Source organism: Xenopus laevis, chromosome 4S (genome assembly GCF_017654675.1).
Source record: "Xenopus laevis strain J_2021 chromosome 4S, Xenopus_laevis_v10.1, whole genome shotgun sequence".
In the NCBI taxonomy this organism is placed as follows: Eukaryota; Metazoa; Chordata; class Amphibia; order Anura; family Pipidae; genus Xenopus; species Xenopus laevis.
The window spans coordinates 70,978,950-71,051,038 of NC_054378.1; the positions used below are offsets into that span (position 1 = coordinate 70,978,950).

Genomic DNA, 72,089 nt, shown 5'->3' on the forward strand with positions numbered 1-72,089 from the left:
AATGGTTTGTTTCATCCCTCTCCCCCTCCCTGCAAGTCCTTCTTGAAAATAATCTGTTCTCTTTTTCCCCTCTGTCTGCTGTATATTTATCTTTCTATCATTTGAATCTGTGTCTGTGTAAATAAATCTGCCTCCCCCGCCTCCCCTCCTCAATCCGGCTCTACGCCTGGGTGCAAAACTACCCTGAGTGGCCCCCTTATATTCTTACAACCTCCATGAGCCCATGTGGAAGAGTTCTGTTCAGTGTGTTGGTCATCTTTGCATTGTTTATATAGAGCCTGGCAGGCCTCAAATGAAGACCTCCCTCAGTTTGTTAAGGTTGCTGTCTGATTCCCATACCACCACCAGCTTGGACTAGAGCCTTTCACACACGCTATTTCAAACTATGCCAGATGCGGATGAATCCACTGACATTTAACACATCCTGCCCTGGAATGGAACTGCTTTTCACATTTTAGTTGATCACACATTTTCATACACACACATGCAGGTGCTGTGGTTTGGCTAAAAGGGTAATACTTAACTTTAAATGAATGGCAAATCTTTTTATTCACTATAATTTTTAATTTTCAGCATCAGTATTTAGCTAGCCATAATATGGGAAGATATGGTCTGGGGAGGTTGCTATTTATATAAATATATGCTTCACCAATTTGGTGGTGGGTCAAAAAGGGCCATTTTAAAGGCTGTCTCCTGCCCACGGGGATCACACAGGGTCGTGTTCTGACCCATGACTAATGCATCACTCGGTCAGCATGATATTGCAACGTCTTATAAAGCACTGGTCACATGCCAACTTTTTGGTCCTATTCATAGAGCAAAAAGGTATCAGGAGTCTTCAGACACTTAGGGTTAAAGCATGGTCAGGCCAGCATAAGCTATATTAAATGATAGCAAGTTACCTGCTTAAGTATCAAAATGTTATTTAAAAAAAGTCTGCATCCCTCATCAATAGAAATATCTCCTTGTCTACAAAGGACACTTTTAAATAAAATATGACTATTTTTACAAATCACATATATTTTGCTGAAAACAGTAACAGCCAAATTCTAAGGTAACAGCAAAGTACAATATTTGAGTCACATGTTGTTGGTACAATTAAATCTGATTCCCTCAACCACCCCAGCATACTCTATAACTATTTTGTAGGGCAGGCAGGACATATTATTTTGTCTGCTGTAAGGCAGACAGGACATATTATTTGTCAACAGTATAGTGATGTTCAGTCAACCCACACCTGACCCTAACCACCTGTTCCCAACCCACCGACCCATTGATATTTAAGGACCTGTGTCCAAACAGCCCATCTCTAATTCTCAGAGGAGAGCAGACTTAAGTCTATATACAGTAGAACCTCTATTTTACATTTTTCAGGGGACCAAGAAAGAATGATGTAAAATCCGTGAAAATGTCAAATCATGGAAATGTGTTAAAGTAACTTTTTCTTCAAGTACTGAAAGCATATAAGCACAGGAGTCTTTTTTTACTTTAAGATACCATATTTACTGTGTTAATAACAAGGGTTTAAGGAATTGTTCAGTATAAATATAAAAACTAGGTAAATAGATAGACTAAATGCTTGAGTGACTGAATGTCTAACATAAAAGCTAGAACACTGCTTCCTGCTTTGCAGCTCTCTTGGTTTCCACTGATTGGTTACCAGTCAGCAATCAATCAGAGACTTGAGGGAGGGGCTACATGGGTCATAACTGTTGTTATTGAATCTGAGCTGAATGCTAAGAATCAATTGTGTTATATTTTGGGTAGCCGAGGATGAGTATAGTGTAACAGTGCTTTATTAGCAGAGACTCATGCAGCCATTACACAACAGTAACTTTTACTTTCACTTTTAAGCTGTCAGGAAGTATGCATAGTATAGCACAGTGGCATCTACAGGCCATTTGTATAAACACCACATATTCCCCCTATAGTTGGAAAGCATTTGGGCAAATGTAATAAACAACAACAATGCATCATAAAGCAATAATATACATTATTCACATCACATAGTCCTGGGTCCATGCAGGTAGTTTTCTGATTCTCTCAGTACGCCTTATAGGTTCACTTTCTTCAGGCCTATTGCAGTTGACGTCAGGAGTAGGAAAATGTCCTTCATCAAATGGAGCTTCTCCAAAGTCATATCTAACAGGAGCAAGATGACTTGCATTCCATATGCGTCCATCAGACAGTTCATATGTGTATGGTCCTCGCTGGCGTCTCACTTCAAGTGGTGTAGTGAATTTAGATTGTCGTTGTTTCAGTATTCCTGGTTTCTTAATTCTGACTAAAGATCCAGGCTCTTGCACTTTTACTCTTGCACCACGTTTTCTGTCAGTATAAGCCTTGCATTTGGCTTGTTGATGTTTCACAACATCAGCAGTAAATGATTTTGTAGGCACAGTATTTTGTTGAAGTTTGATGTCTGCAACATGTAACTTAGTGCGGATCTGTCTGCCATGTAGTAATTCACCTGGGGATGCTTGGGTTGTTGCATGGCACATTGCTCTGTAGTTATGTAGGAACTCTGTTTAAATACTTTCCAAGATTTCCCAGTAAGATTTGCTGTCTGTAGTGCTTCTTTCAGACTTCTGTTGAATCGCTCGATTTCTCCATTTGCTTGTGGGTAATACACTGAAGATTTCCTATGCACAATATTCCTCTCTCTTAGAAAGAATTCAAACTCATATGAGACAAACTGTGATCCGTTTTCTGATACTAACTCCTTTGGATTGCCTTCTCTGCTGAAGACTGTAGACAGAAATGTTATTACTGTAGCTGATGTTATATGAGAAACAAATGCAATTTCAGGGCATTTACTGTAATAGTCTATCAAGGTTATAGCAAATCTGCAGTCTATAGGAGCATCTGTAAATGACCGACAATATCAATAGCAGGTTTTTCCCATGCTGAATCAGGAAATGGTTCTGGTTTTACATCTGGTCTCAACTTAACTTTGTGTATAAAGTTCTTTGCACAACCCAGTGAAGTGTTGCTTTGTGGTGAAATTTTAGACACTGGCTGTGTGGCAGGCACTGGTGCTGTATTAATGAGTTCATCAACTAATTGTAGGTTTAATGCAGCAAAGAGATCCCTTCCAAGTATAGCAGTACCCTTATTCACAATGTAAAAGTCACATTTTGCAGTATTTGATTCAAATTGTACAGTCACTGGCAAGCAACCAGCGGATCTTTTGCAAAGTATTTCAAGAAAATATTCTTTGGTAGTATAAAACAGCTGATACTGTATTAAGCATCAGGTTAATGGAGTGTCCCTTGTCAGCAGAAGCAGTACTGACACTGACAGTGCATATAAACTTGTCTGTAATAAATGTACGAGCTTTATCCACACTTAATACTGTGACATTTGTAGTAGTGACTTAATGAACATCTTTAGCAGAACAAGAGCAGATCTTAGCAAAATGTCCTACTTTTGTGCAGTTGCGGCACCAAACCGCTTTTGCAGGACATGTAACATAATTTGCAGTGTATTGTGTTGAACCACAGCGAAAGCAGTATTTTCTATTTGTATTGCAGTGTAGATGAATCCCTATCCTTAGCGCTGCATTTTGCCTGTGACTGTGCATTATTAAGCCACAGTGTTGAATTCACAATCTGTACATTCTCAGCAGTTCCCTGACTGAGAGTTTTAGCCTCTGCCACTGCTGTTTCGATTTGGCTAGCAACTAGGGGCGTAACTATAGAGGAAGCAGACCCTGCGGCTGCTGGGGGGCACCAGGAGGTATAGGGGCCCCATGAGGCCCTAATTCGTATACAATTTCAATAAATGTTGGTAAAATATGTCAATCTCTAGACATTTTGGGGGCCTGAAAAATAATTTGCTGTGGGGCCCAGTAACATCTAGTTACACCACTGCTAGCAACTGTAATAGCCTTTGCAAGGGTTAAATCCTGCTCTAGGAGCAGTCTCTCTCTAATGCGAGGTGAGTTTGTTTTTTCCACCATTTGGTCTCTCAGCATTTCATCTGTTAGATTCCCAAACTCACAGGTAACAACAGCTCTCTCAAAGCTGCTACAAATTGCTCTGTGGATTTGCCATTACGCTATCCACGTCGGCGTAATTTATATCTTTCAGCAACCACATTTACTCTTGGCATGAAAAAGTTCTTTATAGCAGTAAGAGCAGTTTCATAAGTATCATCAGGTAATGGTAATGTATAGAATATACGCTGTCCCTCTGCTCCCAGGCAGAGAATAAGTAAAGCACGCTTTCTAGCAGCAGAAATCTCCCCTTGATCAGCAGCAATAATGTCATTTTCAAACATACGGATCCAAGCAGTAAAAGGTATGGTAGGCTCACCAGGGTTTGGAAGAAAAGGTGCAGGCTGCTGCAGAGGTAGAAGAGCCATCTCGTCGTCAGTTTATTATGTTTTGGGTAGCCGAGGATGAGTATAGTATAACAGTGCTTTATTAGCAAAGACTCATGCACCCATTACACAACAGTAACTTTTACTTTCACTTTTAAGCAGTCAGGAAGTATGCATAGTAGAAGTCTGGGCACAGTGACATCTACAGGCCATTTGTATAAACACCACAAATTGCAGACTCATTGAACAGATATGTCCCATGTGGCCCCCCTTCAAGTCGCTGACTAACTCAGAGTTAGAGAGCTGTAAAGCAGAAAGCAGGAAGTTGTATTCTGTTCTGTTATGTTAGACATCCAGTCACTCCAGCCTTTATAGATTACATTTTTGGCTAACTAACTATATTAGAAACATTTTTTTATTTTAGCACAACCTATCTATTTACCCAGTTTTTATTTTTTCACTGAACTGTTTAAGCATTGCAGTGTTATTGTTACACTATGGGGGGCATGTACAAGGCCTCTCTATAAGTCATATACTCAACCTAAAGCAATAAGTGATTGGTGCAGGACTGTATGAGGGGCCAATTAATTGGAATTGACCATTAAAAGGCAAAACCATGGCAAAATATGCATCTGGTTAGTATTTTAAACCTCTTTATTTCACAAATACATCAGTACAAAATTTTTATGTAAAATCTGGAAAAATCATTACTTAAATTTAGGGAAATGCACCCATTGAAATGCATTATAAATTGGTGGGACCCCAAATAAAAAAAATTGAAATGCAGGAAAACTTATAATCAGGGTACTTAAAATCGAGATTTTGCTGTATACTGACTGACAGAGGAAGAAGTGCGGCATAGTAAGGTTGCTGGTGGGGTAGGCGGATGGCAGAGTTTGATCCAAACCCATCTACGACCCACAAAGAAGATGTGGATGCCATGAGTTTCGGCAAGCACTTCACTACTAACAGGGCCGCCATCAGGGGGGGACAGGGGGGACAAGCGTACCGGGCCCGGGCATGAAGGGGGGCCCGGCAGCGCTGCATTTTTTTGAAGATCCGGGCCCCCCTTACGAGCGCCCGAGCCGTACGTCTTGCCTCTTCAGTGCCGAATGCGGAAGTGCCGAAAAGCCGAAGCCGATGCGACGAAAAGACCCGAAGTCACGGAAAAAGCCGAAGTCCCGAAGTCACGAAGCGCCGAAAAGACCCGAAGTCACGAAAACAGCCGAAGCCGAAGTCCTGAAGCAGCGCAAAGACCCGAAGTCACGAAAACAGCCGAAGCCGAAGTCCTGAAGCGGTGAAAAGACCCGAAGTCACGAAAGGAGGCGAAGTTGAAGTACTGAAGCCATGAGTTCAATCCTACTGAACACCAGTTTGTGTTTTTTTTTTTTTTTAATCCCCTGGCCACCAATGTATTATTTTAATATTCTATAGGCCCCTGCCACCAATCTTTTTTTTAAAACTTTTGTTTTTGGGGCCCCAATTTTTTTTTTAACTCGTAAGGGGCCCCTTGCCACCATTGTTTTTTTTTGGGTTTTTTTTTTAAAAAAAAAATTAATTTTCTTTTTGGTGGCCCCAAATTTTTTTAACTTGTAAGGGGGCCCCTGCCACCAGTTTTTTTTTTTTTTTTCAAAAAAAAATTTTTTTTTTTTTAATTATTTTTGGGGCCCCAATTTGTTTTTAACTTGTAAGGGGGCCCCTGCCACCATTTTTTTTTTTTCAAAAAAAATTTTTTTTCTCCAAATTTTTTTTTTGGGGCCCCAATTTGTTTTTAACTTATAAGGGGGCCCCTGCCGCCAATGTTTTTTTTTTTTTTCAAAAAAAAATTAATTTTTTTTCAAATTTATTTTTGGGGCCCCAATTTGTTTTTAACTTATAAGGGGGCCCCTGCCGCCAATGTTTGTTTATTTTTTAGGTTTTTTTACATTTTTTTTTGTTGGGGCCCCAAGTTTTTTTTAACAGGGGGCCCCTGCCACCAATGTTTTTAAAAAAAAAAAATTTAATTTTTTTTTTTTGGGGCCCCAATTTTTTTTATAAGGGGGCCCTGACCATCAATAGCTTTTTACAACTTGTGTGGGGGGGGGGTTACTTTTTTAGCGCTGATGTCTGTGTGGTCTTTTAACTGCGATGTGGGCGGGATATGGGGCGGAGCTTGGTCGTCAGTGTGGGCGGGGCCCAGGGGGCCCCAAAAATTTTGTTGTACGGGGCCCCGTGATTTCTAATGGCGGCCCTGACTACTAATGATGTATTTCAGCCAGTCACTGGAAAGGTTAACACTGTTTCTTAGCCAGTACCATTACCTGGAGTTTCTAGCATTGCTGCATTGCTGCATAGTTTTACTATATAATGCAAACTGCACATTTGCACAAAAAATTATTTAATATTGTTCAAAAAACGTTGAGGCTAAATTTTTTTTGTGAAACTGCTAATGCCCCAATGGTTACCCCCTATAATGTGGAACGGGTTCCTAAAGTGGGGAGTGTGTCATTGCACTGGACACACCCTGGAGTCATCTCTAGGCAAGTGGAATCAGACTGCTAAACCAAAATTCAATAGATTGGAGACATTTCATGCAATTCTGGGGCTGCCTGGATGCACAGTCCAAAATGATGTCTGTAGAGGAAATCTTGACTTTGTGACTGGATGATGCATGCCCTACAATTACTTGCTTTGTTACTCAGGAGATCTCAGAATATACATTTCTGGCCAGCACATGGTTGTTAGTTAGTTGAATTAAATCGGTATGAAATGCATGGGCCCCAGCCTAGAAAAAATCTCATCAGCCCATCCTTAGTTTTAGCATGGGCACTTAAAAAAACTTTTACCATTTGGCACTATTTATATCTAATTGATGTGGGTCCATGGTATCAGGCTCTATAGTTGGGCCCTGGTAGTACCAGTCAAATGCTGCATTCAGTGACTGAAATAAATGCACAGCAAATCTCTAAGCTGAAACAGAATGTTGCCCATGTCATGTTGTGAGTGGCGTAGCTCATGAAACAAGTTTCCTTCATTCTGTGTTTTACTGAAAATTAAATTGAGACAAACTGTATGGGACATACCTATCTACAGAGAAATTCCAGGATAGTGTCATATAGGTGATTATAATTGTTCTGTGAGCTGCATTAAACATGCACTGTGTAGCAGATTTCTGCTAAGACTTTTCCCATCACATTGAGTTGACATGATACAGCCACACTCCCCATGTCTGCTCCACTAGAAGAGGGCTTCTCTTGTTCCTTATAGCATTAGTTTTCCCAAGTGGTATGTAACGACAGCAGGGTTATTAACATTCCATTTACAGTTATGGGATAAATTATAAATGGAAGGCACTCCAGCCATGCACAACATATATAGCTATTGTGGATGACAGATTTAGAATACTTTATACTTGGATACTTTAATTCATTTCAGGACCGCCATAAAAATGCCTTGCTCTGGATGCACCCTTCTTTGCAGTTGTCCTCACAAAGTCAAAGCAGATCTGATAAGTGCTGCAGAATAAGTGTGTGCTATATAAATAATAGATAGTGATAATTATACAGCCTCATACATTTTAGCACAGCCTTGCACAAGGCAATTTTTCACAAGTGTCTCCTCTTTAAAGGGGAGTGTTGGCTTGTATTGCTATGATGTTAGCGTATTTAAATTTATTGATGCTGGCAGCTATGGCAGAGAACAGAGAAAGAAAACTTGGGAGGGTACACTCTGTAAGTCATTTAGTCACTTGTCTAATTACCGGTATGGGATCCGTTATCTGGAAACCCGTTATCCAGAAAGTTACGAATTACAGAAAGGCCGTCTCCCATACACTTGATTATAATTAAATAATCTCGTTTTTTTTAAATGATTTTCTTTTTCTCTATAATAATAAAACAGAACTTTGTACTTGATCCACACTAAGCTATAATTAATCCTTATTGGCAGCAAACCCAGCCTATTGGGTTTATTTAATGTTTATATGATTTTAAGTTGTGTAGATCCAAATTACATTCTGGATAATAGGTCCCATACATGTATCTCCATGGGGTGTGTCAGCAACATTAATCTGCTCACACTTTAATAAACACATGGTCAGGTTTGGACTGGGAGTTAAAATAGGCCGTGGCATTTCAACTTCACAGAGGCCCAAACAGTCCCCCCACCAGCCCAATAAACAGTGACTGTCTATGGTATTTTACAGCAGCCCCTCTGGTATTTGCCAGAACCCAGAGTTGCCAGTCCGCATGCACATGATGATTTTTGGAAATTCTGCATGCTGCCAGCAGATGGAGTAACTGTGACAGAAGTATATAACAAATCACCTAATCTCCGGGGGCAGATCCATCTTTTTCAGCAGGTGAAGTCTACTCTTAGAGCACAGAGTGAATTGCACCGGGCTGTATGGCTTTTAATCTTAGAAGACACTGTAGTACATGGACTCATACTGACATATTTAAATGATCATGTAACGTACATATGTATTCATTTGGAGGTAAGGAAAAAACACAAAGGGTATAAACCAGGGTTAGGCAACCCACGGCTCCGGAGCCTCATGCGGCTCTTCATCGTGCTTGCTGTGTCTTGGTCTTGCGGCTGCCCTCGTACCTGCTGGCGGCTTCTTGAGTATGCGACCGTGGTAATCAAACGGTTAGCTTACCGTAGTCGCACACTCAGGAAGCCACCAGCAGGGCTGTATAGATGTCCCAGGAGTGACAGGAAAGACCGAGCCACAGCAAGATGATTCATCATGGTCCTTACCTCGGTCGCACACTTTAATTTATTTCAAAGTAGGCCTACACATGCACACTGAACTTTTGTTTGTTGTATTCTGTTGTTGTTACAGTTAAAATTAAAAAAAGTTTAAAACTTTTAAAAGTTTATAAGCTGTGTTTCTTTAGTGGTAGAGGGGGCAAAATGGCTCTTTTGATAGTAAAGGTGGCTGACCCCTGGTCTAAATAGATTCCTCACTGTCTCAGTGTACTAGCTACTGTAGTACTCATACACAGACTGCAGACCAGTCAACACTGTGAGAGTCAACAACCAGGGTAGAAACTGAAGCAGATCTGCCCAGGAGTAAACAGAAAAACTTTGAATCCAATTAGATCTAATGCGCTATTCTTTTCGATACGTACGATTCGAATTCGGCCGAATACGGACCTATTTGATCGAAAGCTAACCTTTTCGACCAAAAAAACAACTTCACTTAGTTTCGGTTGGTCTTTTTGAATTCGAATTTCTTAGTTTTTTCAATTCGAAATTCAACCCTTCATAAATATGCCCCTAAATGTCCAGTTGACTTTGACATTCTACAGTGAAACCTCAATTTTACATCCCTTGATTTTAAGTTTCCCCTCATTTTACATTATTGTTTTGTGGTCCTGCCTATATATTATGCATATTAAATTTCCCTGATTTTACATTTTCCTCAATTTTACACCATTTTTTTCTAGTCCCCTGAAAAACGTAAAATGGAGGTTCTACTGTATTAGATACTGTATATCATGATCTGGATAAATGAGAATCTTCATAGACAGATATTATTCATCAACACAATCCTTATTCATTAAACTCATTGTTGAACAAAGGTGTATACTGATCATTTATGTAATGGTACCCATGTTATTGCAGCCTGTGCCAAAGTAGTGTAGTAGTAACTGCACCTTCTCCAAACAGCGACAAATCAAACGTAGACTGGAAGGTGGAAATTAAAAAGAACCAGCTAACAGATGATTTAACACGAGGTTGCATTTAGGATATTACCACATTTTCAGGGACCAAAGTCAGCCTTATGTGCTGCACCCGAGCTTTGGAGAGGCTGATTCTAGATCTGCATTCATCCACTGGCAGAGAATCAGCCCTGTGTGTGGTATTAGAAGTTAATGGAGATGAGTCATATATGGTGAGTTTTGGTGAATGCCTGTTTGCTTCTCCTTAAATAAACGTGGAAAGCCAATCTGATCTATTAGTTGTGGGTTTGGTTGAACACTTGCTGATATTCTTGGAACTGAACAAATGCTGGACTTGAGTGGCAAAATACTTGGAACGTCAGCTCTACAAGATCATGGCATGCAAGGTCCTCTAAGTAGTATCTACTGAAAGTATGCCAGCCTCAAAGTGTAATGGTTGTGATATAAATTAAGCCAACAAGAGTATACAGTCATGCATATGTGGCCTTTCTATAATATAGCATATCGTGGAAGCCTAAACTAACTTTTATTATGGCATAGTGATATTCTGAGAAAAAATTACATTTTGCCCTCCTTATTTATTTTGTGTGAAATTGAAATCATTTAACTTTTTGTTCTGCAGCTCTCCACTTTGGAATTTCAGCTGCTATCAGGTTGCTAGGGTTTGGTTTAACCTAGCAACTGTAGATTTACAGAACAATAATTTTTTTGGTTTCTGAGGTTGAAGACGTCCATTTGAAAGCTGAAAAAAAATAGAACAAGAAGGCAAATAATTCAAAAGCTATAAACAATTCAAAACGAAGATCAATAGAAAAGTTGCTAGGAACAGGTCATTCTATTACATGCTGAAACTTAATGTAAAGGTGAACTGCTTCTTTAAAACTGAAGCTATTTACATGCTTCATGTTATACACATACTTTTGCTGCCCTGAAATTTAATTTTTTTACAATGGGTGGAGGCAAATTATTCTGTGTTTGGCTCCACAGCCACCCTCCTCAAAAAAGCTATATATTTTTTTTCTCAACAACAAAAAGTGAGTGCTGTCACCTTTACTCTTTGTATATGTAGACATAAACATATCTCTATATATAATTGTACAGTGCTGAGTATCTTACCAGTGCTATATAAATAAGGTTAATATAGTATGTATATATATAAAGTATATATATTTACATATATAGCCACAAGAATGGCTGCTCTGTGGGTGGCTGGGAATCATGCTCAGGTCAGCAGAGTTTAACCACTAATGCCAATGCCGTCCCCATGAATAAAAATAGCAGCAGTTCTCTGCACTTACAAGCAGCCCTAAAATAAAAGCACATGTTACAAGCACAAAATCCGGCAATCTGCAATGAGAATTGCTTTCATCTGTCATGTCCAATGTAGCCTCAGTGGAAATATGGGTGTACTTTAGAACTACTCAACTTGGACTTTATTCTGTAATTGGTGGGCACTGGAACAGCATAGAAAATGTCAATATATTTATTCACCTTGCTTTGCTTGTCAGATATGGCAAAATAGCTAAGTTAAGGAGTTGACATATTGCTTACGCTGATTGAATAATATCTCACTAGAATTAAGCAGCAGCACTAGCACTTAGTGGACAAATTTTACTGTATTAAAAACTGGTATCCAGGTTAGAGCAATATATTCCAAATGTAGTAAACTTTATTTTTTGATAAACTTCAGTGAGCTGGGAACTGGGAAATAGTTCAGAACCACAAGAGATCCTTTGCATTCAATACACCAAAGGTAAAAAACATATTTACAGCTAATGGGCATACGGTATTTTCTCTGCCGCAGAAAAGCACCAAAATCCGCTGCTGCCACTTTCCATCTGCTTGGATACTGTCATGATTTTTATGGTGAAGTCTTCATTTCTAAATTACACTGTTTACACAGCAAATAATTTACTCTACCATGTAATTCCTAACCCAACAAGTCTATTTTTTTTAGTTATTGGTTTGTAGACAGCCATATCAGGTCATTTTGCATGGTCATGTGCTTTCAGAAAGAGTCAGTGCTGCACTACGGAACTGCTTTCTGGCTATTGTTTCTCCTACTTAATGTAAATGAAGGTCTCTCAGTGGGACATGGATTTTTACTGATGAGTGCTTGTTCTTATATCTACCAGGGAGCTGTTATCTGGTTACATTCCCATTATTCTGCTGACTGCTAGGGGGTGATTTCACTCCAACTTGGAGTGCAGCAGTAAAGAGTTACTGAAGTTTATCAGAGCACAAGTCACATGACTGTGGGCACCTGGGAAACTGGCAATATGTCTAGCCCCATGTCATATTTCAAAATTAAATATAAAAAAAAATCAGTTTGCTCTTTTGATTTCAGTGCAGAAGTCTGCTGGAGCAGCACTATTAAACTGATGCATTATGAAAAAAATATGTTTTCCCATATCAGTATCCCTTTAAAGGAGAAGTAAAGGTTAAAAGTAAGTAAGCTTTATCAGAAAGGTCTATATAAATACACCAGTAAACCCTCAGAGTCCTCTGTCAAAAGAAACACAGCATTAATTTCCTTTTATTGCGTACACATGGACTTCTGTATCAGACTTCCTGTTTTCAGCTTAAACCTCCAGGCAGGGCTTGAGCATGCTCAGTTTGTTCCTCTCCCCCTCCCTCCTCCCATCCCTGCTGTAATCTGAGCTCGGAGCTGTATGTGAGCAGGGAGAAACTCAGGCAGGAAGTGATGTCACACAAAGCTTAAATGGCAGCTTCTATCCTAAACAAACAGAGACAGTGTCTAGAGCTGTTTACTCAGGAATGGTAAAGCATTCTGCAGAATAAAAATAGTGTTCTAACTTGCACTATTGTGGCAATAAACTGGCTTGGACCTTTCCTTCTCCTTTAAATGGAGAACGTTTGACATCACCAATGCTTGTTATTTCCAGCCTAAATACAAGTGCACGTGTCTGCAAATCAGGGGCAAGTTGCTAACATTTAGTGGAGGTTGCAAACTTCTTATGAGCAGTGCTAAAACAGCATAAGCATGTTATTCTTTTGGAGTATGGCTGCTGCACCTATTGATGCAGCCTCCTGTGAGATGCCTGGAGTTACCACCATGTTTAGGGTAGCAGTAACTCCAGGTCTCAAAAGGCACACTTATGCACAATTCACAAATCAGAAGAGGCAGGGTAGACACAATGCCACCATACACAAGTACAGACATGGTGCTTAGATGCAAGGACCCTTATTAAAGGGATACTGTCATGGAAATACATGTTTTTTCACAAAACACATCAGTTAATAGTGCTGCTCCAGCAGAATTCTGCACTGAATACATTTCTCAAAAGAGCAAACAGATTTTTTTTATATTCAATTTTGAAATCTGACATGGGGCTAGACATTTTGTCAGTTTGCCAGCTGCCCCAGTCATGTGACTTGTGCCTGCACTTTAGGATGGAATTACTTTCTGGCAGGCTATTTCTCCTACTTAATGTAACTGAATCAGTCTCAGTGGGACTTGGCTTTTACTATTTAGTGCTGTACTTAGATCTTCCAGGGAGCTGTTATCTTGTGTTAGGGAGCTGCTATCTCATTACCTTCCCATTGTTCTGTTGTTAGGCTGCTGGGGGGAAAGGGAGGGGTTGATATCACTCAAGCTTGCAGTACAGCAGTAAAGAGTGACTGAAGTTTTTCAGAGCACAAGTCACATGACTGAGGGCAGCTGGGACACTGACAATATGTCTAGCCCCATGTCAGATTTCAAAATTGAACATAACAAAATCTGTTTGCTCTTTTTAAAAATGGATTTCAGTGCAGAATTCTGCTGGAGTAGCACTATTAACTGATGCGTTTTGAAAAAAAACATGTTTTCCCATGACAGTATCCCTTTAAATGTAATTTGAGTCTACTTTAGAACAACAGTGCTTGTTGCTGTATTCATAAATGGCTTTTATAATAACCACATTTAAAATCTTATCATAACGTTCCATACGTTCCAATTTGCACAAATAAGAATAAAATTTGTATTTTGCAATGTAATATTCTTCCTTAAACTGTTATTGCATTTATGAAGTGTTTCAATATGTCATTATCTATCAGGAGCAAACATAACTTTTTCAGTAAGAAGTTTTATTACATCCACTGGGCATTGGTGCAAATATAAAATTTGCAAAATTTCTTCCACTGTCGGATGAGGGCGCTTAGCAGTTTCCGAGTTCACAAAATTCAAAATAAAATTTGCGCAAAGGCAAATTTGTTCACGCAAAGGCAAATTTGTTCACGCAAAGGCATAACTTTTAGCATTGTGAATATTTTTCCGTTACCAACATTTATTACATTCCCCCAAGTATGTTAAAAAATCAAATGATACAGTATGTTAACTACAGTATGTTCCCTTCATGAGACTAAAATAGACTTGGGAGGAAAAATGTAATAATGCAATGCTATAATTATGTCTGCAGGGTCTCTGGTAGGGAGCAGAAGCCTTCTTATAATTATTTGTACTGTGCCTCATCCTGTGGTCTTCTCTGTGGTGGTGAGGGATCGTGGCCACAGACCAGTCCAATCCCACATCTTCAATTACATTGAGTTTGACATCAGACAAGAGGAACTTAGCCCACCCAGGCTGGCATTTAAATCCACAAAATATATGCAGTCTTTGCGGCGTTTATTCTACCAACAGCCTTATAGGGCAGTAATCTACACTTTTCCCGAAGAATTAACATTTGAAGACCTGGAACAGAATTTTAACCTAGAACTGTCTGAGCTTCTCTATCCAATAAGCAGATTTCAGTAACACCTACATTTTTGCAGGTCATTTTCTATTAAAGTGACAATGTTATGCAATCCAAGTTCATTTTTAATTTGTCATCCAAAAAAGACCTTTTAAAGGAGAACTCCAACCAAAACGATATTTTTTGATATGGAAAGAAAATATTAAACTTTTTTTTGAAAGCAGTATCTCTCTAGCTGTTTATATTATTGACTGCTTTTATGGCTTTGACTCCTGAAACAATGTAGCAGAAACAGTCGATGAACAGTCCTGAAGATGAAATGATTTCTGTGTTCAGTGTTTAAACACAGTCTGAACAGAAAGGTTTTTTTATTAAATTATGCCAAATGGAGTTTTTTTTGGGTGGAGTTCTACTTCAAGGCAGAAGCTGGAACTCCAGTTGGGCTGTGCTGATTTTACGGATACGGATATTCTTAAGATTTTTATCATCTTTAAAGTGTATTAGTGGACCTCAGGATCTGATCTGAAAAGAACAGAAGAAAATAAAAAAATGTGTAGGGAATGTCCTGCTTTCTAACATAATTTATGTACTACATAGAACTTGTTAGAAACACAATTAGAGACAAATGAAAAAGAAAAAAACTAATTTGGATATAATTCTATCCCTTTAGAAATAAAGGGCACATCCCCTCTACCTTGCATTTCTCAGTGACTTGCATACCAATTTGGCAGTTAAGAGAATTTAAAGAAAAACTATACCCCCCAAACAATGTATGTCTCTATAAAAAGATATTGCATAAAACAGCTCATATGTAAAACCCTGATTCATGTAAATAAACCATTTTCATGATAATGTTCCATGTAACATTATCCTAGCGGCAGACATTCCCCTAACTTGGAAGTTGGTTTCATTGCTTGATGAATTACATTGTTGACTAGAAGCCTTTTAAATTAGGCAAATCTGCTGGGGTTGTAGGTGTCCAATGTTCAAGGTAAAAATATTTTATCAACAGTATTGTAAACTACTATAAATTACATATGGCACATTTCCATGGTGCCAAGCACAGTACCAGCTGCATTATTTCATACAGCCCTTTTGGCTACCCCATCAACAATTCCAGAATTACCTTCTTATTGATGTCATGAAATAGAGAAAGGTGTCTCCATTGATACTGGTGTCCTGCTTTGGATAGCTTAAAATCTGCCCAGCTCTCAAACAAGAAACTGTTTGCAAAAGGGTTTATGCACCATTTTTTTTCAAAGTACTGATACAAGGGAACTTATAATACATAATAAGATCTTCAGAATTCAGCCTCAAATTGAAACTGCGCCAATAAAGAGAATGTCCAAATTTTTAGCAGCCCCTTCCATCAGAACCTATGAACCAGGCAGGATTTCACAAATGATGAGGATTATTTCCCTGCAACATTGTCACAACCAGATGCAAAAGGCATCAGTCAGACAGATCTGCAGACCACCCTTCTTGTCCTTGCTGGCTGTAAGCAATCACAGCAGAATCGGAGCTCCTTTGTTGGTGCTACAAAAGTAGGCAACAAAGTTAACCATATTATCCAAGCTTGACTGATCAGTGATGTAAGCCTCATTATGTACATTACACGTGTAGGGGATGCAAAGATGTTTCTTTTGACCCTTACCTTCATTTTGTCCTCTGATTCTGTTGTCTTTGCATATTGGAATATTTTATAGGTTCCCCTTTACTTTTTAGGTTGTAAGCTATAAAAAACAAGGGCTCTTTTTACTTCTGTACTGTATCTGTCAGTATTTTGTAAATAATCTGTTGATTTTATGTGTACACCCTTCTCTTGTACATCACTGTAGAATATAATAGTAATAATAAAATATATAAATTGAGTCACAAGCAGAGGCCTGTTGTTGAGTTAATCACAGCAGACAGTGCAGGATTTCTAACATGGGCGTAACTACAGGGAAGCAGATCCTGTGACTGCACCCCCGTCCAGGTGGTATAGGGGGCCACGTGAGGCCCAAATAATAAGCAATTTCAACCTATATTAGTAAAACAGGATATGTTGGGAGCCCTAAAATGAATTTGTTGTGAGGCCCAGTAACATCTACGCCACTGATTTCTAGTGCCACCGACTTAACTGCTTTAAAGATCCTTTACACCAAAACTAGTATATGCATTTTATTTGTACATGGGACAGTATATATGAAACTTGTATTTGTAAGTATAGTTATGACTTTTCAAGAAACTATTTATCATGCTTGAAAGTTTTTATCCCAGGGACGATAAATCTTATTAAAGTCAAAACTGGTCCTTGCATTCAAGCAGGGGTGAGCATTGAAGGGCAAGGAGCCCTGCCTAAAGCTGAAACACACCCACCCCAAACTTATACTGATAGTAAATGCTTGTGAGTTTCAGTTTGGACCCACATGCCTATATTTGTCATTATGTTGTCCCTAAATGCTTGTGAGTTTCAGTTTGGACCCATGTGCCTATATTTGTCATTATGTTGTCCCTATCTTCTACTCTTTGGTAATGTTCACTACCCTCTCCTTTGCTCTTCAGTTAAGACATATACAGTATTTTGCATCATTCTAAAAACAGCTCTTCTTACTAGAACATCATGTAAACATTAAATTAACCCATTAGGCTGGTTCTGCTTCCAATAAGGATTAGTTTGGATCATAGCAGCTACGTAACCTGTGCCTTTTCTCCTTTTTTTCGAACTTGAATGGCTGCCCCCGTGACTACACAGCAGCTTGTTTATATAAACTATAGTTAGCTTTCTGAAGCCAACACTACTACTTTTACAAGTGCAGAGCAACAGTACATAATATTTTAACTACTTTGCTAGAGCACAATTAATGCATAATGGACTTCTGCCTACCTGTAAGGCAAAACAATCATACCACAGGGTGAATGTAGGGGGCTGCTTCTACAGAGCTGATGTTTTAAATAATGTACTGTTACTGGTTTATAAATAACAAATATGATTGTTTTCACTAAAAGAATGTGCATAATATGAAAATGTGGGTCACCCTCTCCTCCTCCGGTCCCTCCAGTGTTTTGGCTTTCATGACAATTCCTTGTCCTGGTTTTCATCAGTGTTTCTTACAATGGAAAATCATATTCTCCCTTACTTCTTTCTGTTGGGTTTCCTGAAGGCTCTGTCTTGGGCCTATTATTATTTTCTTTCTCTATTTCATCTACTGGCAAACTAATCAACTCATATGGATTTCAATACCACCTCTATCTGTCTATCTTCTCCTAATCTGAACCCAGAGTTTTTCATTGGGTCTCTTCCTGTCTGTCTACTATTTCTACTTGGATGTTCCAAGATGCCATTAAAATTCTGATTCACTCTTTTATCACATCTTGTTGAGACTGCTGTAACTCTCAATTAATCGGCCTTCCCCTGCACAGACTGTCACCTCTGCAATCCATAATGAAAACTGCTGCCAGGCTCATACACCTCAGCAACCGCTCCTCCTCTACCATGCCACTCTGACAATCCCTGCACTGGCACTGGCTTCCACTACCATTCTATTACTGACAGGGCAGCCATCAGGGGGGGATAGGGGGTACAAGTGTCCGGGGCCCAGGCCTGAAGGGAGGCCCAGCAATGCTGCACTTTCGAACAAGCAGGCCCCCCTTGACAGCGCCGAAGCCGTGCAGCCATTTCCGAAGTCCCGAATAAACGAAATGTGGGAGTGCCGAATGTCCTGAAGAGGCGAAAAGACCCGAAGCCACGAAAATAGCCGAAGCGGCGAAAAGACCTGAAGCCACGAAAATAGACAAAGCCGAAGTCCTGAAGCGGCGAAAAGATCCATTGTCTTTTTAACTTGTAAGGGGGCCCTGGCGCCAATATTTTTTTTTAACTTATAGGGGGGTTCTGGTCACCAACTATTTTTTTTAACTTGCCCTGACCACAAATTTTTTTACAAACTTTTAAGGGGGGCCCTGGCACCACAGTTTTTTTTTTAACTTATAATGGGGTCCTGAGCATCAATAGCTTTTTATAACTTGTGTGTGTGAAAGGGTTACGTTTTTTAGCACTGATGTCTGTGTGGTCTTTTAACTGTTGTGTGGAGTGGGCAGGATTAGGGGTGGGGCTTGAGGACTGGGGTGGGCAGGGGCAGGGCCCAGAAAAATGTTGTTGTACGGGGCTCCTTGATTACTAATGGTGGCCCTGACTACTGACATACTCCTCACACACTCACTTTCAAGAGTTTGCTAGAGCTGAACAACCTAAAGCCTTATTTCTCAAGTCACTTGCTGAGCACAATGAGAGTAGGAAGCTTGCAGTATGACCAGCATTAACAAGTAAAGGGTTTGCCAAAGTTGGAGTGAAAATATGAAATACTTTACAAGCGAAGGATGTTGGCAGACAAGTAAAATGATTCAGAGAATCATTAAATATAGTTTTGGACAGGAAAATTGGATATTTTGTGTTTCTGTATAATGCGTGCAAAAAATTTTTTATTTTTTTACTATTCATGTTGTTTTTTCGATTGATTGACTGGCATTGGCTGCATTTATAGGGTCTATAGTTGCCTGCATCTGAAAGCATTTCCCAAGGGAACTTTGCCACTGTGTGGGTATGTATGTACGCTTCTCAGTTCAGCTGGTTGATCTGCCTGATTCAGTCATTCCCATAAATAATATATTGACAAGTTTGTCTTTGATCTTGTATCAAAATTAACCAAAATAGCCAATGATCTGTCTTACTATACACAACCTACTTGAATGAGAGCAGAGACTGAGAAATTCATTCTAGCTATGGGAGTGCTGAAAACACTTCTGCTCCGCCTCGCTATCCTCTTCATTTATTTGGGACATTGCTATGGACAAAAATGCCCAGGTAGTTTTGCCAAAAATAGGTGCTAATTTACTCTCTTCCATTTGAAACTGGAGGTTGAAAATAGACAAAACAGAGTTGAGTTAACACTGCTTTATAGAGAATGTAGATATATGGAGAAGCCTTCCAGTGAATGTGATAGGAACAGTTAAGGAATTAAAGAACAAGTAGGACACTTATATGGAATAAATAAACAAATCAATTAAATATGCATATGAATAGGTAGACAGAATGCCTAATTAGTTCTCTTCTTGTATCAAATTGTGTGAGTGTGTTTCTTTTTGCATGATGAACTTAATTTACAAAAAAAAAGGAATCATGATTCCTCTGTACAGGGGGTTATTAGAATACGCTTCATTCTTTTGTGCATTAAATTGATACACTTTGTCTTGTATTTCATTCAGAGAACCCTGGGGATATTCACAGCAAGCTCTGTAATGTACCCTGTAGTTGAGAGCACATGGGCAGAACTGCTACAGGGCTCCCTCTGCTGTTTATAACCAGGTAAACCTCCTGTCACTTTCGAACAATTCATGGCTGTTCACGAGCAAAGGTGAACCCTCATTTTTCACAACACATGTTCACTAAACCTCAGAAAAACCTTATTTATAGTCTAATTAAGGTAGACAGGAGAACTGCATGAAGAAATAAACCCACAAGTCAACATTAAAGATTATTGTAAGAATACAGATAATATTTTATTTCTTAAGAGTCAGATAAAAGAAGGGCAGATGCTGCACTAGTAGTCAGATGTACGTTTGAATATTTTATTCCTTGCTGTTAACTGTTCACAACTGCTCATGTGATGCTGATGGTGTATGTTACTAATGTCCTTGGCCCCAATTTCTGAGGCTTTGGCCATGTTTTTCCCAGTCTCCTCATGTACTAAATATACATAGATTGCAAGCTCTAAAGGCCAAGGGTTACATCATTATTTATGATTTTTAGAGGTCCATAACAATAAATATTTGGGTCAGTTGCTTTTTTTGAGGGGTCTCCATTGCACAGTTATACCCCATTAATAACTGAATGAACATCCTCATGCTTCAGGAATTTTTCTGATTAAAATGTGCTTTGCATGGATTGAAAAATATTAATGACTGAAATACTAATTAGATATACAGGATGTGAATGAAAAATGTGTCTAGTAAAGGAGTTAACTCTCTATATATACATTATAAAGCTATTAATTAAAAGCTTGATTACAGTTCAGCTATCAACACCGCCACCTCGCTGGCCTGCATATTGGTGACGGAGGCTGCCATATTGAGGCCTGTGACTGTCTCTCAGTGATACCACGTGCACAGTAACCTTTCAATCCATACCATGCTGCTGTAATAGTTTTACAGCAATATTCCTGCATTCTAAAGGTCATTGCAATGTAAAGGATTAGAAGTGAGGCCTTGTCACAGGATCTTACCATTCGAGCTATACAAAGCGATAAAATAAATCAATCATTCCTCCTCTAAATTGCTGCAAGCTGGTTGAAAATGGAGAAGTTGGAAATTGTACTTTCTGACACATTGTTTGTGCATGAATGTGATGTGTGTGAAATGAAGCATTTAGTGGGTGGGAGAGCAGGGGAGGGTGAGAAGGGCCCAGCTTTTACAGAAATACACACATCCCTAACATAAATAATCCATTTCAACTTTGCAATCGTGTTCTATAAACAGATGTCTGAAAAAAAAAATCAACCAAAAAAAAGGGGGTTTAGCTCAGTAATGTTCTCGGTTTTTCCAAATTAAAAAGAAAACAACAAAATGTTTCATTCCTAACGATAAACATGTTCAATATGTACTTCTGCATTTGTTTTGTTTGTAAAAAGGCCCTAGTTCAGAACAAGTCCCAGTTCCGGGGGTATTTTCTCTGTGGTATAGTTGGCCTTTTGGGCCTATAGGAAGGAAGCATTCCTCATGATCATACATATAAGAAAAGCACCCTATGGAATTGTGGGGGTGCCCTTATCCCCCAATGCTTTGATTCCCCCTGAATGTTCATGTAGGGGTTGTGTGTTTTTGTGGTGCTTTACAAAGGCCTGATTTGCAGCTGTCTGTGCAGTCTGTCCCATTGCTCTGCTAAATAAGAGGTGAGGGGTATGTGGAAGGGCTGGGGTGGGGGGCTGTTTGGACAGAGCAGGGTGGTAAGAAATTTGTAGCATTTGGAGGTCTGTGGAGCAGAATTCCTGTAAAAGTTGTGCGGCTTCTCTGTTAAGCGCCCCCCTCGTCCCCTCATTGATTTGAGAGAGAGAGAGAGAGAGAGCGCAGCCTGGGTGGTCTCCCTCCTCACTTTGGTGAGCTGTTGCTTAGCAGCTAATAATAGGAGCTGTTTGCAGAGTAATTTGCCTCTTCCTTAGCCAATGGGAAGCCCAGCACATTTCCATGCAGCCCCCCTCCCTCTCCTTCCCTTTCTCTCTTTTCAGGGGCTGTAAGGAGTCGCCTTTAGTACAGATGCTCACACGGGCCAGAGCTGTCCCATCACTGATCCACCCGGGGATTTGTCGCTTTCGCACTTGGGGACTTGCCTTGTATTTGCAGCGCTGCTTCGCTTCCCATTGATGGTTTGTGGAGAGCATGAAGAGAACGGAAGGATCTAAGGATTTGCCGACCTAAATGGAACCCCCCACACCCACGGCGGCTCTTTCTCTAGTCGGCGGACGCTGCTGATCTGTATGGATTATTATAACTTGGTGACCCGCCTGCGCCGCTTCTAGTTGCCCCTGAGTTCGGGATCCCTCGGCTTGTGCTGCTGCCCCAGGTGTACCCCCTCTCCTGCCTGCTGTAGGATACCGATGGCCTCTGTTCCCCCCTGTGCGGGGGAGAGGGGCTTTACACATCTCCCCCCGGGTTACAAAAGCAAACAGCCGGCTCCCAGCTCGGATCTGCTGAGGAGACCTAGCTATTGCCATGCCGCCTTTGCACTCAAGCAGATCGCTAAGGTGAGTACCTGCTTCTTTGCACTCGTGGGTCAGGGCAGGTCACTTACAGTCGGTGTGACCTGAAATCATCATGTGGGTGTCACTGAGCACATCTCCCTCTCCACTGCTCAAGCTGGAATTCTAGCACTGGCCAGGGATGTGCAGTTTATTTCTATTGCATATCAGTCCAGCATGGCCTCTCCTGCACACACTGACAAGCAGCTCTGCTTTGTAGCACACTGCAACAGATGCACATTGTTATATTTATACATTTTTAGGGAATGGGAAGTATATATATGTCTGTGCCAGAGAAGCATGAACTATAAACGATTCATCACTTGGCTGAATAACACCATGCACTGTCCGTAAGTACTGAATATAGGAATTAGAATGTTCCATCACATTGTCTGCTTTAAGTTTTACTCCAACCCTAGCAGGGCAGCATGGCCCAGCATCCGACATCAGGTGAAGGGAGTTGCACTAAAAGCAACTGGAGGGTCGCAGGTTAGACATTGAATAGGAAAGGGGGTTGCACATGGTTCACTCAGCATGCCATTATGTTTACATTGTGAGACTGTCCCTCTGTCGCTTGAACTCAGTTCATTGATGGGAACCTGTCATTATATACTTGCTAAGTATGTGCCCTGCTTCCCAATTACAAAGATTTTATCATAAGTGGTGTCTTTAGTTTAAACAATACCTCCCTAAATGGCGTTGCTGGAATTGTTCTTGTTTTCAGTAAGTTTCAGTCGGTTATGCCTTTCACTGCACTGTTCGTTCTGTGTCCCAATCAAGTGAATTAGCTTGTGTCACCCAGTTATAGTTACCCAGTCTCACTTCGCTCTGGGAAATGTATGGCAAGTTGGCAACCTTTCCCTTGATAGATTAGTATTTACACTCAAAGTACTTTATCCTGTATGACTTCAGGTTCTTGCTAGACCACCCTCCCTCAAGTGGGGTTTGTCTGTGTCAGTAAGGAGGCCCAGACATCAGCCCTGTCAGTAGTTAAAGGCAGGAAATATTGCGGCAATAGCAGAGACAGGGCCACCTGGACAGCAGAAATTCTCCCTTTTTTGTTGGATGCCAGCTGCCCCCTCTGGTTCCTTTGTGGCTGGCACAAGTTCAGTTTCCAGCCACAGGTGACTGGCAGGCTGTGTCTCTGGCCACAAATATTTGGGAGAAAACAGCTTCCTTCTCCTTTTCCATATCCTGTTGTGTTTTCATTTTACCCGTTCTAGTACATTATACATTTCACAATTTCTTTGTAATTTTAATGCCAATCCCTCAGCCTTTCTATTTTTCTTTCTTTTCTTAAAGATATAATTGCCTTTTTATATTTGATATAACTCCTTTTAGTATTCAAGGATTTACCTGACATAAACCTGTCAGGACTGTAAGTTATAGCAGATTTTGTAGAGAACAAAGTGAATGAGGGTGGGCTGTTTGGTTCTTAATAAGTTGCCTGACCTAATATTTAAAGTCTGGGTTTACACATCATAAGAGGAGACTTTTATGGCCTTGAAAGCTCATGTACAACATCAATAAAGAGCTGTCCCATAAAACCTACAGCAACCTGTAAAGAATTAGTGGTCATCGGGTGACACATGGTCTAGAAAGCTCCCGTACAGAAACATCTGTGAGTAATCTCCCCGCTGGCACAACCTGCTAGATGGAGTCTTAGTCACAATCCTTGGCCACTTTTCTGCCTCATGGTTGAGTTGAAGGGTAGGCAACTCAGTTTTGAGTTTTGATTTTAAAGAATTCCCACCAAGAGCACAGTACATTGCTGGAAATTACTGGGTTCTGCTTGGGCTCATGGTGGGACAGGTCTAGAACATGGTCTGTTTTCCGAAAGAGAGACTGGAATTGGCCCCCATAGATATGTTATTGCATTTGTTGTAGATTGATTATTTTCTTGTCAGATCATCGTAGGTGCATGGCTCCATGTTTGATAGTATTCTTTATGTATTTTTAGGGTAAAGCTGTTGGCCAAAAGGCTCCTCTCTGGCTACGAGCTCAGTTCCAAGCTTTGCTTTTCTCCCTGGGCTGTTCCATCCAAAGACACTGCGGGAAGGTCTTGTTCATTGGATTGCTGGTGTTTGGGGCTCTTGCTGTGGGCCTTCGTGTGGCCTCCATTGAGACTGATATCGAAAGGTTATGGGTGGAAGGTAAGTGTTTTGATGTCCTGTCATGTATGCCTAATCAACATTTAAGTGCATAACTTGTCTTTTTAAAGTTCAGGCTCTGGTTATAAGAGTTTCAGATGTGTCATTGAAAAATGTATTAGCTCCACGTTATTTCTGCTAGTCACTTATAATTTTCTTATGAAACCCACAGTAATATCATGGTATTAAAAAATTATCTATAAAGCTCCACATGGTTTTTGGCTTCGTCATAATAATGCAATATTCAAAAAATTCTGGATTTCGGTTTAGAGATGATGACAGACATGATATTGTAAGAGTTTTCGAACTTGTTCCTGTTTAGCTGGTCTCAAACTACAGTTCCTAGCATAATCAGAGAATACTGGGAATGAATGTTCCATAGTATCTGAAGGCAAACATTTCTTTAATCTCCATGTTATAATGTGGAGCGCATTTTTTAACTAAACAATATTTTAGTCTGAAAAAGAAGGCCCCATATAAAAGCACAGAGTAGAAGAGGTTTGCAAGAGAACTTAGCCAGTGCGTAGAATATCTCTTTTTGGGAGTTTTATTTACTGGAAAAAGATGGCCTGGTATGAGGACTTTATTACTTTGCGTACGTGATCCATAAAACCATTAAACGTTCCAAACAGGAGTTCTTGTGTTAAGGGTAAGTGCTGTGTAACAGAGAGAGTGTTATGAGCAGCACACAGAGTGTCAGTTGTATGTGCAGTTTTCTGTGTCACACTGTAGTAAATATATGCAGAACCATGTCCAAAACGCAGAGTTCTGTGTACAGATATTTATCCCATGTGTAAAGGAAGAGGGCCTTGGCAAGCAGAAAGGATGGTGTTTTCATTAAAATTATTAACTTTATTGGACAGCTGCTGCTTGGCTGGCCTAGATAGCAAATATAATTTCAGGCTCTAGACATCAGGACATTTGTTGCCTTCATAGTCCTGCTGTAAATATAAGCTTGACTCAACCCCCCAGCATTCCTTTTGGCCATACTGACTTGTCAATGCCACACTTAAATAGTAACATTGATAGCATGTATGTCAACATTTGGTCCTGGTTCTTATGCATTTCTATGATGCTAAAGGTGTGAACCTGGTTTTATTTGCAAATTTGATGTTGTACCTTGTTTATTTTACCAATGGCATGATTTGACTCAATTCATGGTAAAACATTTGGTGGGTTTAAAGCAGGAAGCCCCTTTACATTGACCAAAATGACTCTTCACTTTATTTTTTAGCTTGTCTTGTCTTGCTTAATTTATTTTCTCAGAAGATTTGAAATCTAGCTTTCAAATGTTCTTCCAGATCTGTTCTGGAGATAGAGTGCAAGCAATATTTGTTGATTTTGAGGTCAAACTTTAGGGTGCAAATTAGTTTTTTATTTAACTTACTGACATAAAGACCTCATGATTTACATATTAGGATCCACAGAACTTGAAAATATTCTTTCTGTATATTCCTCAATTACAGAGAATAGTTTAAATACCTAATGAGGAAGGGTCAAGGAGAAAGGGGCTGCAAAGCATTATGGGTTTAAGAAGACACATAAGAAAGCCATGCTTTTAAGAGGTAGGGAGGTCAGGGAATCAAATCTCGCTGAGGAAAACATTCCATATACAGAGACAGAGAAAACAAACCACGGATTGCTGTATGCGACTGCTTATAGGACCCTTTTTGTAAGCAGGAAAAGGAGGAGGAGGGCTGAGGGGGGAGAGCTGGGTTCTTGGGTGGTCACCATAGGTAGTGGGTGGTCTAGGACCTAATAGGAGGGCCACAAAGGGGTTCTTGGTGGAGCTGCAGGGATGGTAAGCAGCTGTGTCCTGTAAAGAGAAGGGGGAAGGGAGGTTGTTAAACATAGACTGAGAGATATATATATGTGTGTGTGTGTGTGTGTGTATGTATATATATATATATATATCTCTATATAAACACAAATCATTTGTCCACTGATTTTTAATCAAATAAATCTAGAGAGAAATATATTTATAGGTATAACACTGTATGTATTTTATCCTTATATGTGTTCATCAAAGTACCTTCATACATTTAAAAAGATAAAGATTTATTTTTTTAATCCAGGATTTGTGCCTGATATACTAGAGACTCAGATCTTTATAACATTATTAGGTTTAATACAGATTTTGTTTCATTTCTGGAGACAAGCGTGTTAAGATAGCTTTTAATTTCCTACTTGTGTTGACAGGATTAGGAGAGTGTACATCTTATCCTCCTTGCCTATGTGCACAGATATTTCAAGTAAATCTGAAATATGCAAGATTTTATTTCCAAGGGAATTCAGTTTTTAAAATAGGCAACATATTTGAAGATTAGGGCTGGCAATGTCTTTAAACATATGTCTGGAGTGATGGTTACCTGTTTTATTTGCAAATGATATGAAAGATTATTTCCTTCTTCCCCAAAGCTCTAGACTCACTGAAAACTTTTATGAAACCAGAGTCAAAGTTATAGACATGGGGGTCTCTGGCATTAAAGGAAAGCATTAAGGCAATAAAGTGATTATTGTTGAACTATAGCAAGCCATTATTGTTGAACTATAGCAATCCCTCAGCAGTTGTAGAGCAACAGGTTGACATTAGACCCTGAATAGCAATATGTAGACACTGGCAAACACCAGAGGGGCTGCTGTACAACGCCATTGACAGTCACTATTAATATTAATTAAGCCTGTGTGGGACTGTTTGGGTACTTGTCAGAGCCTATTTTCAGAGTCCCGACCTGGTTAACATTTTTGATGTAAGCACTCAAATTATATAACAAATTTTACACATCCGTTTATCAACAGTTTCCCCCAAGGAATCCATATGGAGCTGGTGGCTTAGGGTAAGGCCAGACGAGGAGATTCGGGGAGGTTTTGTCGCCTGGCGACTTATCGCCACGTCTTTTGCGCGACTATCTCCCCAAACTGCCTCAGTGTTTTTTCCCCATAGGCTACAGCGCAAAATCGCCTGCACACGCGGCGATGCGTTTTCAATAGTCAACTATAAGTCGCCAGGGGACAAAACCTCCCAGAATCTCCTCGTCTGGTCTTACCCTTAGGCAAAATGACCTTCTTGAAAACCAGCCCATGCTGTAACACCTAAACATGGGCTGGGAATAAGTGGGAATAAAAATAGATGCTAGTGTGGATCAGTTCATAAAATTAAGGCATACTTACTAATAAATACATTTACTTAGAATGTAGTCAGTCTCCTAAGAGAGGGCAAGTAGAAAAGCAAGTATGATACAATCTACAATTCAATAGTGGTTAGGATTGTTGAGATTACTGGAGTAAAGTTTGGACACAACTATATTATGAAAGTATAGGACTAAAACTATACAGCAATTTCCAAAAACAAATTGAGTTAGCAGTAGTAGATAACATTACTAGGTGTACTAACACATATTGCCAATTCATGGCTGTTTCAAATAATTTTATGCATGGTGTGTTAGGTATTTTAGTTTTAGAACGAAAAAAAATATCTGTTTAGACACTGGTTTTGTTTTTGTTTTTACTGATTATGATGTGATGCACGCCAGAAGAAATTTGGCTACTGTGAAGGTGTAGTTTTAATAAGTAATCACAATGAACACACAGACTGGCCAGGCAGAGTTGATGGATCCCCACTATTGGTTCGTTAAGTGGTATCAACAGTTTTAAGTGGTATCAACTCTTCAGGTTGACAGGGCTGTCAGTCACTGTTCCTATGCTTCATGACATGGATTATATTCTGTTTTCCAAGAGGGTCTGCAGTAGATTAAGGCTTCACTAAATTGACCTCTGGGGATGCATAAATGGCCTCCTGTGGTTTCCCAAATCTAATATGAAGGATTTAGAACAGCCAGTCTTGCCACAGACATTGCCCCATCTGGGTGTGAAAGGAATTCCTCTGTCTTCCCAACAGGATCTCTCACATGCATGAACATGTAGGAAGGTTGGCAAACTAATTGGTATTTTATTGCAGTGGGCCCTGCTATGAATGCATCATTCAGCCCTTACTTGTCATTCTAGTGTATGCCAATGAGAGGTACTGTACTTATATTGTTAGATAAAGGCTTCTTACAATAAACAAACTGGATTTCTTTAAACTGAGAGTAGGTGAAAGCGTTAAAGTGTTTATATAGGTATTTTCTTGCAAGAGGACAAATCACAGTAAGTATAGTCAAATATTAATGTGATTATTGCTATATTAATGATTTTAGCCATGCAACATATTTACCGATGTTTCAAAATATGCCCACAGTCATGCTTATTTTTATCAATCCATATACAAAAGCAAATATCACAAATTCTTGTTGGCTTATTTCAGTTTGGAAAGGGTTAATAAAGGGGAATATTGAACAAATGAATTTGTGAGTTACAAATCAGGGAATCTTTTCCCCCTTTCTCTCCATCCCCTTCTGTCCTGTTTGTGCTAGAACAATCTAGCAGGACATTCATGGGTGCAGACAAAAGCCCCAGTCTGAGTGGGTAAAGTCCTTTTGAGGCTTGGGGAGGATTGTGCATCTGCTCTTGGTATTTATGGTTTTTGAGTGCTTGGCTGGAACTTGAGTGCTGTTGCAGCATTTATATGGGGTGTGGGAAAAAAAGTTGAGTCTGTGGTTAAACTATGGGTCTAGGATAAGTTGTTGCCAATAGTCTGAAGTTCTTAGTCTCCTGAACAGATTTTAGAGCTCACTACTCTAGAGTAAACAATGCAGTTATATATCAGCAGGGGCAACCACTGACTTGTGGCTCCTCAGCTTTTGTTTAAATACAACTTCCTGGAATGGTTGGCAGAGGATGCTGGGAACTGAAGCTTGTCAGGTGCTGGCTTGCTTTGCATTATGCTGTTATTTTTGGAGGCAAACTGCTTTTAATGAGTGATTCATTTATTGGTATCTTCACACAAAAGTTTGAAACCTCATTGAGAAGTATAATTGAATCATGTTTGTGAATTGGAAAGATAAGGGGCAGATATGCTGTAGAACAGTTAATAGGTAAACTGGTGTGAGCCAAAATTATATGAGGATTTATCCCTGCTTGACAAAACAGAACCATTATTATTTAATCATTTGAATGCTACACCCTGCTGAGATTTGGCAGATTTCTTAACAATTTAACATTCGAAGCATCTAGAAACAAACAAATTCTTTGGTTTTTGGTACCTTGTGTTTCAGCTTCTACTTTTTTTTGTGAAATTCTTGTGTTTGGTGATGAATTCTGTCTCCATAGTGATAAAAGGAAATCTGGGATTACATCTCACTTTCATAAAGACACAAACTGTGTCAGCGACATGTACACTTCCTGAAGTCTTGTGGTGCCATTTTGTTGTACTGATGTCACTTGGCCTGCCTCCTATTTTTTTTTTTTTTATCCTGGAGCACTTGCTAATTGTATATTATGTATATTATGAATAGATTTTATGTCTGAGTTTTGTGAAATTTCACTTTTAAAGCCAATTCAAACCTACAAATTGCTATAAAGGATAGCTTAGAGGATGTTGTTGGCATTAGTCTGTTAGCTAGATCTGCACAACAGCAAACAGTGAGAGATGATATATTTAGTTCATTGCCAAGCAAAGTAATCCTTGGTAAAAAAAAAAAAACCCTCCAAATAATGGTATACAAAGTTCTTGGCCTTGTATTGTTCTGGGACACAAAATTGAGCCAATAACTGTTTGACGGTGCTGGAAGTTTGCAATCCAGCTTTAAGGCATGTGCTTTGACATCAATGCATTTTAAAAAGAATCTAAAATTGTACCAACTGAGCAAATAAGAGTTTCAATATCAAACAAGCCAGTGTGGTTTGGAACATTGTATGCTTTCTGACTGGCTATTCCTACTTTACCAGTGCATGTCCAACTCTGTAGCATGTTGCCCAAAGTGGGCGACTATTGAAAACGAATCGATGCGTGTGTATTAGCGCAGGCGATTTTGCGCTGTAGCCTATGGGGAAAAAACGCTGAGGCAGTTCAGGGAGATAGTCGCGCAAAAGACGTGGCGATTAGTTGCCAGGTGACGAAACCTCCCCGAATCTCCTCGTCTGGCCTTACCCTTAGGGTTTAAGTTTGTGTTATTATATGATACATAGTAGATTAGTTCACATGGGAGATTGCATTGTAAATGAATTTGGCAATTCAACTAGAATACTACATGTCTTCAGAATGTTTGTTTTTGCTTTTAAGAAAACTGTACACTAGGCAAATGTGTTCTTCTAATCATTTTACAATGTGCTGTTGTTTTCCTGTAACGTCCCTTAAGGGTAAGGCCACACTGGGCGTTAAGGCATATAATTACAAGCTTTTCTGAGAAGCACTAGATAATCAGCAAAGGAGGGTTACAACCTCCAAGACTGACTAGAGTGCGAGCTCAGCTAATCAAAATAAAGGTAATAAACCAACTTTATCCTTTGTGCAAACAAGCCTAAGTTTGGAAGCACTAGTGTGCTTATTTAGGCCTAATCATCGCACGCACACACTGCATATAGAGTCACATGAACACACAAAAGGATTATATATCCATATTTCAAACATTATTTTCAGATTTGGTTACTGTGGTTTGCAAAACCCCAGAATATAAAGTGGTATTTTATATTTTTTTCAGATGTATAACTCATAGGGACAATTGATAGAATTTTTTAACAATGTACATTTCCTGAGTGTGCCTGAGACACTGTAAGCATAAACAAAACGTATTTATGTAAAAGCTTTTAATCAGATGTGGTTGTACTTTTCTTTAAAAGTGACAACTTTATGACGTCCCAGAGAATTGTCCTGCTGTGGTTTACACTAGCCTTACACCAGGAGGCAAGAAGAGCAACTTCCTGTTCTGTTGAACAGGAACTCATCTGTTTAAAAGGAAGGACAGCATATTGTCATAACTAACAGTACAGCTTTAAACATCCGAAAGATTCATTTTGCCACAAAATCCTTCTTTATAGAGTGCAGTCATCATTTTAATACGCCTTTTAACCAGATGGGCTTTGGTAAAATATGCTGCAATGTTGAGTTTAAGTGGTTGAAATACATGATGAAAGCCAGTTTGATCTACCTTTTGTGGACAGTTACTACTTTATGGGTTACCCTAATTGGCATAGTACTTTGGATTTATAGCACAAACAACTAATAAAAACAGGCACTAATAAAATAGGCATGTTAAACGGTTTGCTCAGAATCACTTTATCAAAGGTAATATACCATAATACTGGGTTGTATGTTTTATATGGCAATTGTTATTACATCCGTATCTGTGTCATTTGAACAGCACTGAAGTAATTTTGAGCATAGCAGTCTGTTTAATATGCCTATTTTAGTAGTATGCAAGGCTGCTTTTACAAAACATGTTATGTTCTTTATTCCAATTGGGTGGGGGGCAATATGTTGCTCTGCCATACCTCCCAAATGTCCCGTTTTCAGAGGGACAGTCCCTCTTTTGACAGCTCAACCCGCAGTCCCTCTTTTTTACTGGAAAGTCCCAATTTTCTCTGCACTGAACAGCCAGAAAAATAAACAATGTTTCTAACTTAATTGGCATTTGGCAAAGAGCCCAGAACAGCCACAGCTGCAGATAAGATACTTTTGTAACAATTTTGAGATAAGCAAATAAGTAATTGTAACAATATAAGATAATGAGTCCTTTGGGAGAAGTTAGACTCACAGCTTAAAGGGAAATTCTCTTTCATTAGCAAAACTGTAATAACTGAAAAAAAACCCACAGAAATATGTTCAAACTTTCATAACCTGCCTGGGGGGCCTGGTCAAAAAAAAATAGCCAAATTTCGGCAAATGCAATCATAGCGAGCATTCGGCTTAGAAATAATGTAGTAAAATAAAAAAGAATGCCATTCCTAGTACCGCAAGTAAATGGAGGGTTTAATAAAATCAACCATCAATAATGTGGTTCAGTCACTGAGCATAACAGTGGTTGGGTATTAAAGATTTTATTCAATACTATGTATCAAACATCAGCCCAAGCGCCATCTTCCTATGACTTCCACTGTTTATGTGTAACTATATGTGTGGTTGAATGTTACTGAACAAAGGGTGGGTCATTGCATTGTGGCTTTGTGTTTGGATGGGAGCCCTGGGTTAGATTGCTACTCTGATTGGTATGCTATTTTTTTATTTTGAACATGCTGCCAAGAAGGTGTGTGTGCTCTGGCAGCAGCTTTTAAGGCCTGTGGAAAGTGTGTGTGTGGGGTTGATGTTAAGTACTTGTTATCACATCTGCTGCTAAAGGAAAAGTTAACCATAGGGTGGGAATATTTCCTGTTTAAACATGACTGGGTGCAAGAAGACTAGCAAAATGATTTAACCCATTATTACTTCTCCCCCCTAAAGAAACCAACAGACAGAGGAATGTGTCTGTTTGTTTTTCAACGGGGCTGGGATTTACACATTTAATACAGCAGTGAGTTCTAGTTTGAGCAGAGGTGCAGGAGAATACTTAGAGATACAGTATTTAGTTGTGCATGGCAGTTCTGTGGTGATGCTCCATGTTACCCCTAAACCAATTATTTTATGAAATGCTTGATACACTATAAAGCAGCCTCATAGCATAATTTTCAAACACATGTGTGCTGTTTGTGTGGGGGTCTAATTCCTGGCTCAGGAAATGACAGCAATTCCAAGGCTTCAGTCAACCAGGTTGAGCTACACAGAGGTTACGCCTGATTCACACAGTGGCTGTTTAGATAGAGCCCTGAAACAACTGTGCAGCTGCATTCCCCAAAATAGGTAATGCATCGTTTTATTGCTTCACCCCAGTGTCAGCGGTTAAAGCAGCAAATCACAACTCAAATGCATTTTGCATTTATTTGTTTATATAAATACGGGTTAGCAGTTCCTAAAAGTAGGTGGTCTGTGGTCTTATACCTTTTCCAGATTAATAGATTACTGAGATATTTGTGGCTTTTGTAGTACCCAACATAAATAAAGAGATGTCACGTAATGAAATGAAATCTGCCGACAAATGGGTAGCGTTATGTGGGCAGCAAACCACATTTTTCTGCCAAGCCTAGATGTTCTGGTCTTCTAATCCCAACTTGTTCTTACTTTTAAATGTAACCCTGGATATAAAATAAAAAAGCGAATGTAGAAAAACACATAGCTTTAATACTTTATAAGCATTAATTTTATCAAAGTCACTTTGCAAAATAATATGTTTAATTAAAAAGCTTTCGTCTCCTATTCAAACCACCTCAATAACGGGTGAGGTGCATTTTGCCGTGGGCATTTTTTGTCCTAGTACGCAAACTGTTTATCGTAAAATGAGTTGTGTTATTTAGATATTTATTTTATGTGGGTAGAGTTTTCATGTGATTCACTTCAAGTGCTGAAATGGCAATTAACATAGAAAATAATGTATGAGGTAATAACATATTTTTCTTTATGCACTCTGACCTGCGAGGATGGCAGAGAAATTAGAATGCAAAGCACTGATATCTGTTTGGCTTTGTTAAACCATTCAGTATTCTCTGTCCAAACAAGAAATAACATATAATGTTATTCCTAGTGGTGTTATTGGACATTCCTCTGGGTATTGACTTTACAGACCTTTTAGGTCTGCAGATTTGGACAATTAAAACTCTTCCAACTCCCAGTGTGCATCGTGCTCCATTCGCATGGAAGGGCTTGCGTGGGAGTTTGTGTCTGCTGCTAGTGAACACCAGTATAACACCAGGCTGGATCACATGCTGACCAGATGAGAGATGAGCCACCAATTTGGGTGGTCCAGATGGGTGAAAAAAGGCAACCAGAGGAAGATATATAGCCTGAGCCTCTTACAAATAGGGAAGTCTTCCACGCCATGCAATCTCTCTCCCTCTCTCTTAGTACCTCTATTGAAGAGCTGCAAAGGATAACACAATATTGGTAGCATCTTTCCAGAACAGAGAGTTTCTATGATGCTTGCTATGTAAATGTCTGTCTCTCTGTGTCTCATATGCATACACACACACCATTGCAGCCTCTTCCAAGGGTCCTTCCCACACAGCAGCTGTCATCAAAACCTTCACACTTGGTTAAGTTAGCCTGATATTACCAGGCCTGGATATCATCTGCATGGCCGTACAGCCACTAAGGAGCTATGCAGGTTCAACTGACTTAACAGGTGTTTTTCAGAACAAATTGGTTTTAGTACCACTTTTGACCATGGCCTTGTTTTGGAGGAGTTTTCACCTCTCATTCCCATTCCTCCTCCTTCCTCTCTCCCTCGCTCTCCTCCAGCTTTACAGCAGCTTCCCATTTGAAGTTTGTCTTTTCAGTCCTGCTGCCTCCTCTTTTCATGTCTGTTCCCTGGGTTAATTAGGGAGTTGAAATTCCTCAGCCTCTCTCAATGGGCTTTGAAGCCCAGATGGACCGCGCTGCTTCAAATTAGCGCTAATGACGAGAAACTTTCTTTCTTCCTCATAGAGTTCGCAAGCGGCACCGTGAATGCCTCAGGAACGCCATTCCCATAGACTAAAACCTCGTTATGACATGAATTCTTAGCCTACTTTTCATAAAGAAATTTTTTTCAAAAACAATATCCACAAGCTTTACAAAAAAAGGGGGGGGGATTAGCATCAAAGTCAAGATCAACTTTTTTCATATACAGCATACATTTCTGGGCTATTCATATTAAAAGGTTATGGCACATGGAATGTCTGAGTATGATTTCTTATCTCCAATAAAAGTAATTATAAAATTCTATGGTAAAAATCACATTTACATTGTCAACATTTAGTCCATTATGACTGAGCAGATTTTTTTGGGTCCCTAGTACAATGTATGATCCTTAAGTGTGTAGGCAAGTCAGCGTAACACTGCCAGCAGTAATTGTTAGGTGCAGACAGTTCTTATTAAAGTATTCCTTAATTTACCAGCATATTTTTCACCTACAGCTGGAAGCAGAGTGAGCCATGAGCTTCGCTACACTAAGGAGAAATTGGGAGAAGAATCTGTATATACTTCACAAATGCTGATCCAGACACCTAAAAGGGAAGGAGAAAATATACTGACCCATGAAGCCTTGCTTCTTCATCTGAGAGCAGCTCTTGCGGCCAGTAAGGTGCAAGTGTCTATGTATGGAAAGTAAGTGCAGAAAAGTGTACTTCACTATTGTATTCTAATGGATAAGGTTTTTGGCTATATATGCCCCCGAAATATAGAATTATGTCCAAGGGAATAAGATATACCTTGAAGAAACATGTCTATTCATATAATGCCCATTTTTCATGTTAAGAGATTTGTTATAGTAACAATAAGCATTACAACGAGCTGAGTTTAGGCTTTGCACTTTTAAGAATCTCATCTCAAGGTCTCATGTAAGCAGAAACCCCCTTTTCATTCAAACATGGCAAGACATCCTAGTTTTCTTACTTAATCTCATCAGCTGGGAGACTATGCCATGTATATATTCTCCCGCTTGTAAAGTAATTTATGCTCGTTTTTTTCCTATGACTTCCACCCTCAAATTATTATCTCTTGGGCACTGTAACTACTTTAATTTTTGCAGAGGTGTGAATTATGTATAATGTGTTAACTGCCTTCAGGGTTCCATTCAAGTTTTAATAACAACTTTAATTCTCTTACAGATCTTGGGACCTGAATAAAATCTGTTATAAATCTGGAGTTCCAATTATTGAAAATGGCATGATTGAGAGGGTGAGTTGGAGTAGATTGTGCTGAACGAGATCCCTGACACATTATACAGACAAAAACTAAAGATAACTGAATTGATCCCTTTTGCATTTAATAAAATTAACTGGCAAATTCTAAAAAAAAATAATCAGTATAAAGTAAAGACTTTAATATAGATCTATGTGCACATTGCCAGGGTATGTGATTTAACAGTGTGTAGACCATAGTTGACAAGGGCAAAAATGTAGCAAGAAGTGACCCTAGGAATTATGTTCAAGTATTGCCAACAATGGTAGTCTAGTGGTATCCTGTCCAGCTGCAGCTGACCTTGGTGCAGACAGATAATATAGAGTAATATAGTTCAGCAGGAAATTCACTGCCAGTTGACAAAAAAAATTTATAACTAAAATTAGGCTTCACCAGATGCTTATTCAGTTTCTTTACCTTGCAGATGATTGAGAAACTTTTCCCGTGTGTAATAATTACACCTCTGGACTGTTTTTGGGAAGGATCCCAGCTTCAAGGTGGCTCTGCATATCTACCGTAAGTAGACTTTCATGAAAACATCTACAAAATAAAATGATCGATCAGGGACATCAGGTAGAGCATCAGAACAATGGACACTGGAATTTTACAGCCACACCCCCTGTCTTTCACAGAATGTTGGGAGTTGTAGTTTCAAGTAAATGGGGTAAAGCACTTTCTTATTCTTTCTCTTTGTTTTTCTTTCACCAAAAATAAAATAAAATCCCGCCCCTCTAAGCCTTCGGTTTGTGGTAACCTTGATTTAGCCAATGTCACTGTGGCCATTCTGGACTTCTTCATATACCTTCACAGCTCACCCTCCCTCTCTGCCTGCCTCATGCAATTATGTTTCTATTAAGGCCAAGGGAGTGGGGATTGTGCTCGGAAGGGGAAAGCAGCGAAGGGTTTTTGGGAGGGGAGGGCAAGAGCGGGGATTTGGGAGGGGTGTAGAGGGAATAGAGGATGGAAACACAGACAATAGTGCCCATTCTTTCTGTTTACAAGTGTGTTTATCTATATGGGGCCCACGCTGAGTTCCTGCTTTGTCAGCAAATGGTAACAGAGCACATTCTCATGCTAATGATCCTGTAAATGGCATGAGTTGCTAAACAAATTGAAATGCTGGCTTTATTCAGACCGCTGGTGGAATAAAGGACTATAAAACAGAGAGGGGGGTAGGTTGGAAAGGGAGAATCAGGGACAAAAAAAGTGGAATGAGAAAGCAAGCAACTTAGAGCAGAGCCTTAATGTAGAACCATGTGTATTTTTTTTAGCTTTTTTAGGTAAATGGCTTAAATTGTCTCAGATTTTGTGAATCCTTCAGTTTTCCATTATATTTATCTTTTTCAGAAACTTTTTTTTTGATAATTTTTTTTAATAAGAGCATTTTATTGTATAAATAAACCAGTTAAATTAAATAAACTATGGGTGTAGCATAGATTTAAGCCCATAACTAGATGCTGTGCAGGAACCAAAGCATTTTAAATTAAATAGCAAAATATTTGTTCACATATGAATGTTAGAAAGAGTTTCCAAAATTAGCTGTATTAATGTGGTAGTCCCTGCTGGAGATGGCATCCCTGCCTGTAATATGGTGCTGGCCCGTAGGGTGATATTCTGTATTACTCTGTGAGTTGAGTTGTAAGGCTGAGTCTTCAGGCCATTCCTCCTTCAGCTTTGGGGGATCTCTCCCTCTTTAAACGCAAAGAGAGGCAGAGGGAGACGCTGTACAACAAAGGGGCAGCAATGTGTGGAAAAAACAAAAGCCTTGAGTTGGCTCAGTGAAGCAAGAAAAGGCAGATAAAGAGACTTCACTGTGGAAGCAACTGCCAGCCGCTTGGTATGTGGGAATCTGGAAGAATCAGCCTCCTTTCTAGCCAGATTTAATGAATTATTGCACTGCCCCATGTAAGCCTAGTCCCCCCTCACCGTCTAAACTGTTTTTGCATGTGCGTGTCCCTATTATCTATTTGTCCCTTCAAATTTTGTTGAGAGGGGATTGTCGAAATTGTATCTTTTTGTTGAGGTAATTGAGTCTCCTTCTACTTAGGTTAATGAGTAGAGTCGCCATTTTTGCAGGGTTCGGTTCCCCCCTCAAAAGCCCTCCGCTTGGGGCTGTTTTGGATGATGGGCATGCAGTAAAAAGAGCCCCCTCCAACTCTCACCTCTTTTTCCGTTCTTTTCTACCTCCTCCCAGCCTCTCTCTCCTCCCCAAAAGCTTCCCCCTCTTTCACCTTCCTTTATCAAGGAGCTTGAGAAAACACAGAACTTGTTATATGGGGTCATCACATCCTTTGCAGGACTAGAAATGTGAGTTTCCCAGCTACTCAAAGGGGAAGCAGGGACCCCCTACCTCTATAAACAGTTTTTGGGGCCCATAAATAGGAATGGTTGAAACTCTTAAGGAAAGAATTTCCTTTGAGCTGATGAATAACACTTGCTGTTAGAATAGATTCATCTAATCAATCTAGAACCTACATTTCTTATATTATTATTATTATTATTATAATAATAAAAATGGCCTGTTTCTTTGTCTGCTCAGAACTTGATCACAGTTTTGATCCTTGTTCCTTCTTAATGTTGCTTGGGTGGACTACACTCAGTGACCCACCCAGCAAACATCCTCTCGTTTCACTGAAGTTGCACTCCTTCTGTTATGGTCACTCCTTATTTTATGGTCTGGGTTCTGAAAGTATATCTTTCTAAACATTGTCTGTGGCCTACTACTATTTTGTCGTTCCCCAGTCCAAAACTAAAGTCCTTTTCTGTAGTGTTTCATACTCCTGTGCTCTAGAAGTTGATATTCCTATGAAGTCATTCTCATTGCCATTAAGCAGGCTAGTCTAATGGTGTCTTCTCATGTGGCATTTCCATGGTTTAGGAAGTTCTGTTTTCCACTTCTTGTTCTTTTTCATTTTTTGTAATCCGTGTAAATCTGGCCATAGATGTAAAGGTTTTTAAAAGATCCGATCGTCATCGTGAGACCACGATTATCTCGGAACGATCATATGAATTGTCCATCAACAAAAAAAACCATTTGCCAGGAAAACATAGGTTAGCTGCCTGCTTGTCCCTGCAAACATAGATAGATTGCACTGGGACCGATAAAGATTTTTTAACCTGGCCGATCAATTTTCTGACAGATGTCGGCCGAAAAATCGTAAGATGTACGATCGTTCGAATCCCACTAACCACACGATAATTTCAAAGGATTGGTCAGACTTCGCTGAAAATCGGTCATTCGGCAAGAAAAATCTTTGCATCTATGGGGACCTTTAATGTGTTCGTTCTTTTTTTCCCTCCTTTTTATCTTGGGCAAATAGAATGATGTCTTATCTATCTTGTAACTATAGAAATGTCCTTTGAAGTTAAATGATCTCTATTAAGAGAAAATAAATAAGATTCAAGGTTTCAAAACAAATAAATAAATAAGCAAACCCAAGTGCTAAAGAGCCCTTCCCACTGTTTGAAGCTTTGATCCTTTGCTAACTTGCAGCACATACCCAAATTCCCTGCCTTCCTTGCACAGCTCCCTAGTCTATCAAGATGTTACAGAGTTGCTGTTAATTGCCCTGACTTGCGCTGCGCGCTGAAGAAATGGGAGCAGACGGCTTTGTTCCCCTGTATAACAGGATAATACATGCTCTTTTTCTCAGCATCTGGCACGCCTCACTAGTTAAGGGGGGATGCAGCCCCCAGGAACAACATAGATCTTGGGAGGTAAAGAGGAAAATTGTGACAGTCAAAAATAAATTCGCAAAGCCATTAACTGTCTCTTCCTAATTTCATCCTGGCAGGCATTTGGTTATAAAGAAACTGCTACACAACTTCACATAGATTTTTAAGTCTTGAATATCTGATTCATCATAAAAGAGAATGAGAATTATATGAAAATTAATGTGATTGGTTTTGAAACATCAGATTCTGTTCTAGGATCAATTCACAGAATTCATCATAGACATAATTATTTTGTGCAATAGTGAATATTATTTCTTGGCAATGTATTTGTAAATATAGAATTATGGCAGCAATTGTATGCCAAATATAACCTCTTTAGATAACATGAACTCCTTGTGTCTTACAGAGGAAGAGCTGACATTCAATGGACCAACCTAGACCCCATCCGGTTAATGGAGGAGCTTGGTCAGTTCACCAGCCTTGATGGCTTCAAGGAAATGCTGGACAAAGCTGAAGTAGGACAGGCATATATGGAACGACCTTGCCTGGACCCCACAGACAGTGATTGCCCTGAAAGTTCTCCTAACAAGAAGACAAAGAAGGTAAATATTAGAAACATTATACAAACCAATCCTAGATATTTTTCTTCTCTGTGGGTTCAATAATTGTTTTGCATTTCCTTATAAAGAAACAGCCATAAGTATTCTCTAGTAAAATGCTTTCAGACACATTATCTAGTTATATATTTATATTATGAAATAATTCTCAGTGTTCATTAGAGTTTTTGATAGCAAAGTAATATATTTGTGTGACTAACCATGACAACTTTAATTTGTTCCTGTTAAAATTTTGAGCAGAAAGAGATTTAATGGACATTATGTCTTACATTCCTCTCTGTTTTATTCTCTACAGAACCCTGATATTGTTTCTACACTTCGTGGTGGCTGTTATGGATTTTCCAAGAAATTTATGTATTGGCAGAAAGAACTGATTTTGGGGGGAATGTTGAAAGGGCCAAATGGTGAACTCAAAAGGTAAAGAAAATGTGTAATTGTTACAAATAGTGTTATAAGCATGTAGTATATATATCCCATACTATACTCTACATTTAAAGTCAAAACTAGCTCAACATATTTGTATCTGTTTAATCTGTGATCAACTGGGATCTAAATGGTTATCTGGATCTGAAAAGCATAAAGAACTTGTCTGTTATTGTTTTAATTTGATAGCCTGACAGGCTTCTGATGATAAAATATCTTTCTCCAGTGCTGAAGCTCTGCAGACAATGTACCTCTTAATGAGCCCAGGACAGCTTTTTGAACACTTCAAAGATGATTATGAGATTCATGACATTAACTGGAATGAGGAGAAAGCAGCAGCCATCTTGGAATCCTGGCAAAGAAAGTTTGTAGAGGTAAAAAAATATATATTTAAAGTGTTACACATATTGTGTAATTTATGTACATGAATATGATTTTGAATATTTCCATTTAATTGTAAATTAATTTGCATGGAAAGACCATACTGTTGACAGTGAAGCTTGTAGGCGTAAGATCTAGAATAGTATGACCACAACAGAGTGGACAGCAGGGTGGGCAAGCGGACAGCCACATAGCTGTATTAGTGTGCAAGGAATTCAATCATAGAGGGTGGAGGATGGGTCATTTACTGACCCTGATATAGAGATGGACCTTCTCCAAAGATCAGGTGACCTTAGTTAACCTTTGCCCCTTACGACCTACAGCATCATTCTTTACGGTCATGAAGGGGTGATTTTGTGAGGTAAATAAAGAAAAACATTAAATCTAGCACACCACACCCAAAAATCAGCCATTGCCTTTTCTGATAAAGACCAAATCTTAGATTTTTTCCCCTAAAGTTAAGTGGTAGGCTTAAAAGTGGGTTATTAACCAGCAGACATACTTGACAATCTTCTAAATTGCAACATTAATACAGCCATTAGAAAAAAGACATTTGGGGGGTTATGTAATAAAAAGTGCTAAGTTTGCACAGGAGCAGTAAATCATAGCAACCAATCAGCAGGTAGCATTTACTGGTCACCTGTTTAAAAGAAAGCATCTTATTGCTTGCTATGGGTTACTGCTCTTGGGCAAACTTAGTGCCTAAGTATGCAAGCAGGGAATTTATTATTTGTGCCAAGTAATTATGACTTACATGCAGTAGCAGAAAGATTGTATATAGCCTTTCTATTTTCCAGTGACTGTAAAATCACCTTGAATGTGCACAGCATCCTGTATTCAAACACACATGTTGAATGCATGAAAATGCATTCTGAAATACATTTGTGTGTCCACACTAATACTGTGTAGTTGTTTTCAGTGGTTTAAAATTTCTGTTTTATTTTATTACACAGCAAGCACAACAGTCCGTCCCACAGAACTCATCCCAGGACATCCATGCTTTTTCTACCACCACACTTAATGACATCATGAAGTCCTTCTCTGACGTCAGTGCCATCCGCGTGGCTGGGGGATACCTCCTTATGGTATGATTTGATACCCCGTTCTAAGACCTAATGTGCTTGTGGGCTCAATATCATCCATTTTGTTTTACATAAATAAACAGAAACAGTTAATGAAAGCATTATATATTAAAAGAAGTGGTTTAATGCTGTACATCTAGGTGTTAGTCCATAACTATATATTTTCATCTGTGTATAAAGCAGATGTAAGCTCTAAGTGCAGGTTCAGCTCTTCCTTGTAGTAATTTCAGTCTTTTCTCTGCAGCTGGCTTATGCCTGTGTCACTTTGCTGCGTTGGGACTGTTCCAAATCCCAAGGAGCGGTCGGCTTAGCTGGTGTACTTCTTGTGGCTCTCTCTGTAGCCTCAGGTCTTGGACTCTGCTCTCTCCTGGGCATCTCCTTCAATGCTGCTACTACACAGGTACTAAGATACTTTGATCCAAATACCAGTTAATTTGGCGAAAATAAGTTGTGTGATTTTAAATTAAATAATGGACGCAGTGTACTGGCTGTTTCACTTGTAATCCTTGCTCCCTAAAATAGCTTATTTTCTGCTTCTTACAGGTCCTTCCATTTTTGGCCTTGGGCATTGGAGTAGATGATATGTTCCTCCTGGCACATGCATTCACTGAGACCAGCCGGAGTACCCCCTTCAAGGTGAGATGCAGCACCTTCTGGTTTCATGTAGAAAGAGTGCATATGCATGCCATGATATTGTAACAAAGAAATTAGAAACATCTACATTTTTTATGCATTTGTGGTAGGATCGGACAGGTGAATGCTTGAGACGTACAGGTACTAGCGTGACCCTAACATCGATCAACAACATGATTGCATTCTTCATGGCAGCACTTGTGCCTATCCCTGCCTTACGGGCATTCTCTCTGCAGGTAAGCAAGTGATTTGGCCCCGACCATGGTAGTGAAAAACCCGAATGTATACATTTATTATGTTATATGTATACCATATTTGTTATGAAGGCTAAATATACGCAATACCTGGACAAATTTTAGAGGCAGACATAACTGCTTTGCCTCTTCCTCTTTTATTGACCCTGGAGGGCAGTGAAAGGTGAAACCCATATATAGGGCTTTAATGGAAAGAGGCTAAACTCAGGTGAAAGGTGAAAGAAGAACAAAGGCCCAAACATCTTTTCAGATGTCACTTCGAGGGGGATGGGTTTGTTGAAAGGGCAGGATAGATCCACTCTTCTGGTGAGCATTTGTTCTGGAGATAAGTTTGAAAAGCACTAATGAAACACATCTTTCAAAGCCCATACAATAACAAAATAGATAATATATTATAACAAAATATATGTCAATTCAATGTTCTCCAAAAATATTCTGTACACTTTAAAGAATTGCCTTGTAAAAACCTAGTTGCATTCTGTGAGCATAATAAATGTTATACATGTGGTTGTTCTGGCAGGTGTTTCTTAACATTGTCCTTTCCCTTTACAGGCAGCAGTGATAGTTGTCTTCAACTTTGCAATGGTCCTATTAATATTTCCTGCCATACTGAGCCTGGACCTTCAAAGGAGGGAGGACCAAAGGTTGGACATCCTCTGTTGCTTTTACAGGTGAATAATAAAATGAGAACATTTTACTGCAATTTCCAAATAAAAAATAATTTGACTTTTGTATAAATATCAAGCTTGTATATCTAATTAAATTTTTTTTTTTTACTTTGTAGCCCTTGCTCTTCCAGAGTGATTCAGATCCAACCCCAGGAGTTTTCTGATGCAAATGACAATCATACTTACCATCCCTCCTCATATGGAAACCCAACCATCACCACTAGCACACAGATCACTACCACAGTGCAAGCTTTTACACAGTGTGACCCATCTGGACATCATATTGTCACCATCTTACCCCCTACTTCACAGATTTCTACGTCACCCTCAGTCATTGTGCCTACTATGGACCCTCTTGGGTCCCAAATTTTCACCCCATCTAGCTCAACTCGGGATTTGTTGGCCCAACTAGATGAAAGCAAAGAAAAGAGGGAGTGTGTTCCCCTGCCATTCCTAAAATGGAGCCTCTCTGATTTTGCCCGGGAAAAATATGCCCCTGTGTTGCTCAAAGCAGAAACCAAGGTATGTAATTTTAAACCATAGTCACCTCATAGCTACTGTGAAGCTTATATACAATATTTCACAAAACGAATCCACTTTCATTTTATTTCTACAGGGAATTGTTGTGACTCTATTCATGGCTCTTCTGGGTCTTGGGCTGTATGGGACCACCATGGTCCATGATGGATTGTACCTAACAGACATTGTGCCACGTGAAACCAAGGAATACAACTTCATCTCTGCCCAGTTCAAGTATTTCTCCTTCTATAACATGTTTATTGTAACCAAGGATGGATTTGATTACCCCAAAGCCCAGGAATCTCTTTATGATCTTCATGAAGCATTTGGCTCTGTCAAATATGTAGTGCGTGAAGAAGGAAGAGACCTGCCCAAAATGTGGCTCCATTACTTTCAGGACTGGCTTAGAGGTAAACATAAGTAAAAATACATATTTAATGTTTATATTCAGAACAACTTGGAAAGATTTAGGACTTAACTAGACTAAAGTAAATCCCAATACATGTTACCTAACTGGAATGTAGGTACTCAATCTAGGTAATACACAATTTAATAGGACACTAAAACTGTTTCCCTAGCAATGTAATTATAAAATCTAAGAGCAATAGGAGTGGGTAGAAACAGCAAATGAAGAAGTAGATGTACCATACTTTTGCTTATGCAATGTTGTTCTCTGCTTAGGCCTTCAGACTTCCTTTGACATGGATTGGGAATCAGGATATATAACACAGGACAGTTACAGAAATGGAACTGAAGATGGTGTTCTGGCCTATAAGCTCCTCATTCAAACTGGAAATAAGAAGGAACCCTTCAACTTCAATCAGGTATGTTCAAAACATATTCAGCATAGCATAATAGCTTGCTGTTATTATTCACATGATACATACAGTACAATATTCATTATGCCATACTCAATGGTTTTGGAAACCAAAAATGACTAAAGTCACTAGTGTTTCAGCTCTCCAAGATGATTAATCATTACCTACATTAATACCTAATGACAATTACAATTTGGGGGACTTTTTGAAGAATAGGTAGGCTATTTCTCAGTCAGTTCTTTAACGGTCTGCAATTAAACTATACAAATGCTTATCACCCGATGGCATTTACTAATCATATCCACTTAAATCATTTCTAGTTGGTATGTTGTGATAAAATATGCAATTTCTTTCTCTTTAACATTAGAATGAAAGGATGTCTACTCCAGGATGCTAATCCTATTCAAACATGAGGCTCTGTATTAGCTTATGTATCCTAATTGACAAATCACTTTTTCTCTCCATGACAAGTTGACAAGCCGACGATTGGTGGATGAGAAGGGGCTGATACCACAGGATGCGTTCTATATCTACTTGACTGTTTGGGTCAGCAATGATCCACTGGGCTATGCAGCTTCACAGGCCAACTTCTACCCACAGCCTCCAGAGTGGATACATGACCGATATGACACCACTGGGGAGAATCTCAGAAGTAAGTTCTTCAGCTATAAGCACCAAGTCAATTCAAATAGTTATGCAGCTTAATAATTAAACGTTGGGCCATGTATTAACTAATATAATCAAGTTACATAACATTAGTTGAGATTAAAATATGTTACCTTGAACACTAATCTTTAAACATATCAATTTAAAGAACCTTTCTCCTTATGTAGAATTTCTCTCCCTCAATCTCTGTTAACAAACAGTTCTCTTCTTTCCTCCTCTTCCCACAGTCCCAGCTACCGAGCCCATTGAATTTGCTCAGTTCCCATTTTACTTGAATGGCCTTCGGCAAACATCAGACTTTGTTGAGGCCATTGAGAGCGTGCGTTCTGTTTGTGAGGAGTTTGTCAAACAGGGTGTTCACAGCTACCCTAGCGGTTATCCCTTCCTCTTCTGGGAGCAATACATCGGGCTCCGCCACTGGTTCCTCCTGGCTATCAGCATTGTCTTGGCTTGCACCTTTCTGGTGTGTGCAATTCTTCTTCTGAATCCCTGGACTGCAGGCATCATTGTAAGTTGTACAAATTGTCTCACCAAATAATATTCAAAATTCTGCAGGAATTAGAAGCCAGTACTTTATGAACATGTGTTAATAATAATTATAATGATCATACTAATAATACTATGGCTGTTGCAGAGCAGCAACACTTATTTGTTTAAATGTAGTTTCAGTTCTAAAGGCTTACGTATTATTGATGTTATTTGGTATGTCAGATTGAATATTCATGCTGTGTAATATTGTCACAGAGTTAACCTGCCTGTTGTTCTGTTAGGTTTTCATATTGGCCATGATGACAGTCGAGCTTTTTGGGATCATGGGATTGATCGGTATTAAACTGAGTGCCATTCCAGTGGTTATTCTCATTGCTTCAGTTGGGATTGGAGTTGAATTCACTGTGCATGTGGCCCTGGTATGTGTTGCTCACTTTTTGCAATATGGTTCAGAAGTTGTCATGTAATGTCACCATACACAGATATTGCTTTCAAAAAGTGACCATCTTTGATTCTTTCTCTAGGGCTTCCTCACTGCTATTGGAGACCGAAACCAGCGTTCAGTACTGGCTCTGGAACATATGTTTGCTCCAGTCCTGGATGGGGCCATTTCCACTCTTTTAGGAGTGCTTATGCTTGCAGGATCTGAATTCGATTTCATTCTGAGGTAAGGACACATACATATAATTTCATGCAATATAGCATATATCATAAATTCTTATGTGGCAATGTAGGTGAGCAATGTGTCATTGCTTAGAACCAGGAATTCTTAACTGGTTGTTCTGTGGAGAATTATGCTGTTTCCCAAATGCATATTTGGCAGCTAGTTTCGCACTTGGTAGAATGTTGGTAACTCTAAAACCAAGGCATTTAATGCCAAGGGATTTTTTTAATTCAATTTAAAAGCTTCCCATGGGACTCACAGTTTGATTTGATGCCATTAGTGTTCTTTGGGCAAAGAAACAGTTAAAACAAATATTTAAAAAGTAAAAAATCTAGTTTGGTTTTGACGTAGTTTGTGCTGTGAGTGATTCCTGGGTCGATGCTGTGCTGGCGAGGGATGATAGCCTATGTGCTGTTTAAAAGACACAGTTGCTGAATCTTATCCAAACCCATTCCTTTCAACCTGGGAGGTCTTGTTTAGAGGAGGAGGAGGGAGCAAGGCAAGCCCTGGCTGATCAGGAAATAGCAGAACTATCCCTCATGTAAACAGACTTTCTGTGCAGAATTTGGTATAAACAGCTGAACTAGTTCAGAGATCTGACACCAGTCCCCCACTCCCTAGGCCTGAGCATGTGCCCCCTCCTAAACTAAACACTCAATGGGAGAGATTACAGGACCCTGCATAAACATCAAATCCCACTTCTAAGCATGATACTGATTCACAACTTGGCACTGGGGCTGATTAACCCTTTCATAAATTGAGGAGCAGCCTCAGTCTCCGGTTGGGCATGTAGAACTTAAAGTGCTGCAATCTTGGCCACAACCCAGGTAAATGCCAGATTTAACCCATATTTCTGCTCAAATAGTTCAACTTTTTAGGAAGTTTCTGGCCAGACTACTTTCTTGGCATTGGAGCAAGTGACCCAGTTTTCCTCACGTCAATTCTTTAGTGTTTAAACTTTGCCAAGGACGCTCTCTCATTTCATCCTTTATCCACTACTTTCTCTCACCCTCCAAAGTCACTCCCTTCCCCCTCCTTTGGGTTAGAATGCAGGTTCTAATGGATGAGAAGGGGGAGGGAAGGGAAAGTGCAGGAAGCAGGGGCACTAGCACTGACAGACAGAAAGTCCCCAAGGGAGCGACTCCTAAAATCCAACCTGAAGCCATTCTAATCAGGAAACAACACAAGGGGAGTGTTCCTTTAACCCTACTTAACCCTTTCATTGCTATTCACTTCCATGGCCCATATTTCTGATCACCAAGTGCTGTGGACTAATCAGATTATTCCTAAAAGAAGCTACAGAACCAGTTTATTACATTTGGGTTTTTGTTTCCAGATCTGTTCAAAGACTGCATTGCATTGCTTTGCAATGGCAGTGAGTTAAATTGTTATTTAATTCATTTTAGGTTAAGACACTGATATATGATCTAGTTTAAGTATATGTATGCCAAAATGCAACCCTACCCAGTTTCCATACTAACCAATGTGCTGTCCCATCCAGGTACTTCTTTGCTGTCCTGACAATTCTGACAATTTTGGGCCTACTCAATGGACTTGTTCTCCTTCCAGTGCTGCTTTCATTAATTGGACCCCCTGCTGAAGTAAGTTCAATAACCCAATCTAAAAACATACAACAGACTCATAATGAATATACATTTTGTATATAATATTATGGGGTAAATTTATCAAAGAGTAAAGTTCCGCCACTAGAGTGAAATTCCGCAGCTCTCAATTTATTTCTATGGGATTTTGAAAGGCGTATTTATCAATGGGTGAAAGTGAAAGTTCACCCTTTGATAAATACGCCTATAAAAATCCCATAGAAATGAATAGAGAGTGGCGGAATTTCACTCTAGTGGCGGAACTTCACTATTAACTTCACTCTTTGATAAATATACCCCTTTATGTTTTCCATTTAAATGTATATAAGTTCAGAGATTTGTGTATTTTTAACATGTGGTTGTTAATAATACTGTAGGCTGCCTTTTCAAGCAGTAATCCTGTCATGGCTGGTCAGGCTGTATTGCTGCTATTAAGCTTTCCTTTGCCTAGCGTATTCTCTACTTAGAATGAATATGTATAATGTATAAACATGCTCCTGTTCTTTCCTGTAGGTTACCCCAGCTGATAACAGTAGCCGATTGCCTACTCCCACACCTGAACCTCTTCCACCACCTCTTAGCCACCATGCCTTCTATATGAACCATAAAGGATTTAGTGATCCTGAAGATTCTTCAGAGTACTACTCTGAGACCACAACCACATCAGGAATAGAGGAAGATGACCCCCAGCTATATGAACGCAGCGCTTACATTATACCCCCCAAACCACCACACATCATCCTGGAAGCCAGCAAGGATCCCAGTTATCCCAAAATAATGGTAAGGCCTCAGGGTCATGCCACCAAATAAAATGATTGCATTGGTTTGTTACTATAAGAACAAGATATCAGCTAAATTGTACTCACAAATCTAGCAGGCCATATGGAGATGCAGATCTTATTTCTTAAGTAGGACTGTTCTTCCTGGGACTTCCTATAGTAAATACAACTATATTACATTTTGTTATACGACAGGATAAGGGAAACATGGTCTACTCCAAACCCATACACAAAATTCTTTAAATCTTGCCACTAGTCAGGATATTTGGCAGATAATGCAACATCTAATTTGCTGAATTTTCAATTTATGATAGTAACCTTGCTTAGAAACCATATGGAGCAATACTGATTATTGTTTTTTTCCCTTCTGATTACAGTTGGTGAAGCCTTGCAAGGGAAACCAGGATATCAATAACAGAGAGGCACTTCCTGGTAAAGACATGTCACGTAGAACCTGCCAAGAGCAGAAGGACATTAAGGAGCCCAGTGGATCAAGGATGAGACAACAGTTGCCCACATCATCTGGGCCGACAAGGACTAACCAGCCCCAGAATTCTCGGGCTCAGCACAATACAAGGCCTCAAGGCCACAGGACTGCACCTCCAGCATACTGTGCGAAAATGCCAGGACACAATGGTTCCATTACTACAGTAACAGCTACAGCTTCTGTAACTGTTGCTGTACACCCAAGCCTGCCTGGAACTGCACATGGCTACAGTCACGAGGGCTTTGAGGACAGTGATATAGACTGCATGGCAATCAGGCCAGAGTGGGCAAAACGTAGAGTCAAACACCCAGAAGTCTTCGAATTGGAAGATCTGGAACAAGATAGAAGACAGGATGACGCGTCTGTTCGACATTAGGTCAGTAGTCCATGTTTTTTTAAATCCCATTTTTTAACTGACACACAGTCATTTAAGTATGAATAAACATGCATCCCATTCCTATTGCCAAGAGTATTTTTTTAACCTTTCAGTAAATCCACAGAACCCTTTAAGGACCAGTAACATCAAAAAATGATTTGTTTTAAAGTAATAAAAAAATTATTTTTTTTAAAGTAATAAAAATATACTACTATAGTTTATATAAACAAGCTGTTGTATAGCAATGGGTGCAGCCATTCAATGGAGAAAAGGCCCAAGTTACACAGCAGATAAGCTCTGTAGAACATAAATGGTATCTGTTATCCATTATTTATCCTGTGCCATATACTGTAGCCTTTTTTCAATTTCAGCCATTGCTACTCAGCAGCTTGTTGAACTATAGTAGTGTTTCTGAAGCAAACAGACCAGTTTTACCAGTGCAGGGCAACACTACATGGTATTTTCATTACTTTTAACACTTACATTTTTGGTGTTACTGTTCCATTAATATATGGAACTGAATTCTCCGTGTCTGAGGAGAAACAATCTTTGCAAAGAAGCAAATTTCCCTTATACGCTTATCACTTCATGTTCATCAGAACAGGAAGCTGATCCTTCCCTCCTATTGTACTACTATTGTAAAACCCAGCAGGGAATATTAATGTTACCCTTTGCTTTAGGATGACTGTTCCCATGAATGTGGGTTAATAGCTGCACCTTCTGTGTACATTTAAAATATGCTGTGTTTCACAAAGACTTGAGTACTCAAGAAAATGTCTATGAAGGTTACAAAGGGCTCCCTTACTTAGGGTCCGCTTCTATTTGTTTAAGCTATGATTTTCCATTTCTAGTGAAATCTGCTTAACCACCTCATTTCCAAAGGTAGGAGAAAAGAGGCTAGTATGGGAGGCTGGCTTTCCATCCAAATGTAAATACCCCTTTAATCCCTCTGCTGCTGGAAGAGCAGACTTCCCAGTAGCAAAGGGATTATCAGTCCATGAAAGTTATGTGGAAAATAAAACCAGCCCAGCTATGTTACTTATGTGTTTTTTTTCTGTGTTCTTTTCTCTTTTAGTGTCAATCTCAAGAGCCAGCTGTGGAACAGAACGAGTTAAATCTATAAGCTATGTCCTTGTGTAGAATCTTCAAAGAAAGCCATCTAAAAAGAAGAAAAAAAAAACTAATTGTAATAATGTTTATAATGCAAAGAAAATCTATGTATTAGAGACTTTCTTTTTGACTATATTTTGTTATAAAAATTCACACAAAAAAAAAAAAAAAATCCTATTTATAAGCTGATGAACTTGTACTGTAAGGGGGTCCCTGGACTGCACAATGTTGTGTAAGCACATGGCCTTGTCTATTGTCCAGTTTCCCAGCATACCATACTCACCAATGTTGCTGCTATCTGTTTAGCCCATGCAGGAAATGAAACCCCATACTATCATAGTGTATTTTGTATCATTCTGAAACATGTAGATATATATATATATTTTTTATATAAAGTAACAGAACTTACAAATATTAAGCTGCGTTTGCTGTTCCTTTCAAGAAACAGTACTTTTTGGTAGTTGCCTCAGATCATGATGCTGCACCTGGTGTCCTGCTGTAACAGAATTGTAAAATAAAGCAGTGTAACAGTATAAAAGGAAATTGCTGAGACGGATACAACAGCATGTGCAAATACATGAAATCTGTTTAATTAAAATATAGAATGGTACAAAATACGATTTCATATTGGAACAATCCATATTTTAAGTTAAATTACATCTGAAAAAATCTAACTTAGAAAAATGTTATGTGCCTGTATGCTGGGACAAGATGGTATCACCCACCTGTGAAAATAGCACCATTACCCAAAATAAATAGGAGTTCTTACAATCAAATATATGATTGGGCAGGGACTTAAAATTTATTGCACACTTCCATTTTGGAAACATAACACCTGTCATCCTCAGAAAGCCCTTTGAGTGTGACCCGCAGAATGCTGCAATTAAGATGGATGCATTTCTTGATCCCACCATTATGGTACACTGCATTGTGCTGCATCTATGCAAACCATACGCCATCTTTCTGGTTCTGTAATATATATAATATACAGTATGTATAATATATATTATATGTAGAACTGCATTTTGTAACCATGTTTGAATGTAAATGTTACCTGGATTTGTCTTTGATAGATTTAGGTATCAAAATCAGCAAAGACATACAGACATACCTAATTCTGGATTAGAACCTATATACTTCTAAGTCTTGTAGCACTATCACTCAGGTATAGACAATCTCTGGGGACCTTCAGGATTCCAAATCCCAGCACCCTCAGGCAGGGGAATTTCTAACACCCTGTGCTCCATTGGTTGCCTATAACTGCTGCATACCAGGTATTGATTTATACTAGAGTTAGTTAACCCAGTGCTGTCACTGCCAGAATCCGTTCCAAGCACTGAAGAAGTTAATGTTCCCACTCATCCCTCCTATTAGCTGTGAAATGTTAACCCTTGGTATCCTTTGTCCAAGTAGGACATTTATATTATTGTCCCTATGCAGGGACGCACATTATTTGCTGACTTGTATTTTATTAATATTATATAATTATTATTATTAGTGTGTTGTATATTATTTCTCTATTGGAAATGGCAGCTGCTCTAACATGTTAAATATATATTAATTAACCCCTCAGCTGCTGCCAGGGGCCAGCGGGGACATTGCTGTGCCTATTTGTGTTTGCTCAGCAACTCCCTGCCAGCTCTTCTGCCACTGAGTGGATATGTTTATGTGTCTGTGTCTATTTTGTCGACTGAAGCTTGGTACAATGTGTCACTGTGCTATAAATTATTTATATGAAAAGAGCAAAGTTTTATTTTTGTAGTTTGTACAGGAGTTAGCCATTCAACTGAAGTTTTATTTTTAAAGAGTAAAATATAAATATATAAATATATATATAAAAATATATATTATATATAAAGATAAGCACCTGATGTTGTGTTTCTTTTTTTCACATTTGATGTGTTTGTTGCTGTGCCTTAGTTTGCTTGTATGTAGCTTGACTGCTTCATCCCTTGACTAAAGGGGCAGCAAGAAGTATGAATGCCTAGATTAACATGTAGGGGCACATTTACTATTGGTCGAATATCGAGTGTTATCGAAGTAAAATCCTTCGAATATCGAAGTCGAAGGATTTACCGCAATTCGTTCGAAGGAAAAATCGTTCGAAGGATTTTAATTTATCGATCTAACGATTTTCCTTCAATCACAAATTGCCTAGAAAGCCTATGGGGACCTTCCCCATAGGCTAACGATTTTTAGTTCGAATCGTTCGATTCAAAGTCGTAGCCAATTCGATGGTCGAAATTCGAAGTTTTTTTCATTCAAATCCTTCACTCGTGCTTAGTAAATGTGCCCCGTACAGTTATAAGGAAGAAACACTGGGATTTCAAACAGGTTGAGCATAATAAATTCTCTGATGTAGTGATATTCCTGAGTCTTGTTGGCTGCTGCTGAACTACATTATAAAACAGATGAATTCTGCAATGGGCTGCTGGGCATTGCTTCAGGTGGAAGGTCACTATTTTTATCTGCATACATGACACAACGTTCCCTCCTATTAGTATCAGTCACCAGGCAGCCAAGGACAAATTCTTATATAAATGTGCCAAACATTTCATCTTTGTTAATTCTTCAATCTCAAAATCGTATTCAGTTTCTACAAAGGTCCTTTCATCTAACATTACCAGATTGTAGTACTGGGACACCAACATCACTTAGTGGCATAAATGTAACTACTGTACATGGGCCTACACCCATCACCTTTTTGCGTAATTACAGGACTGCCTGGTAACAATGCTTATTGTCAAGACATCAGATGGTAGCAACTGTATTTTTTTAGGGCCTCCACCCGACAAACCTGGGGATTGAAATTATAACTTGCACTGCCCTTGGCCATTGCTGGAGGTGCTGTTATATATCATCGGGGAGATAATACATTACTCTAGTTAAAAATGTCAAGATGCATGAACAGAATACACTGAATATTTGTTTACGGTATATTCATCTACCATACAGTGGTTGTTTATCATTCACTTATGTCTTTTTGTCTTTTCATTATTACAGCATACAGTATCATACACACCTAAAGTAACATGGCAATAATACTGTTGATATTGAGACAAAGGTTATATATCCCACAAAATCTGCCCCTGCTAGGATTGCCATCTTTGCTTGAAAAAAAATAAATGGTTTTCCTTTAATATGTATCTTCCCTATTATTAGCATAAATGTAGTGTTGGCCAGATGGCTTCCCTAGCCTCCCCATAAATAAGTTATATCTATGACTGTTTACATTATGTTATGCTGCTCCTCTTTTAAGGCTCCTGTGCTAGACCTGTCTCTCTTTGCTTATATACCAGTGCATTTACTAACACTGTGCATCAGTCAGTAATGCCAACTGGCCCTCTGTTATGTTGGGGTTTGTGTCTACATATGTGGTGAAGCTTTTCATGGCAAATGGACTGTGGGCTTGTGACTGGGGCAAGCTTTCAAGGTAAAATGTGGAGTGTAAATCACACCAGGAAATGAAAGGAGGTCTTCCCTTGTAAATAGCTAAAGATCTGATCTTAGCAGTTTACAAAGGAAGTTCTCCATTAGTTCCCTGATGTGATTTACACTCCACATTTTACAGTGCAATTTGCCACATTGATAACAGTTACAAGTCTTTGCTGATGTTACTTTCTGGTATTAGCTTCAAGCTACACATAGTCAACCACTAAAAAGAGTGCTTAGAGGGGGAAACAGTAGCATGTGTATCTTATGGAAAATTCTAAACAGAGTAAAGGTTGCAATCCAGTGTTTGGGAGATGCTTTGATCAAATTAATAGCTGTCAACTTATTTGGTTCATGCATTTGGACAGGGCACCCCTAAACTCATATTGATGTAGCAAATATACAATAATAATGCATTCTCCACAAATATGCCCCTAACTGGACTTCAGGCTGCCCCCAAGCAAAACTCCTTAGGCAGGCAGCCATATCATTTAGGAACCACTAGTTCCTATATAAATTGCTTGCAAAGCCAGTATTCTGGCTACCACAGGAGGACATGGTTTTATAAGAGGATTGGCAGAGCAATCATGGCTGAGAGAAGCAGATCTGCTCCATTCCCCAGCTCTGTTGATTTGCACTGAAAAGTGCAGAGCTCAGACCAAAAAACGAGAAAGAAGACACAGGGCAGATCAACGGGGCTGGAGAAGGGAATGGATCCGCTTATCTCAGCCTGCAATAAAAAAACAAAACACAGACTGAGAGCAGTGGAGCCAACACCCATGTGCCCTGGCCGTAAGACTAAAAGGGACAGGGACTTTTTAACAGAAAATATATCCAAAAAGTATGCTACCTTCAGTTATAAGCAATATATTATTTATGTGAGCAATGCTCAAAATGAAGGTATACCTTTAAACTGCCATGATGTTGGCAGTTTAGTCAGGGCTGGGCCAGGTAGGCCGGGCGCCCCAGGCAACTCTGCTGGTCGTGTCGCCCCCCCACCTCACTGCAATCAATCTGTTGCATGCTCAACAGGAGCACATCTGCACGATTTTACTTTGGCAGACAGAATACATTCAGGACATTTCTGTGTGGGGACACTCGCGGGACTACAGGTTGGCGTCGGGAAAGGTACGTGCCTGGCACCCCTCAAGCTTTGTGCCCTATGCACGTGCCTCTTCTACCTACCCCTAGTTCCGGCCCTGGTGTTAGTGTACACTTGAGTAGATTCCATAGCCATCAAAAGTAGGGATGCACTGAATCGACTTTTTTGGGATTGGGTTGAATCCTTCAAAAAAAAGAGTTGTCCAAATCAAGAACTATATCCAGAAACAAATTTGCATATGGAAATGAAACTGCACATGTAGCGCGTTTAATTTTTTTTTTACCTTCCTTGCTTGTGTGACAAAAAGTTGTCTGCTTTAAGGATTCGGTTCAGACAGGATGTGGCGTAATCAAAATCCTGCTGAAATCTGCCTGAATCATGAACCAAATCCTGGATTTGGTGAATCTCTAATCAAGTACGACTGTGTAAGCCAGAATGTCAGTTTTACTAGTGCGGGGCAACAGTACATTATATTTTTAATACTTTAAAATACTTTTTGTGTGTTCCTTTAAAGCATTTTTAATTACGAGACAGCACCTAAAAGGATAGTGTACAATGCAAACAAATTTTTCACTTCAGTTGTGTTAAAAAAATGACACCAGAAATAATTTGCTTCAATTGTGTTCTGTTTTTTTATTTGTTACTATTTTTGTATTTCACAGTTAATTTGCTAAATTTGCTTTCCCAGTAGCAGTTCAGAAAGCCTGGTTGTCAACTGTAAACTGTTACAATTTGCTGTATGTTACATACAGATACATTTTTCTGTAGCATCGGAGAAATATCAGCCACTAATGTTTTAGTGAAGCTTATGGAGCATGCTCAGTAGGGACTGAACATATCAACTAGTGTATCATATTTTAACTGAGCTGCTCCTGAGAAATATGAGAGGTATAAAATGAAACTTTAAATTTAAACCCCTTAAACGTGAACTTTAAATCCACTGAAAATGTTTAATTAATGTTACATACAAGGAGTATCAATGAGAGACGTTGTCAGTGGTGCAAAGATCCTTTTATTTTGTACATATAAAGCTCTAAGCTATATAGGACAGTTGCGCAATAGAAGGTTGCATACATCAAACATACAAGTCATATACAAATACTGACTGATACAGGAGTTGCCACCTTTTCTGGAATAAAATACAGGCCTTCCTACATATTTATCTTTTTTCCCTTTTAATAACATTGGGATCAACCATCATTTTTACCGGCCAGGCCGGTAAAATACCGGCCAGGTGGCAACCCTAGGAGCTGCCCATTTCAAAGGCTGTGTATATATTAAAGAAAGTATAAAGTCTCTTGCCCATGGATCCATCATCCCTTTATTCCAGTGACAATATTAGTAGGCTCATAATGTTTCTGAGACCAGGCTTCCAGATGTCTTATTTTACCCTCCCTCTCATCATCTTCATCAACAACACCACTAAAGTCTTATTCCTGGGCCTGCAAAGGATATTAAAAGTTTAGCAACATCTCCTAGACAAGGAGTTATGTCTAACTGATAAATTAGTTCAGAGTCTTGGAGTAAGACTTTTCTCTGTAGACTGGAGATCTTACTCCAAGATTTGAAAGTTCCAAAGCTTCCAGCCCTCCCTGATATAGTTCCATAGTTCCATAGTTAAATTGGGTTGAAAAAAGACAAAGTCCCCTCCAAATGAAAACCCAGCATCCATACACACACCCCTCTCTACTTTTAATTAAATTCTATATACCCATACCTATACTAACTATAGAGCTTGGTATCACAATAGCCTTTGATATTATGTCTGTCCAAAAAATCATCCCAGCCATATGTTCAAACAGGTAATACACTCTTCCTCACCAATTGTTTTTTCTTTTCAGAACTTTCTTTTCAGTCTCTTTTCTCTGTAATGCTAATTGCTGAAGAATATTTATATTTGTAAGAAGCTCTGCTTGGTTCCCTGTACACTCCAGCCATGCAAAAGTGCAAATACAGACTGCATCATGACAGAAACAATCATTGCAGTATCTTACCTGAGATCAGGCATCAGCTTTTCACAGTGAGTTCCATAAAGCTGTGTTCTCTGTTTTAGTAGCAGACAGTGCCGGGCCACGGTGGGCAGGCACCCTAGGCAGGCCCGGCAGTCGCGGCGCCTGTTTAGTGTCGCGAGCACCTGCGCGAATTTGCGCATGCGCAGAAGCGCACAAAGCACGGAAAATACATTGGGTCGGCAAGAGAAGGGAACCGGACTTGGGGTAGGCGACAGAGGAGGTACGTGCCTGGCGCCCTCCCAGCTTTGCGCCCTAGGCACGTGCCTACTCTGCCTACCCCTTGTTCCGGCCCTGGCAGCAGATACAAGATCATGAATATGGTGCATAAAATATCATGGTCTCATCTATGTTACCCAGCTTTTTGTTCCTCTGCAGGACATTCTTGTATCCAGGGTAAATATAAACCACATATACATTATACTAGGCTATCTAGCACACTCAAAATACAGCAGTGATAGACATTATGCACACATGGCAGCATTAGATAATCTGTATAGATATCCAGGCAGATGGAGTAGTAGCTTGTGTTCAGATTCAGATCTGATGCAAATGCCATAGCTAAACTTGAGTGAAGAAATTAGAATTAAACATCTCCTTTTGCTCTGAGCACCATAAATCTGTTTTCTCTATGTCCAGGGTAAAGAATATTAGTCTACAGTACTTCACTCGCCTCACTATTGTTGTCTATGTTACTGGTTACGTATAATGTCCTCACACCAGTCACTTCACAGTTTCCCTCCATGAGCCATGTGGGAGTAAAAAAAGACAGATATAGTCAGAGCTGGAATAGGAAAAAATGGAGCACATAGATTGAAGGGTAGTGATACGGGGTCCAATGCCTTCAGCAGTGAAAATCTCTTGGGAGAGGGGCACACACTAATCAGATGATCCCCTTTCCTCAAAGCAGATCACCCAAGGACATCTACTCTTTTGTGTAACCCGATTGAAAGTCATGACCTTGGTCTATGTGGAGCTGCACTGAGCAAAAAGCAAAAGTTTGCATTTTCACACCAACATCTGCACAGTATTGCTCCACACAGGCTAATGCTCTGCCTGTCAAAGGGGGTTTATAAAGGACCAGATGACAGAGGTCATGATGTCGGTCTATGTGGAGCTGCACTGAGCAAAAAGCAAACTTTTGCACTTTCACACCAAAATCTGCACAATATAGCTCCACACAGGCCAACGCTCTGCCTACTGGGTACAAAATACAGGTTGAAGAAAGCAGATGATCAACTCAATGTGCCCCTGCTTAGAGACATATATAGTTTGCACAAAAAAAGAGCACAGTACTGATGCAGTGAGCCAAAATAGTTTGCTCCATGCTGTTTTGTATGCTATACAATTTTTGGGTTAAAAGGAGGAAGCATCCCTGTGCTCTTTTTCTTTTATCTTTTAGATCAATGCTATGAGCAGTGGTGTCACTATGGGGGAGGAGGGTCACAAGCAATAATTTGAAATCACTATCATTGCTCTAAGGATGTAAGACAAATGTGCAGGGCAGCCATCAGGGGGGGACAGGGGGGAGAGTTGTAGGGGGCCCGAGGGTAAAGGGGGCCAGGCCACGCCACACTTACTTGATTAGTCGGGCCCCCCATCTTTCTGAGAGCTGCTGACTTCGGGAAGGCATGGACGTTTAAGGGGCCCTGGCCACCAATTTTCTCATAATGTGGGGGGGGGGGGCTTTCCTATTTCCATCTAATTCCAATCTGATCTGAAGGTGGCCATACACGTTTAAGGGGCCCTGGCCACCAATTTTCTCATAATGTGGGGGGGGGGGGCTTTCCTATTTCCATCTAATTCCAATCTGATCTGAAGGTGGCCATACACGGGCTGATAAAAGCTGCCGACAGACTGTGTCGGCAGCTTATTGGCCCGTGTATGGGGCCCCCCAACGGGCCAGATCTCGATTGGATGGGACGAAAAATCCCGTTGGATCGCGGCCACATCTATTCGTTGATGTGGTCCCGCAATCCGACCGCCCATTGCTATTAGTTAGGATCCCTAGGGCCCACGATCGGATCAGCCCGATATTGCCCACCTCAAGGTGGGCATATCGGGGAGAGATCCGCTCGTTTGGCGACATCGCCAAACGAGCGGATCTCTCAGTGTATGGCCATCTTTAGCAACCTTTTGCTCAGATTAAAAGTTGATGGAAGTACTTGAAAGATGTTGTCACTTGTAGTCCAGCCAAATCTAAAACCAACTTCCTACCTAACCCCAACTTGCTCAGTGCATGAGAGCAAAAATGTATTGTTATTAGATTTATTTATAAACGCCAACATTTTCTGCAGCATTGTACATAGAGGTACATTATTTACATAAGTCTAAAACACTGTCATTTTACTGGGCTATCCATGGTGACATTCGCACACTGTTGGGCCTGGGTCCATCAACAGCTACAGGCACAGCCATAAGTTATGACAGATACATTGCAAAACAACTATGTTTGCTTGACTAAAACTCCCACTACATCTCTAGTACAGCTAAACTGTTTGTGCTTGTTTTGTTATTCACAGTGCTACATAGGCTGGGAATTCCTGAACTAGCAGAATAATATATACTAAAACTATGTATCTGTGTGTTTACTGAGAAAGTAAATGATGTGATATAATGTCTAATCAGAAGTTTATAGTATGGCATCCAAGCACCAAACATGCTGCTATTATTTTTACTTAACATGACAAAACAAATTGCATTCACTTAAACTGCAGGCATTTTCAGTAACTGTCTATTGAACTGATACAGCTGTTGTCAAATTTTGTTTGGCACGACTCAAGCAGAACATGGTAACATTTTTATCTAGTGTCCCTAGCTGGTGCTCTAGGAGGTTGTGGTATTGTAGGGGAGTTTTGGGGGTTCTTTTCATATACCCCCCCCAGAACAGAATTCTGTCTGTTAACTTGCTCATGTGACTTGACATGTATGGTATGTTTGTGTGCACCGTGAATCATAGGATCCCAGAGTGCTACCCTCATTTCTAAAAATGGCAATTTTCTATTTATGATTACCCAATGGCACGTACTAATAAAAAGGTATATTATTATGAAAATGGTTTATTTACATGAAGCAAGGTTTTAAGAATGAGCTGTTTTATGCAATATTTTTATAGGGGCCTTCATTGTTTGGGGGTATAGTTTTCCTTTAAACCAATAGCACTGAACTGAGTTATTCTGGGAAGGAAAATGAGTACTCATGACTCAATATATCCGCTATAGGATGAAGTCCACAGAATGTACGTTGGAAGCATGAATGACATGGCCTAGGAAGAATTATATCCTGACATAAATAAGTTGAGCCTTGAAATCAAATGTTTGATCAGGACCCTTGAACTAAATGGCACAATGGGCCACATGCCAATCACACCCAATCTATGTTGAGCAGGGAGCACTCACATTTTTCCTCAGGATCTGAGTTGTAATTTTTTTTTGAGGATGATGGTGCCAGGATGAGGGTATGTTGTAGGTTATGATGGCAGGCCCAGACTTGTGGAAAGGCCACCAAGGCCCAAGGCCCAGGCCTAGGGCAGCAGATTTTTAGGGGGCGGCATGATGCCCAACAACACCCACATTGCTTCAGAAACACTGGGAATAAGCAGGAGATACAATAGTTTTTAAAATTTACCCTGCCCAATCCCCATTGCTCCGGTCCCGGTGATCAAAATGTGTGCAAATAAAGGGAGGGGATGGGGGCGACAAACGGCAGTGGGCCTAGGGGCGCATACTATGTAAATCCGGCCCTGTATGATGGTCAGATATGATAGTAGAGAGCAGAATTAATTTCCCCATCTTGCAGCTTGTTACAGGAGAATCCAAATGTCATTGCTTCCTTTAGGAGTGAAAGTTCACTCCCAGATATTATGCACATACTAGGTTTACACCTTTCAGCCTCTGCAACATCATGCAATATAAACTTGGTGGTATTTCAAGACATGTTAGAATTGTCCTTCATTTCTTTATTCTTTGAGGTTTTAAGTTGTTACTGTTAAGTTGTTACTGCAAATCTTTTTAAAAAAATGCAATCAGTATGATGCTGCAATGTTTAAGATTGGTTTGCTATCACGTTTGGTAAAGTTGCCAGACTAAAATCATGTATTGAGGGAGGATTGCAGGTAGGTCTGGGGCAGACTGAGGGCAGAATGAAGAGGGGATTACAAATTTACCAGAAAGTACATGGTTAGTAAATGATAAATACCAGGCTTAGCCATACCTCCCAACTTCTTGGAAATAGAAACAGGGTCAAAATGATTTGCCGCACGTAGTGTGGAGGAATTTTTTTTACCACCACCATTTTTGTGAGCCCCTAATAACCATGTTCATTTAAACTTTTCAGGTTATGAAAGTTTTAACACATTTCTGTGGTTTTTATGTGTTATTACAGTTTTGCTAATGAAGGTGAATTGCCAAGTCACAGTTTCCCAAAGATACCTGCTTATCTTAAATTGTTACAATTGCTTCTTTGCGTATCTTAAATGGTAACAAAAGTAACAATTTGCACCTGCCACATATTCTAGGCTCTCTACCAAAAGCCAATTAAGTTAGAAACATTGTATCTTATTCTGGCTATTTAATGCAAGAGATCAAATAGAAAGTCGGGACATTTCAGTAACAAACCTGGGACTGCAGGTTGAGCTGTCAAAATCATGACTGTCCAGTGAAAAACAGGACAGTTGAGACTTATGGCTAGTCTCAGACTGGCCCACTGGGATACCATATAAATTCTTATATGCCCTCCCTTACTGGCGTTGCACCCAAGCTAGTCCTACAATAGTGATGTGCGGGCTGGCACAAACATCAACAGGAAGCATGGGTTTACCTGCGGTTTTGTCAAGTTCAGGCCAACATCCACACAAATATGTGTGAGCCTCAGGCAGGTGCGGGCTACATTTTCCATACATCCTTCCCACCCGAGAACTCACCGTGCCCTGTTTTTCGCTTCCAGGATTTGCTTTTTAAAGATTTGCGTCTGCACTCTTCGCCCCTTCTGTGATGTCACAGTGGGATGGAAGTGGGCCTATAACCATGGACACTCACCTGGTAAGGGTCAGGTGCAGGTAGAAAAATGGGTTGGTTAGGATTTTTTGTCGACCTGCACATCACTATAGCCTGTGACTGTTACTAGTTACCCTGTGGTATTGCTGGAGGTGGTGGTAAAGATAGCCTGTGCTGGAGGAGCAGATTGGGGCTGCATTGGCTGATGGAGGGGACCTAGAGCTTTAGTTTCCTAGAACACCAGCCCAATGCTGGCTTTAGCTGATTATTTACTGGCTAGGTTGTAGCAAATCTGTTGTCTGCAATCACATGGTCTGCTCTGCTTCCTCTAATATCACCCCCTCCTCCAGGCAGCAATGTTTCATAAGCTGATGGAGCAAGGGTCATTTTCTTTACCCATGCATTCTGGTAGACCATCTAGCATCCAAAACTGCCCATATTGCTGCCCAATCACTTGAATCGAAAATGCCTGGTAAATTGTTTTTTGTAACCTCTACATCAGTGGGACCAAACCCTGGGGCTGCCCCATGGTGTTTGTGTGTGTGTGGAGATGGGGATACAGCTAGGTTAGAAGGTCAGTTAGGGTGATAAATGTATTCGCTCTCCTAGATTTTCTTGGGGCTGTGGCTGAATTACTTGTACACCAATATTCTCCCATATCTGTAGCAGTGTTATGATCCAAGTGGGACAATGGGGATCCAAGGGGAACCTGAACACAAAGAGTCCAAGAAGAACTGTTCTAAAGCATCTCCCGGGCTGAAAAGAACCATTACTGGTACTGCCAGGCTTTTGTGAATAGGTGAATAGCATGGCCTATTCAGACATACTGTATGCTGGTCTCATGTGGAATATGCTTCCAGAAGAGATTAATGGATCATGGGAAATTGCTGAAAATAGACAAGTGCCAGAACTGTTCTGATATTTAGACATTTATAATATCTTAAGAAAATATGAAACCCAAGAGAGTCACATGAAATTAGGGACAGCTGTATGGTTCGGATGGAATAAGAGGCGCATTATAACCAATTTTTTTTTTAGAATATATTTATATGATCCCCTGTAATTGCTTTAACTTTACAAGGGCTGCTAACAGAGAGCATTTTTAAAAATCTTCCCAGGAGTAATAAAAAAATGATCTCGATACGGATTATTTTCTGTATTGCCAATGCTGAGCTTGGCTCCTGATTTTCTCCTTTATATCCACAGGTGTGTGCACAACTTGGTCATTCCATCCCACATTTAGCAAATACCTTGCCAGGAGTGATGTCATCAGCAGCGCGTTATGAAGGGAAATAGTACTTTGGGGGTAAAGTTCAAGTTCCTGGCAAATCAGACAGTTCAGTGCATTTAAACAGAATGCAATGTTCAATAATGTATACTGAATAAAAGATTCAGATAATAGACATGGTACTGAATGACCCACATCAGCACTGACATACTTAAAAAAAGGCCCCACAGAAATCTGCAGGATCTGCATTAAGGGACAGTAAAGCTCTCCATAGATGTGCAGATTTTATCTATTGTGTGACAAACACTCGTTGTTTCAGTTTAACGACCTACGACTAACCATTCAGATTAAAATTAGTAGAAAAAATAACAAATCAATTTTTTTGCCATTAATTGAGAGACAAAAGTAAAATCGTACAAAAGTCATGCCCGACAAATAGTAGTGACAGTCACCCACTGACATCTTCAAAGTTATTATTATCAGACAGAAACTTTCTAACCTGAAAGATTGCCATGGTACTAAAAATGCCGGGACACTCCACACTGGCTGTAGTCAGCCTGTATATTTTTGTAGACTGAGAGAAGCAGATTTGATTTGAATTAACTCAGCCTGCGTGCGGTCATACACAGCGGAGCTGAAGCTGAAGTCAGCCCAGAGATGCTTCCTTTTGCTTTTTTGGGTTGACTTCAGCTGATCGGATTAAGTCAATGGGGCAGGGAGCAGATCTGCTTCTCTCAGCCTGCAAAAATACACAGAATGACAGCAGCCAGAGCCTTCAGCCTGTGTGCTCATAGCCTAAAATAAAGTGTGTGTTACTAGAAGTTACAACGCGTCAAAAGGTTGATTAGAGTGTTTAAAGACTGATTCCCATGATTATTTTGGCACATAATTTCCAAATTGTCTTTCATTAAACATAGACAATGCTCATAGACAATAATACTTATAAAGCAAGGTTGTACATAGGCAGAAGCAGATGCACGTCACCCCCATAAAAAAGGGGGTGACCAGACAGACATATATATATGTATATATAAATACTTGTAAATTACAAATTAAAATAAATGTTATATTTTTAAGTATTTGACTCTAAGTTTGACTAAAAAAAGAAGATATTATACATTATGAACATCACACACTGTTTTTCTATTTTTCTACAATTGCACTATTTTGCATAAGTTTTATTCACCCTCAGGCCAGACCTGACCACACTCATGGATAAAGTCCAAACATACTAAGTTAAATGGGCTTTTTCAATGACATTTACCTTAGTTCATTTGTGTATCTTTTGTACTAAGATTGTTGGGTCCACCACAACAGGGACTGATTGAAGGGAACTCATTAAAAGTTCTCTATGTAAAACTCCAGCAAATGAATAGAATACTATCATGTGATTGGTTCCTGCAAGTATTATAGATATGTACATTAGTTCATGCTGCCTTTCTCTACATCTGAAGTAAAACCTGTATTCTGGTGCATAACAGACAGATCAGTACGTATTCTGTTTCAGCTGCTGTAGCTATGTAATTACTGATCCCTAGACTATCCCAAGTCCCAATGGAATGGCAATAACTTACATAAGGGCAGTATCCACAGATAGGCGACTCAATGGAAGACACAGATGAAGATTTCGAAGAGGTTTAATCTTGCAGTGTAAATCTTAGTGACAAATTCCATAGGTCAAAACGAAGTAGCTTTACCAGGTACAGAGAGATAGATGCAGTGCAGGCTTACAGATACTTGTCTGCAGGAATACTGACTATGGGAGGGGTGGCTACCTGGGCGGAACCAAACTACAGGGAAGAGAGAGGAACAAACTAGCTACAAGCAAACTTAGCTGATGAACATCATAACAGATGCATGTGGGACACAACAGTACGTAAATTACCATTTCAGTTTGTATTAGCACCTGGAGTGTTCAAATGAACTGGGGGATAATCTCTGGTTTTAATTTCTAGTAAAACTCTTGAAGACTAGACTCATTGTGTGCTTCAGGTTCTGCAGTATAGAGCGTTAAGTGGAGGTCTGGACATCTGGGATAGGCGCCCATATATATATATTTTTTGCTGTAGTCCCTGTTACTTCCAATTAAATCACTGCCAGTTCTAAAGTAAATAAACATTTCGAATTCCATATACAATTTCTACCAAATTGATAACAATTGTGTTTCTTGTTCATACCCTAATGTAACATTTGAACATTTCTGGAGTAAATATATCACTCATTTCATATAATATTGTATAATATTAATATCTGGTACCATACTCTGTGTAATAGAAAGAAAATCAGAAGAACCCTGAAATTCAGTTATCTTAATAAGTCTCACTAAGTAAATTGTTCTTTGGATCACACATGCTTTTGCGCTTAGCTCCACCCTGTGTTCAAGGTTAACACTTCATCCTCAATAAGAAACTGTCCAACTCCTGTAAGATAAATAAGAAGATTTTGGTGTAACATAACTGTTTCAAAAGCTCTTCACTGAATTTCACGGCACCTAAAAAAGGCAAATCTACTAGAAAACTTTTTATGATTTAACAAACATTCCCTGTACCAAAATTACCAGCAACTGTCCCTGCCTCCTTTATAATTTACCACTGAAATAATAATGATGGATAAGACTGTTCTGTAAATCCACAATTTATTATCCACACCATTAGAAGGTGTATTTATGAGCCTTCTAATGACTGGTGTACTAAAGGAACAACCATTATTTTTTAATTTTGCAGAGTATGGAAATATACCCCAAATTTTAACAATAGTGCAATTAATAGGGCTTGTGCTGAACATAATTTTTGCCTTGTGCTTTATTAAGAAAATATGTATGTCTTTTTCTTTATTTCTTACACTAAACAAGGCAATATTTAAAACTGAAATGAAAGTCACATTCTACTTCCTGGTTCATATGAGCATAGTCAAAACAATCATCAGCCCAATAAGATGCCACTGCTTTTGCATTTGGTTATTAACAGGGAACCAAAATAATATAGATAGGAAGGATTCTCTTTTTAATTCAGAAAAGGTGGAAATTTGAAATTCTTTGGGTCACAATGGAGAGGACACTTTTTCACCTGTGGGAAAATCTCCTCTTCGCAGATGTTTATCTCCCATGTGAAATCTCCTCTCCCACAAATGACAAAGTGCCCAAAAATACCTGCACCTCGGATTTATTGGAATGACCGCATTTTGTGTGATTACCTGTGTGTTTTACATGCAGTGATTCCAATAAATCTGGAGACACAGGTATTTTTGGGCACTTTGTTGTCTGCAAGAGAGGAGATTTCCCATGGTGACAAAGCACCCTGTCTGTCATTTCCTTTATGGCAGTAGTCTGCTGTGTTTATTGATGCAGGCCACTGTCAGAACCCTGGCAACATTACCATGATTGCAACTGTGGTTTCACTAGTAAATGATCCCTAATACTTTTGTTCCCATGTGGTACATCCCATATGGTGGAATTTCTCTCTGTAGTAGTAAAGACTACAAGGTTATGTAACAAAAGGTGCAAACTAGTGATGTGCAGGTTGAGAAAACCTCCATCTGCACCCGCCAGGTCTGGACTGGGTTTCAAAATAGGCCCTGGCATTTCAAGTACAAAGAGGCTCTAATTGCCCTTTCAAAGGCCCACTAAATAGTGACTTTTTATGGCCTCACTGGCATTTGCTAGAACTCGCAGATTGCCAGTCCGGGCCTGTGACCCACGCCCGCCTGCACCCGGCTTTCACCCTCTATTAATAGACCCACCCCACCAATGATGTGTGGCGCACCTTTTGCAGGTTGGGTTGAGCTCTTTTGCCTGCTCTCCCCACCCGTAATATTACACTGCTGGCATCCAGTTTTATAGGCTTGCCCTTTTTTTACATTATCGGATCATCAGAAATAGAAGGCAGAAGGGGGCGAGGGCGGGCTCGGGTCGTTTTTCTCGACCCGCCCATCATTAGTGGTTAGTTCTGGTCACTCTTTAGAAAGGACACCTGCAGTCTCTTCTAGACATGGCAGGGTTCTCTCAGGAATTATAAAGCGTGTACCCCCTACTTAATTTTCTGCCTTCTCTATAAGACATTCCCTAATCTACAGAATTTGTTAAAAGGGGCTGTTCACCTTTAAATGAACATTTAGTATGATTTAGGGTGTGATATTCTGAGACAATTTGCATTTGGGTTTTCACTTTTTATTATTTGTGGTTTTTAAGTTATTTAGCTTTTTATTCAGCAGCTCTCCAGTTTGCACATTGAGAAATTTGGTTGCTAGGGTACAAATTACCCTAGCAACCATTCATTGATTTGAATAAGAGACTGGAATATGAATAAGAGATGGCCTGAGCAGAAAGATGAGCAATTAAAAACTAGAAGTAACAATAAATTTGTAGTCTTACAAAGCATTTGGTTTTAGTTAGGGTCAGTGACCCCCATTTGAAAGCTGGAAAGAAGGCAAATAATTCAATAACTATAAAAAAGAAAAAATTAAGGCCAATTCAAAAGTTGCTTAGAATAAGTCATTCGAACATACTAAAAGTTAACTGAAAGGTGAACCACCCTTTTATTGATGTTGTTCCATACTTTGACACACTACCCACTATCCAGTCTTAACTAGACATGGGCACCTATTTATAAAAGTGTTCAAAACATGTGCAAGGACATACCCATCACAATAGAGAAAACATAAAAATATAAGAAAAAATATAAGCTTCTTGTCTAGGGTATTTTAAGCTAAAATAGAATGTCCAGTTGAACCAAATTAAAAAACATGAGTTTTCGGCTTCTGCACAGAGAACCAACTGATGGCACCTACTTGCAACTGTATTGGCTTCACTTCCTTATCAGTCTTCTGTGTGTAAGCAAATAGCAATACATCCTGACACTTTCTGATTTTACCCTTAATACTGCTTAGGGTTAAGGATGGACGAGTGTTGTCTTGCCTAAATTTCCAGCTCTCAGGTTTTGGAATATGTTGTAGTGAAATTTTATTTGGACTCCAATGCTTATTATAATCGAAAAGCTAACAGACATGTTTTATGCTAGGGATTTAGTACTGAAATGTGTGGTTCATGGGGAGTTTTGAATGCTTTTGCCAATAATAGAGACAGCTAACACACTGCCAGGAGACATCACTTTGAGAACACCAAGGCCCCTGTCTGACAACACTATTGTCATAGGAAATGTGATTTCCATTTGTATGCATGGAACATAGCTGCAGGTGGGGAAAGGTATTTTTGGCACCATGAAAGAAAAACTTAATCTTTTACCATTAGCTTCATATTTAAATATATGATTTACTGTTAGCCACACTGCATTCAAAACACTGCTTGTGTTTATATCACTATAGGGCTTTGACTGCTGTAGTCTTCTCTTGGAAACCAAGGGAATAAAAATACCCTGAATTAGGGTAAGGCCAGACGAGGAGATTCGGGGAGATTTTGTCGCCTGGCGACTTATCGCCACGTCTTTTGCACGACTATCTCCCCGAACTGCCTCAGCGTCTTTTCCCCATAGGCTACAGCGCAAAATCGCCTGCGCTAATGCACATGTGGCGATTCGTTTTCAATAGTTGCCCAAAATTGCCTCAGTGAGATAGTCTCGGGGAGATAGTCGCGCAAAAGATGTGGCGATAAGTCGCCAGGCGACAAAATCTTCCCGAATCTCCTCGTCTGGCCTTATCCTTAGCGCTGCCTATTGGGAAAGCATAATGCCAAATGGGTCATCCAAATGTAAGTGGAGAGAAGTCAATCGACTGCCTTCCACTTCCTGAATGCGTGTGCTAAAATGGGTTGAACCTGTGAACATACAAAAAATTTTTAGAGCAAAAAATACATACTTTAACTTTTCTGTGCCAAAATCTGCTGTTTGTGTGCACTAACAGTGACAGGTTGATGCATTTGGCAGTAGCCCTAGGCTAGGGCCACCCAACATGGAGAAATACAGGAAAGGAATCTGCTGATCCTCTTCTGCCTCCCAGGGTCCCCATCAGAATTTGCGGGGCAAAAAAAAAAATCATTGGTGGCGTGGCCCCCCTACAAGTAAAAAAAAACCCCTAGGTGGCCAGTTAAAAAAAAAATTTTTTGGCCAGGGCCTCCCAAGTTAAAAAAAAAATCAGCTGCCAGGGCCCCCCTTAACAAATAGAAGCCATTGGACCTGGGGCAATTGTCCCCCCAGTGCCCCCCTGATGGAGGCCCTGCTGCCTGCACCTGGAATCATTACTGCTGCTCGGGTGCTCATTGCTGAAATGTGAGATTTTGAATTTCACTCCTGCAGCGCAACAGAAGAGGAGCAGTGGGGCAGCAAATTCTCTGCCTGTGCAGAATCTGTGTCATGTGGCCCTAACCTTAGAGAAAACAGACATCCATGCTTTCTATATAATATGGTGAGTGTATGCTTTCTACAGCCAATTGAGAAATGATCCATTTGCCTTAAAGTACTTGTTCCCTGATCTTCTATGCTGTAGTCTGTACATTTCACAATGGTCACAAATCCACTTGCGAACAGTTATGGATGTCTACAGCTTTGCCTGCAGAGGACTATGGTGATCAAAACACATAATTTGCATGGGCCAGTAAGCCTCTCAGGTATATGAAGGACTAATATCAATAACCATTACTGAATTATGTGAATCCTGTTGCACCACACTCATTTTTGGCACACAGTTGTAAAGATCATATACTTATTTCATGCTAACATAGCTCAGACCTGCAGATATAGCCAGCAGGATTTTTTTTCTGTTTTCACTTGTTTTTATTCAAGGCCAAGCCATCTGCCCTTTGGCACCTAATTAAATACATTTACTTGTTTATAATTAAGTTCTCATGCTTTGACTGTAAGCAATCTGAGCACTGTTTTAGGTAGGAGAGACACAAATGTAAGATCACTCTTCTCTGCATATAGTGTTTCTCTTGGCAGATAATGCAATGTATACAAAACACCAACATATTTGCTACAGAGTGATCTGTTGACAACAGGTTTAGAAAACATGCATTTGGGTCTAGCTCTTGCAGTCCCCATCATCTGATAGTCAGTAAACACTCAGAGCCAGGCCACCCAGAAAGATACGTCAGCATAAACGGAAAAGTGTTCTACAGCTCTCTGGTGGTGATAGAGTGAACTTGTAATAATCCACAGGGTGGGGATAAAAGCTCTTTTTGCAGAACAATGTCCCGCAGCCCACCCAGGCAGTCTGAAGAGAGACAGACTCATCATGTCACCAGCCTTTGTCTGAACACAAAACCATTAACCCTTCACCTCTAGGGAGACACCGGAGCAATGCAAATGGCCTGTTATTTGCCACTAAATACAAAGTCTGTCAGGGGTGCTCACAATGTGATCCTTTCATTATACATCTACAGTATACATGAAACTCAAGCAACATATCGGATTAAACAAAACTGAAATGATGCTTTGGATTAAGAAATGTTGTGTGTATAATTAGTACATAAAGACCAGGAAAGTGTAGCCAATGCATTCATGCCTTGCTCCAGCACCAATATATTCATATAACACTCCTTTCATTGTGAAAAATGGAAAATTTATAGTACACCCATAAATGGAACTCATCTCTGGGGCCAAGAAAAAAATCTTGCTTGGGCAATCACTAAAAGTTTTTAATCCTTTACATCTATGCGGTATTTCATTTTCAGTTCCAATTCAATTAGGAGAAACCGCACACCTCACAAACCTGAGCAGAGCTTCCTGGTGCTCGGCGGTAGGGGAATCGGCAACCACCCAGCCAAGGTACGTGGAAAGATCACCGGCACACAGGAGTTTGTTCAGCAGGGCAAGCCCTTGCAATTTTAATAATGCAGTGCACTGCATTATTAAAATTGCAAGGGCTTGCCCTGCTGAACAAACTCCTGTGTGCCGGTGATCTTTC

The 72,089-nt window shown here is 39.7% G+C and overlaps 1 protein-coding gene across 1 annotated transcript; it reads left to right on the forward strand.

Moving 5' to 3' along the window:
- Positions 1 to 21,985: 21,985 nt before the first annotated feature.
- Positions 21,986 to 51,626, forward strand: ptch2.S (patched 2 S homeolog). Its single transcript, NM_001087969.1, has 24 exons — positions 21,986 to 22,461; positions 24,416 to 24,608; positions 35,463 to 35,652; positions 36,156 to 36,225; positions 36,653 to 36,744; positions 40,310 to 40,505; positions 40,816 to 40,937; positions 41,170 to 41,317; positions 42,278 to 42,409; positions 42,651 to 42,806; positions 42,950 to 43,042; positions 43,150 to 43,275; positions 43,846 to 43,964; positions 44,078 to 44,483; positions 44,578 to 44,890; positions 45,162 to 45,304; positions 45,770 to 45,950; positions 46,192 to 46,472; positions 46,735 to 46,872; positions 46,978 to 47,120; positions 48,619 to 48,718; positions 49,232 to 49,498; positions 49,875 to 50,360; positions 51,436 to 51,626. Exons 1-23 carry the CDS (start codon positions 22,315 to 22,317, stop codon positions 50,358 to 50,360), a joined length of 4,242 nt encoding a protein of 1,413 aa, NP_001081438.1. The 5' UTR covers positions 21,986 to 22,314; the 3' UTR covers positions 51,436 to 51,626.
- The last annotated feature ends 20,463 nt before the right edge of the window (positions 51,627 to 72,089 follow it).

Coding starts and splice junctions, on each gene's coding strand:
- ptch2.S (NM_001087969.1), top strand. CDS start 22,315: ATGGCCTCTGTTCCCCCCTGTGCGGGGGAGAGGGGCTTTACACATCTC. Junction 47,121..48,618: donor GAATTCGATTTCATTCTGAG/GTAAGGACACAT, acceptor TGTCCCATCCAG/GTACTTCTTTGCTGTCCTGA. Junction 48,719..49,231: donor TAATTGGACCCCCTGCTGAA/GTAAGTTCAATA, acceptor TCTTTCCTGTAG/GTTACCCCAGCTGATAACAG.